Source organism: Prinia subflava, chromosome Z, assembly GCF_021018805.1.
Source record: "Prinia subflava isolate CZ2003 ecotype Zambia chromosome Z, Cam_Psub_1.2, whole genome shotgun sequence".
Classification (NCBI taxonomy): Eukaryota; Metazoa; Chordata; class Aves; order Passeriformes; family Cisticolidae; genus Prinia; species Prinia subflava.
The window spans coordinates 73,256,450-73,328,538 of NC_086283.1; positions in this window are offsets into that span (position 1 = coordinate 73,256,450).

Genomic DNA, 72,089 nt, shown 5'->3' on the forward strand with positions numbered 1-72,089 from the left:
AGATGCTCAATCCCCAAAGGTTACCCCCAGTGTAATACTGACATTATTGATCTCCAAGGTACAACTACACCCCACTGAACATGAGATATTACTAGAATCATTCAAACTCTACCTAAACATAAAAAATGAATATAAAAGTATGTTAAAAATGGGAAAAATATAGAGAAGACCCCACTGTAACTTCTGGGATCAGTTAACAGGCTGGACCTATCTTCTCTACCACAGTGACAATTATTGGGTATGAACCATACTGTATGCAAGATGAATGATCATTTTGAGATAGCTTTTGTTAGGGATTAGGCCTAGTAAGTATATTGCTTTGATCATGTTTTTGCTAGATGCTATGACTGGTAATCTTCAAACCTTAACCTGTCACAATTTTCTGTTATATTAATAAAGAGAGTTATTCCATAAATTTGTTTGTTAGTGTCCTGTAAGGACATGTGAGTCCTTACAGGACACTAACAGGTGCTGGCACTTAGTAATACTTGATTGTTGCAGTACTGAGAAGGGACTCTCTCATATTATTAGTGTGTGTCAGATTTTTTCTGAGGCACTGAAAATTGAAGGTGTGGTCTTAAGGGGTTTCTTCCTGAGAAATAATGGGATTAGAGTCTTTTTTTCCTTTGAATGCCTGTGCTGGAAGCAGAGGAAAGAGTTGGAAGTCACCAGCTCAGGTTTTTCAAGGTTGTTTATGGTCCCTTATCTTTAGATTTGTTCTGTGCCCAGCAAAGGTCCTTGCTGCAACAAGAGCACCTGGCAATTCTTCCCAGGTCGGGCGTGCTGGACCTTTTGTATCCTCTCTCTGACCCAACCATTGTCTGCAACGTATTTCTTATTTATAGTCTATTACAAATACCTACTACTATATTAGACATGTAATTTCTGTTCTACACCAATCCCTTGTGACCCACCACAGCAGAACTTGGAGGACAAGAACAAGAAAGAAGAAAGACAGAGCCACACCCTGATTCCTCCATCTTGCCTTCCATTAGCACCCAATGATAAACTAACTACTATTTACATTAAACTTCTGGGGTCTGTAGATCTCCGGGCAATGCTGGTAACTTTTCCCATAGGCTCAGATCAAAGACAGTGTCACTTTGGGCCCTGTGACAGGGTATCAGACCCCCCTTCCAGGGTCCCAAACCCCCTTGTTGGGGTCCCAGACCCCTCTGCCAGGGTCTTGGACCATCCAGGGCAGCCAGAGGGATGGTGGACTCCGACAGCATGGGGACCCGGAAGGTGGCTTTTCTGTTTGCATGTGACCCTGAAAGTGCTAGTCAAACTGCCCTCAAGTCCAGCAGACTGTTCAGTGAAGGGTCCCCATAATGGACAGGCTGACAGGCTGGTTGGGCACAAAGGTCTCAGCTAACCTGGGGCACTGATAGGCTAATCAGACATAAACAGTTTGGGAAAATCTCCCTTTTCAAGTGAAAGACAATTGATGTAGTCAGCAGGCTTGCCATAGATAGATTGCTGCAGAAACATAAATGCACCCCTCCCAAGCTTGGAAGATGTGGGCTCAAAAAGTTTTTGAAGGATAGAGAGAAAGTGGTGAAAAGCATTGAAAAATTTTCACTAGCAAAACTCTAAGAGGGTGTGTGACGCACATTTTCTTTGTAGACATTTGTCACTGCATGTTAAACTCACAAAAAGAGATACATACACAGATAAACCTGTTTGAATACTAGCTGCTTTGTATCAAGAAGTATGAAATTATTTCTTGAGCGTTGGAACCTCTCTCTGGTTTTTTTTAGCCTTGCTATTACTCTTTTCATTTTTGTTCTTGTAATGTTTCTTTTTAGGTAAGTATAATTTGAGTCTCTATGCACATATGTATTAATTTCAGAAGTTTAATTTTGTCCTCAGGGTCTTGCAACATGTGATCTTTATCTCAATTTCAGCTTCCTCTTCGCAATTCATGCACTATATTCCTCTATTTCTCTCCTCTCTGTTCTGTGTCTTCTGTTAAATTACTTCCAACATGTGAACAAGTTTCCACCCTGTAAACCAGGAACAATCAATGGTTTTCTTCAAGTATCACTGTATCATCTTTGCAGTCTATTAACATGTCAGTTTAGTCTCCATAGTGATTAGATTGAAGATATAGAGGTATACATGTGTGCCCAGGTATTTCTTTCTGATTTAAGAATCACACTGAAGAAGTGTATCTGTTTGAGATGATACACTCAAAATAACTGATATATATAGAGAGCAGCAAACTTCTCTGTAAAGGAAACCAAAACAATGATCATGTGTTATGCCTCTCTGTATTCTTTACCTCAATAAATGCAAAATTTAGAAAGAAAAGGATCTAGAAGGAATTAGGAGTGCGTTATTAAATATTTCTCATGACTACTCACTTTTCCAAACATATTTGCACTTTTTTTCTAGAAATGGGTTTTCTTTCCTCAAAATGAAAATATTAAAGGCAGTTTCACCTCCTCCGTCCCCTTCTTTAATAATAAAATAGCAACAAAGTTTGTGGATGAATGGATAGGATACAAAAGATTTATTAAAAGTCATAAACACACAACATGTAATTCAGGAGACACTGCACAAGATTCTATATAATTTAGCATAATGTGATCACCTGCATATAACTAATACCTCAAAGACCAAGAGGAGACAGAAACAAAGGAGACAGCTACTTTCAACTTCATTTAATAAGAGGAAATATTAGAAAATTATTACAAAGGCTATTTTGTCTCTGGTCCTTGAAATCATGGCTATAGATTGTTTTAATATCATTTAAAGTAAAATCTGATACATAATTTCTGTTAACAGTTATGAAATTAGCTTTTCTTGAAATATCTAGGTTTTTAGGCCCTGTGTTTACAATGCCTAATAGTGTGTCTCACTCTTCTGAGTCTCTTTCTGACTAAAAGAGTCATAAATTAATACCGATGCTGGTGCTTTTACTTACAGCAAATGCGATTTCTTCAAAGTGCTACACTACAATTCAGTATTCTTACCAAAAAAAGCTATTTTGATATTTACAACCTCTTTTTTACCAGCTTCTGTCTGCAATACTTGAGATGATATTCTGCACATAAGAAAATTTTGTGGGCTTTAGCATCTCATAGGAAATTTTAGATTCTAATCAGTACAGTCCCTGTGTGTCCTTGAGGGACAAAATAACACTGTTCTTGAAGTGACTGGGAATATTTTCATGCTTAAGAATAAAGTGCTTTCCTATCCAAGAATCCTGAACTGTAGCCTTTCTGTGGAAGAAAACAAACCTTTAAATTGCTGTCAGAAAGTCTGACTTCTATTAGACCATTTATTGATGCTGCATTCAAAATAAATCCTGTGATTGTTTTAGAATATAAAGAATCTTACAATTAAACAACATTTTACAACAGAAAAATCACATAAATCAGAGATCACATTTAGATAATCACAGAATCAACTAGGTTGAAAAAGACCTTTGAGATCATCAAGTCAAACCTGTGATGGAATGCAACTTATCAGCTACACCACAGCACTAAAGTGCCACATCTAATTTTTTCTTTAACACCTCCTGGGACCACCTTCCAATTCCCAATTACTCATTCTGTGAAAAATTTCTTCCTAATTTTTTTAGTTTAGGCTTATTATCAGCCTAAACTTCCTCTGGTGCAGCTTAAAACTGTGTTCTCTTATCCTGTTACTACAAGAAGAGACTGACCCCCACCTGGCTGCACGCTCCTTTCAGGGAGCTGTAGAGAGTGATAAGGTCACCCCTGAGCCTCCTCCTCTCCAGGCTAAACAACCCCAGCTCCCTCAGCTGCTCCTCACAGGACTTATGTCCAGCCTTGTTGCCCTTCTCTGGACATGTCTGAGCATCTCAACACCCTTCTCAAGTTGGGGAGCCCAGGACTGGGTACTGTACTCAGGGTGTGACCTAACCTGTGCCGAGAACTTTCCTAGTCCTGGCAGCCACACTGGTCCTGATAAAGGAAGGCCTCTGACTGCCAGGCCTCCACCTGGATATGAAGCCATTGACTGCAGCTCTTTGGAAGCAACCATTCATCCAGCTTCTTACCCGTGTAGCAATCTATCCACTAAATGCGTATGTTGCAAATTTAAAGGCAGTAATATTGTGGGGGAGAGAACCATGTCAAAGCCTTGCAGACGTAAAAACAGATTATACCAGTTGCCCTTATCCACCAGTGCAGTCACTCAGTTGTAAAAGGACATCAGCCTTCACAAAAGGCAAATTTTGTGTGACTAATCCGTGTGGCATGTCATACCATGTAACTGTGTCTCATTACCTCCCTGTCATCCATATGACCTGGTAGAGCTTCCAGAAGAATCTGCTTCATAACATATATAGCCAGCAGACTCAGAGGTGAGGCTGACTTCTTCTGACTGCAGTGGCATGCTGGTGTCTGAAAGTGTTTATTTATTTTAGTACAAGATTCTTCTGACTGTCACCACATAGATATCTTTCCCTTCTTTACAGTATCTGCTATCTTTTCACAGTTATTATGTCTCTCTAATTGTATTCCCATTGTAGCATGAGTATTACTTTGTAGCTTCTTCATTTGTTTTCAGCTTAAATCTAAGATCATTGAGCTTACTTTCCAATTTGGCAGGACCATCAGTTAGTTTGTATAATTAATTAGGCCTTTCTTTTTTTTAAACTCAAGCCCAACAGATCTTACTGAATTAAATTGCCACTCAATCACACAGCAAATTCTTCCTGAAATTAAAATCCTGTTCTGCAAAGACAAACAAATCTTTAGCTGTTTCCTTAGATTGCTCTTGTGTCTGTCCCTGTCACTCTTAAGACAAGAAAACTGGAATTGCTTCTTCACAAATCAGTGATTTTGTTGGTTTTTTTTAGATAAACACCTTTCAAATTGAAACAGTCCTGTCTGGCACTAACAGATTAAATGCTATATGACAGAAAAAGTATCTCAGAGATTGCTGCTATATTTCTGAACTATTCTGTAGGAGTAAATCAACTGAGACAAGTACTGGTAAAATGTGGGGAAGGAAAAAGGTACGTATCTTTACATTTGTTTTGTTGTCTGGTTATAGACATCAATTTTATAATCAGGAAAAGGAATAGTCAGTGTACATAATTTACATTACTTTGAATAATACTCAGGAATTGTCATTCACTTATCATGAGATGTAGAGGTGAAATTGGCTGTCTTGGTTTGGAAAGACAGGTGTGTGCCAGGGAAAGGTGGAGCTTCCCTTGGAATGGAGAATGTAAACCCCCTCCCAAATTATTATGATTTTGAAATTAAGGGGCTTTCAGGCAAAGATATGGGAATAGGAGTAACAGTTTTTTACTAGGAATATTAAAAATAAAAATTTAGTAGTACAAAGAAAAAAGAAAAAGAAAGCACTGGCAGTCAGAATACAACCTGACACCCTGTTGGTCGGGGTGTTGGTACCAGTCCAATTAAGTCCTCCTGGAATGACAGATGTGGTTCTGTTGAAGCAGTGATGCAGTAGAAGGGTGTAGTTTTCTTCTGAAGGTCCAGTGGTGGTGTAGATGGGTCCTGTCTTTTTCTGGGAATCCAGTGGAAAACAGGCTCTCCTGGTGTTCTGAATCTCAGGTTTTATCCAGGTAGGAATGCTTGGCTCCTCCTGCTGGGTGGAGCATCTCCCAACGGGATGATGTAATTTTATCAGTCATGCAGTGAGCCTTAATGGCCCATTAACAGCAGATATCCCTTGGAGGGAGGAGGGGTCATGGAAGAAGTAAAAACACTGCCCCACCTGGTTTTAACAGCTGACCCATTAACAGAAGATACCTGCCCCCTCCCCCCGGAATTAGGAGGAATGGGTCATAGAAGAGAAGAAGACCTCCCCAAAGGTCAAAGAAAACAACTCCGCAATTGTTTTCAACAGATGAAAATAGAGTATGTACTTTGGGTTACATCTTGCATTGCAACTCAATACATTAGCAATTTACTTAACTAAAAAATTTTCCAAATTATTTCAAGCTGCAAGCTATTCTTCCTTTCTTATACTGGTTTTTTCTACAGTCCTGGTCCCTCCTGAATAATGCAGAAGCATTATTGTGGGCAGAAGTCAATCAGTTTGAAAATTGAGAAAAGTGCATTGTTAGTGGGATATGTGGGGAAAATGTAGTGTAACTTCATAGGACATGCCAAAACAAGGTTGCATTGATTTCAGTGGTCCCACCACTCCTCTTACTCATTGACTTCAATTGGAGATTTGCTTCACTAAGGATTTTGTGATCAGATACCTCATTTGAGTAAAATGGATCATTTTTCAAATTGTCACTGTGTGCTTGGGAAGGTCAAAGCTGTATTTTATGTAAGATAAACAGAAGAAGACTAGAGCTGTGGGAAAGAAAGTGACAATGAGAACAAGAAAGATCAAAAGGGAGGTAGAAATGGTATGCCTACTTCCCTTTTCATTTTGAGTTTCTGAGATGTTATCAGAGATTTACTTGGTTTGTTTTCACACATTACTACTCCTGATATTCAATGTTTTTGAAACAGTAGGGTAAGAAAATATCTTTATTTTACTGCTTCACCAGCTTTGGCAATTATTTTTCTGTTAATGATTATCTTAAGCCTGAAAGTGTGGTCTAACAATGTTCCAAAATCAGCTCACAACTTTTGAAGAATTTGAAGAACCCTACATTTCTGATAGTGATTGCCAAATCTGGCATGCTGACAGTGCCAAGTCTTCCACAGTCCATGCCCACCTGTCTGAAGGAGAAAGCTGATGAGGCTGCACATGTGGTACCAGTAATGCATACACAAGCGTACACAGTGTGCATATCTGCACGTAAACAGAGCAGACTGCACAGATCCACACAGGCAGAAACCACAGTGCACTCAGAGACACAAATAGGACTTGCAGGTTTATCCTTGTCACTGGTACAGAGACTTTTCCCACTGGTACAGAGGAACACACATGCACACACATGTATGTGTGACTCTCCCAGCACCTCAGCATAGACACAGAGTCTCCGGTGGCTTTCCCTGGATCCTCTGTCTCTCACACCCATGCACATACACACACATGAACACCTGTACACCTGCACACCAGCCACCAAGTCCCTCAGCTGATGTGCATCACAATCCCTTCAGTCCTAGGTTTGGACCCTTAGAAGCCAAACCACCCATGTGTTTCACTTTCAGAGGCATCCACAGCCTGGCCCTGAGCTGCACATTTGCTGGTCATCACACACAGGCACTGACAGCTGGCTACAGGGCTGACACATGGACCCTGACCAACAATCCCCTCCCACAGCAATATGGAACAGGGTTTCTTGTCCAGGGTGGATCATGTGAATAAGGTGCTGGGAACAGTCCCATGGGTACACTGGCCAGCTCCTGCTTACATATCTCTGGCTCTCTGCATCCCCATTCCCCTCACATTTTCCATGCTTGCTCCTCCTCAAACTACCCTGATTCCCACCTCTCCTGCTTCCAGTGCATCCGCTTCACATCCCACAGTGAGTCTTGTGCTGCTCCTTGCACCCCATAGGTGTCGCACACCCCCAGGCCGTGACCCCTCAGTCTGTGGAGAGACCTGGAGAGGTCCTGGAGCCTCATAGTGCTGGATGTACCCCAGTCCAGGGGGCTGGAGGCTGACTGGGACACCCTGGGGATGAGCCAGGTGGGTGCTGGGGTGCTGCTTGGGGTTCAGGGAGTAGCACAGTAACCCAGTGGTGCTTCTAAGGTCCTTCGTGGGGTGGTTATAGTAATATCATTGTTTCTCTCTGCTCCTCTGTCCTCCTCATGTGGAAATGAGTTTTATCATCACGTAACCTTAATTTCTTCATATTTTATGTAACCATTAGCGAGAGTAAGATTGGAAAAATCTGTTTTAGCCTTCTACAAGGAGACAACTTTGCTGCATATTGCTTGACATTAATCACCCACATTGGCTTTCATCACATCCTTTAGGAAACATCTTTTCTTTTAATTTTACCACATCCATTATTTCATTATTATCTTTTTTATTGTGTGTTTTCTGTGTTTCTTTGTTTGTTCAGTGTACTTTTCTTGCACCATCCTTCAGAAGATCTCTCATAAACTCTTTTCTTTTTTTACCTCCTCCACTTAGCACCAAAGTCTATTAATTTACTTTAAGAGCAGCAGTGCACAGAATTTAATCACCGCTGTTTATACTGGAGTTATGACAACAAAAATATAGCATTTTATACAGGATTTTAGATAATTTCAAATAAAAAATAAAGAAATAAAAAAAGCTACTGAATGGATAGGATTAATCCAGTTTGGCTTCCCTAAGGAAAAAAAAAATTAGCTTTTTCTGGTTATATATGCTAAAGTGAAGACAACTTTGATATAAAATCTTTTTCTTGGACTTAAATATAAATATATTGTATTTGTAAAATAGTCCCATCTTCACATTCTACTCCTTCAGAAAATCTCTACCTGTACTTCACTTGCCAAGATTTGTTGTTCTATGTACAGTGCCCTCTTGATAAAAGGCAGGTATTCAGCATGGGTCTGAGCTTTAAGGTACTCTTTGTCACTTTCCTGCATGCTAAGCATGCATTTTCTATTTGCTAAATACTGATAATTGCACCCTTCAAATCATCCACCAGATCGCACAACCTCCCTCAGCAATTATAAGGACATATATCAGGAAAAGAACAAATTGAGCTGACTGCATATTTCTCCATGTTAAGTGGTACCTATAGACAGCTCAGAATCAGTGAGTTACCAATGGAATTGTTTTTATGTAGTTATTATACTATAAATTTTTCCCTGCTGCAGTTTAACAACGTGCGTAAATGAAGCTGGAGCACATTTCTCTGTTTACCTTACTGGGGAACCACTGGCATTCTAAAAAGAGCTGATCTGAGTCTCCTCCTTATTGTGGAGATTAAATCAGGCAGTCCTAACCTCATTATACCAGTACAGAAGATACACATACATAAATATAATGATATATAAAAATGTGTATTACTTATCCATAACAGGTTAAAATATTCAGCTGCTAAGTAGACAAATCTTTCTTCAAGATTAACTAGATTTTATTGTTTGCCTTCATATCCTCTTGTTAATCTTTGGAATATATTGCTATTAATTTTACTTATGATAAGCAGACAGCTAGAACATTAATGAGCTATTTCAGGAAGTTATTGTTCCTGGGTTTGGTGTAAAGGAAGGTGACCTTTTGGAATATTTTCATGGCAGTTACTTAAGACAACAATAGACACTTCTCATTTTTATAGAATTCCAGTTGAACTTCAAGTTGTCAAAGTATCTTATAGTTCTCTGATTTTTCTTTCCAAGTTTACATGCCTTCTCTGTAAATGAGATGTAAGAAGGGTGATCCTAATATGGGAAAAGACAGTTATTCAGTCAGCTCTTCACCTCCACTGGCAGTCAGGATCCCCACTTGTCTCAAGTTTCTGATCCTCTGGTTGAGGGTTGGATGAGTGAATTCCCTTCCACTACAACCACAGAACAGGTCTGAGACCACTTGATGAAGCTGAATAGCCACTGTTGTGGTTTGACAACTGGCCAAATGCCAGGCACCCACGAAAGCTGCTTGCTCACCCTTCCCTGCCACAGCTGGGCAGAGGAGAGAAAAAAAAATTAACAAAAGATTCATAAGTTGAGATAAGGGTTGGGAGAAAAACACTCCCAGGGCAAAACAGGCTCAACATAAAGGTACAAACTGATTTTATTACTAACAGAGTCAGAAGAGGATAATGAGAAGTAAAATATGCCCTTAAAGACACCTTTGTTTCCCCCGACACTTCCCTCCTCCTCAACCACAGCGCAGAGATACAGGGCATGGGGGTTTTGGTCAGTTTGTCACTCAAGGTTTTCTTCCACTGCTCAGGGAGAGGAGTCCTTCCCCTGTGAGTCCGTGGGGCCCCTCCCACATGAGACACTTCTCCATGAACTTCTCCAACGTGGCTCCAATCTCATGAGCAGCAGTACTTCTAAAACTACTGCAGTGTGAGTCCCTCCCATGGGCACACAGTCCTCCCAAAACTGTTCCAGTGTGGGTCACACTTCCACAGGGTGCAGTCCTCCAAGGACAGGCTGCTCCAGCCTGGCAGCAGGGCCCCACTCTCTCCACCAGGTCTCCCACTGGATCACAGCCTCCCCCAGACACCCACCTGCTCCAGTGTGGGCACCTCCCACAGGGGCTGTGGGTGGATCTCTGCATTCCCATGGATCCCCACAGGCTGTGGGTGGATCTCTGCATCCCCCATTGATCCCCACAGGCTGTGGGTGGATCTCTGCATCCCCCGTGGATCCCCACGGGCTGTGGGTGGATCTCTGCATCCCCCATGGATCCCCACAGGCTGTGGGTGGATCTTGAATCCCCCGTGGATCCCCAGAGGCTGCAGGGGCACAGCTGCTTCACCATGGTCTCACCAGGACCTGCAGGGGAATCACACTTTCGGTGCCTGGAGCACCTCCTGCCCCTCCTTCTCCACTGACCTTGGTATCTCCATCTTGTTTCTCTCACAGGTTCTTACCCCCTCCTGTTCTCAGGCTAGAAGAAATTTGCATATGCCCAGTTTGTTTTGATTTTCATCCTAAATACACAGAGGCATTACCAGCCTTTCTCATTGGCCCTCCTTTGGCCAGCAGCATCTCCATCTTCAGATCCATCAGGGATTTGCTCTGCTGGACATGGTGGAAGTTTCAGCAGCTACTCACAGAATCTACCTCCATGTCCCCCTGCTACCAAAAACCAGGCCATGCAAAACCGACATGCAAAACCAACAAGTCTATGAAACCTTATGACATGCTTTTCAAAATGGGAAGAATTCTTTTCAAAAGGGTCCTGAGGAAGCTGTCTGATGTTGTTGCCAAGCCTCCCTCCATTACATTTTGAAAGTAATGGCAGTCAAGCAAAGTACATGGTGACTAGAAATGTGAAACATTGCTCCCATTATTGTAAAAGGGAGGGAAGAAAGATCCAAGGACCCAGAGCCTGGTGAGCTTCACCTCTGTGCATGGGAAGATCATGGAGCAGATCCCTGTGCCGATAAAAGATAAGGAATGATCCAAAGCATCCAGAATGGCATCATGTGGATGCTGACAGCCTGGTCAGAGAGAGATTTTCAAGCATCAGACAACGGCAAGGCCTGTGAGAGAGAAAGTCAAATAACCTTCCTATACACTGGTCTGAGGAGTTGTAAGAAAGCGACAGAATTCAAAACAATTCTTGCACCTGTGTTTTCACTTGTTGATTTGCAAGATGTTTACAAAGAGGTGTCGTTTCTAATTAGCCAGTGATAGTGAGGGGTGTTAATTAAATGACCAATCATGTCCAGGTGTACTGAACAGTCTATAAAAAGGGAAGGGAAGGGAAGGGAAGGGAAGGGAAGGGAAGGGAAGGGAAGGGAAGGGAAGGGAAGGGAAGGGAAGGGAAGGGAAGGGAAGGGAAGGGAAGGGAAGGGAAGGGAAGGGAAGGGAAGGGAAGGGAAGGGAAGGGAAGTTTATTAATCTCTAATATGCTTTCTAATATGCTGTGCTATATGCCCTCCAAGAAGATTGGAGTCTGTGTCGCTCATTTCAGCTGGCCCTAATGCAACAGCGACAGCGTCACAAAGGGAAAATCATGCATGACCAACCTAGTGGCCTTCTTCTGATGGAGTCATGACAATGGTTAACAAAAGAAGACTGATAGATTTCATATACCCAGACTTCTGTAAAGCCTTTAGTACAATCCTGCACAACATCCTTATTTCCAAATTTGAGATAGATAGGTTTGATGAATGGAATGTTCAGTGGATAAGGAAATAAGGCTGATGGAGGTGCAGGCTGGTGGAGGCTGGTGATGAGTCCATCAGGGCTCTCTCTTGCTACTGGTGCTCTTTAATGTCTTCATCAGCAACATAGACAGTGGGACCAAGTGCACACTTACCAAGTTTGCAGGGGACATGAAGCTGAGTGGTGCTATTGGCAGAAGGAAGGGATGACTTGTGGGTCCTCATAGATTTAAAGCATAACATGAGCCAATAGTGCATGCTTATGGATAGCAGAGAAAGCCAAACCTATCCTGGGTGGCATCAAAGGAGGAGTGGCCAGCACGTTGAGTGAGGTGTTTATCCCATTTTGCTCTGGTTTTGTGAAATCCCACCTGGGTTACTGTGTCCAGGTTTGAGGTCAACAGCTCGAGAAGGACAGAGGCCTGTGAGTGCAGAAGAGGGCCACCAAGAGCACTTCACTCTTATGGAGACAGGAGAAGGGAAGGCTTCAGGAAGACTTAATAGCAGCCTTCCAGTACCTTAAGGGAACCTATAGAAAAGACAGAGAAGGAATTTTACGCAGGCAGATAATGACAGGAGAGGAGACAATGGATTTAACTTGACAGAAGCCAAATTTAGATTAGAGGTTAGGAAAAAATTCTTAACTCAGAATTGTGGTGAAGTACTGAAACAAGTTTTCTAGTGAAATTATGGGTATCCCATCCCTGGAAGTGTTAAAGGCCTGGTTGAATGGGGCTATGACCAGTCTGGTCTAGTGGAAGCTGTCCTGGCCCATGTTAGAGGGAGTGGAACTAAATGACCTTTAGGGTCTCTGCCAACCCAGGCAGTTCTGTAAATCTATTATCCTGTGATTCTATTTAGTGTCAATGGAGGGTTAGAAGAATTTATGTAGAAAAGCTTCAGAATACCTTTGCAAACATGGAAATTTATTTTTGACATGGTGTTAACTTTTGTCAACACTGTCCAGAAAATGTTTGGAGCTCAGTCCTGTGGGATGTGAACACATTGGCTCTGTTACAGCAAAATAGAGAACACATGCTTGAAATTAGGATGCACATAAATTCTTTTCAAAATGGCAGGATAAGAGATGGGTATTTGGGGGATAAAAGGTCTGGGTGAAAATGAGAGAAGGGAAGGGAAGTTCTGGGATGGGAAGGGAAGTTGTAGGAAAGGAAGTTGTGGGAAAGGAAGTTGTGGGAAAGGAAGTTGTGGGAAAGGAAGTTGTGGGAAAGGAAGTTGTGGGAAAGGAAGTTGTGGGAAAGGAAGTTGTGGGAAAGGAAATTGTGGGAAGGGAAGTTGTTGTATTTTGTGGGAAGTTGAAGTTCTGAGAAGTTCTGGGAAGGGAAGTTCTGGGAAGGGAAGGGAAGTTTATTAATCTCTAATCTGTAAATTTAGGTGTGTAAAGCATTTAATAATTACAGATTGGCAATCAATACTGTTTGCTACACAATACCATTTGCTAAAATTAAAATTAATATGGGATACAAATGTTATCATATAAGCTTACAATGGATATCTTAAATTTTACATGTATGCATAGCTTGTCACTTAACAACCCACTAATATCCAGTGCCAGGTAAGGGATCTCCCAGCAACTGGATATCACTCCCGCTCAGACAGCTGCTATGGAGGGACAGCTCAATAGACAGGACACCAGACCCAGGTGCCTGCAGGTAATTATAGCATAAAGTGGTTGGTTTCCTGTCAGATTTTTGTCTGCATTCATGAAGTTTTAGATGCTTATCAGTCTACTGAGCAGACAAACTCTTTGTGGGGCTTGGTGCTATGCTATTGATAGCTGCAGTCAACAGGATTAACTTCAGTTAGGCCCACCTGCTGAGCATCTGCCTGGACCAATGTTCAGTTATCTGAAACAGGAGGAGTGCATCCATCACACACTGTTCCGAAATAATTGGATGATTTCTAGATATGCCTTCTGGCTTCAGTAATTCTGTGATTCCATGAATTTGTGTAGTAAGATAGACACTTGTTCCCATGGTTCACCAGCTCTTCTTCATAAAATATGCTCTCTTATTCCCTCAGTCATAGTGTCCCAACTCCTCTTGGCATTATTATGACAAGTCCAGCTCATTACCCTGCTGTAGTCCAGCCAGGTGGCTTTCTCTGTTTCTTCCCATGGCTATAAGCCAGACAAAAGCCTTTGGGAATTTCTTGGGAGAGTGATTTTCATGTCTGCATTCCTGCACCTGATGTGTCAGTTGCTCCTGGCTGGCAAAATTACTACTTGTAAGAAAAGTTCACTTCATTACTGAATTACAGAAAAGGATGCTTAGTCATCTAGCAGATATGGTGGTTATACACTGAATCTTGAGGTTAGGAAGGTGTATTCATGGTAGATTTTTTTAAGACTTCTGCTGTACCATCATGAAAAATTTTCAATGATATTTGCAAACAGATTATCCAGAGTCTTATAATTTGCATATGTCAACACATTTTTCACAGAGGGAAGCTACTGAAAGGCACATTCCCCTCTTTACACTAAATTTCAAGTCTTAATCCTAATTATATTTAAATTTATTAAATAAATGTTAGTAGTTATGTAGAGAAAGCAAGATTGCTTCCTTTAATCCTGCACTAACATAAGGCAAAATTGTGTTGATTACATATAATCTTCAATAAGGCTGGCACCTTGAAATGAATAGTTTCATTTTAATAATAAAGTGTAGGGCAATTCTAAACTAGTGAAAACTTTTAAACAAAGACATATTGGGCATTTTTCTGCTGTACTAGCCAGGTACATATAAGAGACAAAGAGACCATGAGGGAAATACAGAAAGTAATGACAAAATTCAGACCTAGAGCTTTCCAGAAGATCTTGAAACACACATCTAACTCTATAAAGCACGTGGCTAAAAGCTAATGTTATAAAAACTTTCAGGAGCTTATATCTAACAAAAAAAAGATTATGACAAACTTCATACTTGATGTAGATTTCAATTGAGCAGCTCAGAAACCTTACAAGTAAGGTTTCAGAACATCTCAACCCAAAACTTTAAAACATGACTCCTGGGACTTACTGAAACCAACCCGCCAAACAAACAGATTTCCTGTCTGTTCATTTTAGCAACAATTTTGAGAACAAAAGTAATGGATGTCATAATTTAATATGTCAACATGTCATAAGTCAGATTTTTGCTTTACAACAGATATACTGCAATTCTCCAGTATTTTTCAGTCCTGTGTGAGAAGATAATTTGTGCCCAGAAGAAAGTGATAAATGACAGTAAGAACCCATTTGCACATGTTTTAGCCCATTTCCACGTTTAAATATCCATATTGAAATTACATTAAAATACTTTGGTGAATACAAATCCTGTTTTGTGGTCCAACTACAATGTTCAATTTGATTGATTGATTTGGGTGCACTCTCCGTTATTAACACACTCTCAAGAGATACATCCATACAACAGCCAAAAATGGTTCTGCAAGTCGTATTATCATGCTGCTCAGCTGAGTGAAAACTTCCTACTTTGCTATGTGTGTTTCATAGAACACAAAGTAGGTCCTGACTGGAGTATACAGAGCACATACTCAATATAAATTATCACTTCTTTTAACAGACATTTTTCACTATCATGACATCAATAGATTCTATTACCCTGGTATCTGTTTTCAGCACTGCAGTAATTCCCTTCGGAAAATGTTTGCAAACATTTAAATTTTAAAATGTCTTCATTTGTGTTGATAATGGCTTGAAGTAAAAAACCCCACTATACATGCAATTCAGAAAAAGAATATAAAAATCAAAAAAGTCCAAACCTCAAAACTGTGTGTTTCATAATCATCTCTGCCCATTAAATATGATAAATCTTACTATTTCTAGTCTCTGCTTAATCAGTGTGATGTAATTGCAATTCTGTTTTCACTTACTGTGATTTACGTAGTGTGCTTTGATTTATGGCACCAGAAATTTGTTTAGTTAATGGATATTTTAATTTATCATGTATGATGGAACACAGTCTAGTATCTGTGAATTATGCAATGAATATATGTATTGTGTTATGTGATTGCTGAAAGCTAGCCAAACTATGAAACCAAAAGAAAATAGTTGTATAAGCATCTTTAGGTATCTCTGTCCTACTACACTGAAGATCTTACAACACAAATAGTAAAATTGAAATTATATTTTATGTTGTAAGTTGACATGTCCTTCTGCTTAAGCTTGTTTATGAGGACTATGCATGACTGGGCTAAGTGCTGCACTGCAAAGCTAAAGCTATTTGTAAACTTGCTTTACTTATGAACACACTCCCAAATTTCTCTGATACATCAATGGGCCTATTAATTCACAGTGCTTAATAATTCTCAGATTTATTAAATATGTGTATCTTTGCAGATATTAAATCCTTCGTACAGTATCTTCAAGGTCTCATTCAGACAAAGGATGTGATGTTGAGGTGTGTAGATAAAGCATGACGTGAAAAAAAAATCTGATGTGATGCCTGAAAAGCAGCAAGTATAAGACAGGGCAAATATTTCAGGTTATAGAGAAGGATGATGACAACTTCTTCCGTTGGGTAACTGATTCTAAATGGCATCACACTAACAAAATCAGAGAACAAGTAATACCAAAATAATACTAGAAAGTTTTAAAATAAATTGAAAAAAAAAGTCCTCTGAATTAAAGTGTTGTATATTATCTGGCTTCAGGCTCAATGCTATTTATTTTACAGTGGTTGTGAAAAAAAGACTGTCTTAGGAAACAGTCAATGCTCTTATTTCTAAATTACACATTGCCAGATTCTTTTTTAAGTTTGACAATATTATATCAAAAATGTATTTTATATTACATATATTATAATATATATATTTTCTGTGTATGTGCTTGTAACTTATTATATATGTATACTTGTATATATACACTAAATGTAAATATATGACATAAATGTAAACAGATTTGCATATTTTGTACCCTGGAGGTCAATGACACATAATAGCTGTAATTTTAGGCTTTGTTCAGAGAGGCACTTATTTAAATAACTTCTTAAAATATAAAAACAATTAACAAACCAAATTATTCACATTATATACCAGAAACAGATAACTAAAGTATAAATAATGGTACCACAATGTACTTCTACTGTGGTTTCCAAAGGAACTTTGATTCACAGTTTAGATACCTGAAGTTACTTTTAACACACTCCCCTAACTAACCGTTATGAGTAGACGTTTTTAAGGTCTGATATTGTGTCAGCACTGGCCTGAGTTATGCCTCAGCTGATTTGGACAAATCTAGAATAATGTGCCTGCCTCTTGTGCAATTAAATTTATGTATTAACTACTCTATATTCATATTTTTAAGTCTTACATTCTGGATATTAGTGTGTGATAAACAGAATTTAGCAGAATTACTATCCTAAGAAATTGAAATGAAACATCAGCTGTGGGGGTTTTGTTTGTTTGTTTGTTTGTTTTAATTCTTACTGAATGGCCTGCTTAAAATAGTGACCTTGTTAATTTCTACATTGGACCAGCTAGCTAGAGCAGGCCTGTATAGCCTGCATTAGAAACTTCCATTTGATATTTCCTGTAATTATTTAGAAAAGTGTTTGTATTTTTTTCAAATCAGATATTGCAGAAGTGAGAATATTTCCACAAACTAATACCTGTATTTTTGTGGGATCATACCACTGGTCTCACAAAAAAACCCCTGGAACACTTTCCTTACTGTTGGTAGACCATCCATTTATTATTTCTGATGTTGATGAGGGAGCTGTTCTTGTGAAAAAGTCATGCTGACCAAGTCCCACTTGGTAGTTATTACGGTAAGGCTTATTCATGTTCAGAAGAGATTAATCAAGGCAATATACTGTGGTCATTGTATCTTCATTTTTTTCCATTGTGTGATGAATTACAAACAAAATCAAGTTGTTCTCAGTTTAATGTTTAGAAATTTGAAATTGAATATGAACCTTATGTTTTATTTTCTGGAAAAGGTACTGCAACTGTCATTTAAATCAACCATTTTGGGGCTTATAGATAAAATACCATAGGCTGGAGTTCAACTTAGTCAGTTGCAGAGACAGGAACAGAAAGCAATTGCGTCCTTTTGCTAAAATAGATCAAAAGAAACAGACATAAACAAAAAAAAAGCTTCCTTGCTCCTTATTGTGGCTATAGCTGTTTTAGTGCTTGAAGTAATTTATTCCTAATAAGAAAAAGTTCTTCTCAGGGAAAATAATTTTCTGGAGTTTTATTTTTTGCACATACAAATATTAATCTACTTTTCTTCTTCCTCTTTTTTGTTCATAGTAATTTGATAATAATTTGATCTTCATAAAGCTGGAGTATAAATGTCTTGCTTCATTAAGATCTACTATACTCCTCTACTTTTATTTAGATTTTGCACAGTCCATATAGAACATTTTCAACCTTAGAACTTTCAAAATTCCTTGTTCCATGTCTTATGCAGCACAAAAGGCCCAGTGCCATTCCCCTATGAAATTCCTAGCCTTATCTAAAAGATAATGCTTCTAAGAAAGTCCAGAAAGTAAGGTAAATTTAGGACCTAGTTTAGCCAAATAATTTTGAATTTGCCTCTGTGTATAAGAACTTGATAGTTATGGTTATACTCTGTTTTCCTGACCTAGCTAACTTTATTCAAACTCTTTCCAGGGCATGGTGACATCTGGTCAAATCTCATTTAAGCTTTCATATTCTCTCCTTTTCTCTAGAAAAAAAGAAACTCTTCTGTAATGATGAGGTAGTCTGCTAATTTTTTTCTATTTCCCTATCAGGAGGATTTCTGTTGTGATTACAACAATTTTCCTGCTGGCAAAAGTCTTTATAAATTAATAGCTGGTTTTGAATAGGCAGATTGTGCAGTTTTAAATGGTTTAAATGCTTGAAGATTAACTCTAATTATATGTAGCATATTAGGATATCATAGATTAATGCTGGTAGTGACTAGCAGCAGTTTTATTGCAAATTAAAATGTAATTTTACTTTTACCATTCTATTCAATGTCTTAAGAATTCTTTATAGCAAAGTTGAGAAAGAAACTGTTAAGAAATCCAAAGAAATAATAATTAATGAACAGTGAGTAGTTCTTCAGTTTCAGATGGTGATTTTGCATCTGTACTTTTAAGATCTCATATACAGCAGTAGACACAAGGAATGTGAATGGTCTGAAAAAAGATATCAAAAAGTGCTTTGATACATGAGTTCAAAATGTCTCTTGAATAACAACTATTTATTACTCTAGCAGCATGGAACTGAACTCTTAGTTGAATGTATCTAAACAGCAGTGAAATAAAAGGATCTGATACTGCCTAGCAGTGGACCTGTTACGGAGCAATTCTACCAATGAAGTCACCAGAGTACTCCTGTCCTACTGTGATTTTCCCCTGCTATGTACTAACATCCCTTTAGTTCACATCGTGTAAAACAAGAGTGGCCTGGTGCCACTGCGATGTACAGAGAATGAAAATTGCTACTACATTAGCTGAATAACAGCAGTCTCATAAAGACTCAATAACACCATCCAGCCAAAGGCTCTCTGCCTGCACCCAAAGAAAATAGCATTGCCACACTAAAATTTTATCTACAAGCAGAAGGGTGAGGTTAAGTGTGAATCAATTCCAGCTATCCTAAAGCAATTTTATTGGTAGCCTATCACATGGTTACTTACTCAATGTTGTTTTGTCATACAATGTAGAACAACAACTTAGGTGAGAAAGCGGGAACTGATACAACTTTTGCAATGATGTAAGCTCAGAGGTGCCTGAATCAATTCCACATTGATTTTTATAGATCTAAGATCAGGAGTTTTATTACTATGAGAGTCAGTGAAATTCGTATTGCACCATGTTTCACAAATGCTGAAGGAGGAAGGCCTATTTTTTTGTAAATTTCCCTGTTTGTAAGAAACAAATCATAATGGCTTGCCTTTGTATCTGGAGACTAAACTCAGACTCTCTGTGGCTCATGGAGAAAACTGACATTTCTTACTTTTTTCAGGGTTATCCTAACATTAATTAAAACATCTCACTATACTTGTATCTCCTATGCTTTTTCTTGTGCGGACATTATGATATCTTTAATATATTGAAAAAAAATTCAAATGTCAGACCTTAGAAAATGAGTACATGTCATCAGAACATGTACAGCAAATTCAAAAATGTACGAACAGGATTTAATTTGCAAAGATCTGATTATTTATATCTTACAGCACTTTCACTGCATGACATAGTATTAAAGAATTAATAATACTTTTTCCTAACAGTTTCAGTGGTTACTAATGATCTATATAAGTTACATGCTACCACTTCAGGTGATAAGAAACATCAAGAATTTAGTTGCTATAATCAGATACATATTTTCTGTCTAATGTGGAATGGGAGAGAGAAGAGAGTGATGGGAAGAAGAGAAAAGTTGTGAGTTCATAGTCATTATCTTGTGGTGAAGGGAAGCTAAACAACGAGAGATAAACCTGGGTAGTCATGTCCTTCTTCAAAATTATAGCCATAGGAAATTCAGGGCCAAAGTCAGCATGTGCTTCTTACCCCCTACTTCTATCTAGAAAGGCAGAAATCAGAAATGTGAATAATGTAACCATTAGCATACCAATTTTAGAAGTGTGTTTTGCAAGTGCATGAACTCACTGTGATATTGGTTAAATTATTCAGACTTCCAAAGAGGCTTGAAGACTACCAGGGGCGGTGGTTATACTAAGAGTGCAGATGCTGCTAAGCTTTTTCCACTCCTATCAAAGCCTTACTGCTCAAATTTTCTGTGAAGAGCAGTACATAAAATATTATGCATATTTTAAGTATTTTAACTACTAAAAGATATGAGCATACCTTAATTTTTTTATTTCAAGTGGCAGAAAAATGGGGGAAGGCTTCTTTATATCTGACCCTCCAGCAGTAAATTTCATAGGAAATTCAGTAGCTTATTTTCAGGCTAAATAGCAATTTATAGGTTCAGCCATTTTCTTTGAATAACCTGATTAAAACTGAGTAATCATTTCCATATTTTTTTCTCTAGTGAAACCATGTACTAGGGCATTGACAGTTAGTAATGCAGCAGAAAATTCTTTCCTTTTCCCCTTCCTTTTCCTCATCGCCACCATTTGAAATAATCTTCCTTTACCATTTGCCTGTAAAGCTTAATATTTTTTTTTAATTTGTCCATTTGTAATTTTGATCAGAAAATCAGACCAAGCATAGTGAACATCCTCTCCCATCAGTAGCTGATGGGTAAATGAAAAGTATAACCAGCATGTAGCAATGAAATTGTGCCATAAGGAAAAGTGGTAAGTAGGGCTCTTAAGTAAAAGATCCTGGATTCATAACAGAAAATCTATCATAAAATTTAAAAGAATATTTTTATTCTTTGATGAATTTCAATGCAGTAAAATATTGTCATTGTCTAAAGGTTTCTGAGTGCTAGATAAATACCACAGCAATGTGGAAAGTTTTTATCAAAAATTGTTCTTTGTCAAATCAGTGTTGTGATAAAGATGAAATAACTTAAGTGTTTCAGCAAAAGATTCATTTCACTGAAATAATTTCAAAATTCTATATTCATTGAAGATACTATTTCTGTTCAAATACAATAACCCGAAAACTGGCACATGACTCTCTGTTCTTAATTCTTTGTCGTAATTAAACTCTATTTGGACTTACCACATCAGATCCATGGCCTAGTAAATGCCTCATTTCATAAGGTGAAGAGAATTTTGTGAGTTAATTCCAAAATCACTTAAGTGCATTAGAAAAAGACAAAATTCTTGACTGGTTTGCTGTAGTTAATTATTGAACATGAGATGAAGTTTATATTGCTTATGAATTTATATTTTTCATTTTTTCAGGAATGCTATTGTAACTCTTACTTAGTTAACTTCGATTTTGGTTTTCATGGTGCATTTGCTATAAGCCATGTGAAAACAACAGTTCTACTTCTTATGAAAATGTCTTATTTAACCCTAAAGTTTAAATTAGTTGTCTGTATGTGTTTTGAAGAGAATTCTACTCCTAAAAGACAAGGTGGCCTATGCATAGTGCTGTAATAATGGTTCTCCAAGATTTATTTAAACAAAAGAGCAATCCTCTGCTGTGAAGTGAAGAAGCATTTTGATTATGAGTCTTTTCTTTAAAAAAAAAGTTTGTTTCCATTAACAAATAACAACAAAAAACTAGGGGACTCAGACAACTGAGAGCTTTTTCTATGTGTTACACTGTGTAAAATTTCTTATCATGTAACAATCTGTAAAATTTCTTATCATGTCTCATAGCATACCACACAACTTCGTGTTTCTTGTGAAAAAAAAAAAAAGATTTATTATGTTTCCAAGTAAGGATCTGAAAATAATAAGTTAATTATTGTTCCAAAGTCATAGAGCATTCATGATAAATCTCTTCTTTAGAGCCTTGAATTATAAAATGAGACACTGAACACTGTAAGATTAATGTACAATATTTTTATACAGCTACATGATTTACGTGCATTAATTTGCAGAGGCTGTGTTGTATGTGTGCATTGATTTTGAATATTTAGACTCCAAAAATTCAAATGGTGTTTTTATTATCTATAGCAGGAGAATAATTCAGTGAATGCTAATAATAATCCAAATAATTCAAATAGTAAAAAATACCCCTTGGATATACTCTCCATTTTATATGTCATCTGATATGGAGCCTGTTGAGAAATGCTGCTGTGTTTCACCCAAAATTGTATGTTCAAATGTCTGTTTGATTGTAATTGCAACTGAATGACTTAAGTGCTTGAACTCAGTCAAGTTTATTTTTACATTCAAAAATCAGTCTTGGAAGCAACCAGCACTTGAAAATATTAACATGATAAATTAACTGAAGCATCATAAAGTCCCTTCTTGTAGAAATGATTCTTAAAGGCATTTGTCATTTAGAAATTTACCCAGCACATTTTTATTATCAAGAATTTATGTTTACCAGGCAAAAGTGAAAGGATAGTTTTACTTCTTAACATTTAACTTGGTGAATTAAAATGCCAGTTTCATATTCTCTGTATGGTAGCAGAATTTATATGAATCCAGCAAAGACTGATCACATTTTGGTCCATAAAAAAAAAGGTAAGGAACAAATAGCAATTTGAAGAACTTGGTAAATAACCTGTACCATAGTAACTTATAAGTGTACAATTAAGAACAAGTATAATATTTATGCATTTGTCTCTAAATCAGCTTTCTTCCCTCATAATTTAGAAATGTTTACTGTTGTTGACAAATTATATGCTGGACTTTATGTTTCTCACTGAAATATTAACATTTCTAATACAAATTTCCTAGAGTTTTTAAAATTTCAGATGTTGAAAATGTCCTTCCCCCTTTCCCTTCCTCTCTCCTCTCTTCCAGTTGTTCAAATGCAAAGAACCAGAGGTACCAAAGACAGCTGCATCCTGACTTTTCCCACTGGAGGAGGGCTGCAGACTCAGAAGCTTGTGCAGAAAGGTGCATCAAAGATTGGAACAGAAAGGATCTGAAGCCCTCAGGTAGTATCTGTCTGATCGAAGAACAGTTTCTTAAAGTATCTGACCTTCTGAGAAGACTAAATTGTAATCTTTGGTCTGCAGAAAAGCACTCTGCAGAAATGCTAAGCCAAAAAGTCAGATAGTCTCTTATGGGAGATAGAAACCAATTCTCTAATCAATGATAGGAAATAGCCTAAATCACATTATAGCTAATTTTAAGGATACTAAGCTACCGGCATATACACACTTAGTTTTTCCTTGGTTTAAATTCTTTTTTCTGTACTTCCAAGGTCAGTAGGGTGGCTAATCCATGTGAACTTGACCATATGTTCCTAAAACTGTAGAACAGCCTACTCAGGGACCTACTGTTATTTTGTGTATTACATAATATTTTTGTGAGAATTCTAAATTATGTAGACCAGAAATAATCTTGCAAGAACCTCTTTTTACTTTAATGCAATGTTATTAGACAATATAATGCAACTGGATTGCAGAATCTTGCATTTAGCAACTCTTTAGTTCAACTAAGACATGAAACCTAGATAAGAGAGAATCTGTCAGCAAAAAGGATTTTTCTTCAAGGAGAAACAGGTGACTTTTTTTTAATGGGCATGTTTTTATCTTTTAAATTCTGATTGCTAGTCACTGTCTGATTGGGGATCATGTCACATGGTGAGAGATGAGACCCACCAAGTGAGAGTGCCAGAGTCCGTTTGCCTTTGGTCATCTTTGGCACACAGCTTTCCAGTCAGCCCTCTTTTTGGTGGTAATTATCATTTAAACAATGGTTCTAAACATTTAAACAAATAGTTTACTAGTCTACTAGTAAAGTCCCAAGGTGGCCAACAAATGATGATAGGATACTATAAATGTAGCATTAAATTTACTTTTTCACCCTTTCTTTTTAAAATCTATGGTAAAAACCTGAAAAAAATTGAGAAAACATTGAGGAGTTGAAATGACAAGGGGCAATAAATGTCTCTGGACACAGAAGATGTGACTGACATATTAAACTTGACTGCCTACCTCTGGTAAGTTATGATGGAGACACTAGGGATGAAGATTTAAAGAGCTGGTGAAAGAACATGTTTTATTTAACTGAATGCAAGGACTGCAGCACCTAGCAGAATATTAAATTGTTTGGAAGCTGATGTTTACAGGGAAGCAGTACTGTAATACCCTGACCAGTGGACAAAGGCCAGCAAAAAAATGAAAGTTTTCTAATTCTCTGGCCTAGGGAAGAGAATCAAATACACTGTAAACCATTAGAAAGTATGAGGGAATATAAAAGAATGTAAGTCTAGTGGAAGAAGAGGGAACAAGTACAACCAAAACCTAAGGGCCAAAGTAGAAATGAAAGAGAAGATAGAAGTCCTACTGATGGAGGGAAGAACAAAGAGGTGCAAAAACACTTAAAAAGTTATGTCTGTCAAAAGCAGGCCTTATGTGATCAGGGAAGTAGATCTGATAAAAGAAGCACATGCTGTTTGTTAGTGAGTACAGTAGACAATATGACCAGACATCAGAAAAGTTCTCCAATGATTTATTTGTATTGTCTTTATAACATCACAACATCATCATACTCAAATTTGAATGCACGTACCTTGAATAACTCAGAATGGAGAAATAACTCAGCTTTAAGGAGAACTTAAGCATAATTCAAGGAGCATTATTCAGGATTTGGGCAGAAAAATTAGTAATATCAGCATATCATTGTACACCTCTATGTTTTGTCCAAATCTTGCATGTCCCATGACAGTCTAATCCTCCTTGTGCTAAAAATGGTGTAGTAGAACTGTAAATGCTGTTTTGAGACAGAATGATAATGTAAGGTGGAATTGTTCTTTTTTATTCTGGGAAACAAGTAGTTACACTATTTTGGTGTAATAAATGACAATAATGTATCAAATTTTTAGCTGCATTGAGGAGATGGAGCATAAAAGATAGTTTGTTCTTCTTACTGATGAGAGTAGCATTTCCTTGAGGAGAGACAAATGACTAAAATGTATGTGTGTAAATGACTAAAATATATATATGTGGAGAGTATAGGCAATAAAAAAAGTAAAAAGAAAACAATCAGGGGAATTATTGAGTAACTGGATTCAAGTCAAAATAACATAAGTCATAAAGCCAGAAGAGATGGCATGGCATCCTGTATGTAAACAGGATGACTGGACAAAAGAACTATATTTTTATTTTGTCTTCCTTTATATTTTAACCTTTGACTAATCAAAGATTTTGCTTTAAGCATCTTGGGATCAAATGTATAACAAAGAGTTGTGCTAATGTTATTTACTATTTATAAAATTGGAGCCTATTTTATCCCTCATAACTTTAAACTGCTATTGTAAATCTCTTAGTTGCATTCATTAGGACCTTGTCCCTGACAATGATTTGTGTTAATGTGTGTAGGAGCACAAGTGTTCATTTTGGTTAGTGTAATTTCATACTATCACCTGGAAGATTATCTGAATAATGTATCCTTGGAAAAAAAGTCCCTAACAGCCCTGTAATTACTATCTTCTGTTTTTTCAGGGTCTTTCAAGCCTGCTGAAAACACTGTTTTTCAGTCTGAGTTGCAGTTTTCAAAGTCTGTATTTTGGTCCTTTTGCTACAAGGACAACCTTCAAAGACTGATTACAGGGTTTTTATGTCCTTGTATGTCCTTATCTTGTACGTCAGTATTATGAACATACATATCTGCAAATACTCATATTTACTCTTAAATCAGAGCATTCCACCGATGAAATCTTGGATAAAAAGAAATTTCTGAAGAGTGTAGACTTCTGAATATTGCAGAGGGTGGTGTTTCTCTAAGATATGCTTTCAAGCAACAAAACCCCATTTTCATCACGTGTTGAATATACTGAAACATACAAATCTGGTAAAATGATCCATTATAATGGGAAGAATATCTTAAGTTTTCCTGAAGGATTAGTCTTCATGGAATATATATTATCTATCTGACCTTGTGTCATTTCTGATCCTAGGAGCCAATAATAAATTTATCATAGCAAAATTTAAAAGCATCAGCCATTAAATGCTATGCTTTTGCCAAGAAGTTTAGGGAGCACCATGGACCCTAGAAACTCTCCTGCTGTTTCTCTGCAGCTTCTCCCAGGAACTGCACATTAACCTGATGATTCTTCCTGGTATACTTATATCCACAGGGCTTCAGAAGCCACAGACAACTTTAATGACACGCTTGAAGCTCTAAAAAAAAAAGAGCAAGCTAATTTAGATTAATTTCTTTTCCATATAATTCTGTGTATGGGAGTAAAAGTGCAGCCCTTTTGTTTACCATGAGTATTGCAAGAAGAAGTTAATAAAAAGACAGCATGAAGTAGTGGGTTTATTAAATACTTCTGTCTTTCTTTCCCTTCTATGTTCATGTAAAACTTTCTGGATCTCCATATCCTCTAAAATACTTTCCCAAGACATCCTTCTTCTGAATAAATTACATAGGCAGTTATATTTATATTTATGAAAATTATTTCAGGCATAAAAATGGATAGACAAAGGCAAAACCACAAAAAATATTTTTGTGGCAAACCAAGTCCTTTTTACCTTGTCCTCTTGTTTTTAACATTGACTTTCACTTTTTTTTCTTTTTTTTTTCCTTTTTTCAAAATAAAAGGTAAAACAAGAACTTTGACTAGCATATCTCCTGATGATCCTGACTTCAGTGGAACTATATAAGTTCACACCCATCTCCTGATCAACTTTTAGCTGTTTTGTGCATTGCTACAGACAGTCTGATGTGAACAATTCAAACTGTCCTGGGCAGAAACACTGCCATACTGACTATGATGAAATGATGACACAGTTACCTAAGTAATTTGACTGAATATAGGTTGCAGCTTTTATTTACAAGCATTGATGTGCATTGCACAGCAGCTAGGCTATAGTCATGCTGTTTAGTGTGTTTAGCACATCACTTCCACTCTGTAAATATATCTTGAAAGGTTTTCTGAGCCTAAATAAAAGGTATGGAAGGTAAAACAAATTGCCTCTTCAATGAATTGCACAGATTCTTACCCTCATTTTTCAGCACTCAAACTTCACCAACCTATCTGGGATATTTCTATCATTATGGTAGCTGTAGGCTTGGAGTAGAGCAGTCTGCTTGTAAATGTACTCACATTTCATCTTGCTCACTCAGTACTTTGAAAATGTTCAAAGGATTATATAGGTTTTATTATATAGGTTCAAAGGCTTTATTTTGGTTTGGGCCAGTGACCATGCAGATAGAAAGTACATTAGAATACAGAAGGAAGATCTGACAACACCTTTTACAAATGTTTAGGCATTTAGGGAGAGAGTGTCAAAAGCATCAACTAATTAACAGGACTAACAGGTCTGTTATAAGGCCTCTTAATCTTTGCTTAAGGAAAAGGTGCATGATGAAGCTTGACAGAGCTCTCTGAAAGCTTAAAAATACTGTACAAAAGGCTTGTATACCATTTGATAATTAAAAGATGAGCACTGACATGTGGGCTAGAAATAAAAGAGGGGCTTAAGGAGATTTAATTACCGAGAGGGTGGTCAATTCATTTAAAAGCAACTCTCTGGGGTTTTGATTTTTTTTCCCTCTTCTTTTGGTGTTTCTTCTTTCTTCAGAGAAGCATAAAAATGCACTTTTGTAATGTATTATACTTGTCAGGTGATTCAGCAGAGGCTATAATCAAGAATTATGATAATTTTTGGTGATCATAAGACTCAACAGTAACATTGTAATTACCTTTACTACAACACACCGTCGTGACACATTATTTTAATATTACAGCATTCTGTCTTTAACTTCTATGGTTTGTGGGGGGTTTTAGAAAAGGTCAAGCCTATGAACATTTGAGCAGTCAATTCCTTGTATTTGAATGAATATGCATATGTGCACACAAATGAAGTTGGAAGATTTTGAGGCTGATCAGTGGTCAAGATAATAAGCAAGGTAGGGACTGCAACTGGAGTACACCTCTTTAGACTTCCTGGAAGAAGAACTTAAAAAATCAAGAAACCAGAAAAATTGTATTTGATTCTGAAGTTTGAAAGAAGTGCTGCAATCCTCCTAATTTTCCATTACTATCCTTTAGAGTAGCTTTAATATCCTTTCACAAGTTTTGTGGGGGTTTTTTTGGGCTCAAAAGCACAGTGAAAACTTGGCCTTGCTTTTAGGATTCAAGGTTGTCTTCCATTTATCGATTCACCCTGAGATGGTGTAGAGCCTGACCTACTGTAGAACCTGAATGCATCAACAGTGTTTGCTCCATGGGTTTTCAGATACATTTATGATGGTATGGCATAACTTATAGGGCCTGAAAAATGCAGAGCATCTGTTCCCCTCAGGACTGGGTTGTCACACGCAGTATGGAACTACTTTTTTTCATGAGAGGCTTAGCTACATGTAGAGAGTTAACATTTCTCACTTCTTTTATGTGGGCTTCTGGGTTTTACAGTGCCATATGTGAAATTACTGGTAAAGACTTCATTGAAGAATTGATACAGTGATGGCAGTCACGTCCATATTACAATCATCCTATCACTCTGTACTGTGAAAGAGATCTAAGGCCTGTCCCTAGTATTCGAAATTAAAACATAGCATTGGTCTTTTTAATGTAATATTTTTCATTATTTTTGAAGAGCCTAAGATAAATGAGCACTATTTCTTTCTCCATACACATTAGGCAAAACCATCTGGTAAGTACTATGTATATAAAGGCCAAAAAGAATCTTTTGCAACAGCGTATGCATACATATATGTGTAATGTCTTTTAAATGAAACAAGAAGAAAATTGCTTCAGCTAGTCTCCTATCCTATCTGTATATGACCTGAAATGGCTGCTGACCTATGCAAATAGATCTTACAAAATGCCACAGTATTTACATAACTCTGTGGAATTCGCTTGTTGGAAAATACATTCTTCTCAGTGTGCATTTTAAATTATGTCAATTTATAGGACTTCTGCAGAAGTTTATGCAAAAGAGAGGAAGAGGATACAGATATTTCTGTAAATTCTTTGCACCTTTCCATTACTACGTAAAGAAATTCTTCCAGCAATATGAAAGTAATTAAATCTTATCTCACCAGGAAGCCCAGAGTCTTCATGAACTTTTACACAGATTATGAGAGGAACTTTACCAGGATAGAATAACAGGGAAAAAAAAATACTCATTGACTTTAAAGGTGAATTGCAAGGCAGAAGAATATACCCAGGACCTTGGTTAGATTTTATGCTACACTTTCATCCAACAGAAATAAATATCAAGATCCTCATGAGGGGAAGCAGAGGGGCAAGTACCAAACTTGTCACTCTTGTGACTCAAGGAAACAGCACGAAGCTGGGTCAGGGCAGCTAGATTGGATAGCAGGCAAAGGTTCTTCACCCGGAGAGGGATTGGGCACTGGAACAGCTCCCCAGGGAAGTGTTTGCAGCACTAGCCTGAGACAGTTCAGGAAATGTTTGAACAATCCTCCAGACAGATGATGTGACTCTTGAGGAGTCAATGATCATGATGGGTCCCTTCCAACTCAGCCTGTTCTATGATGCTGTGATATATTCCTTCTTTGATTTCTAAATCTTCTTTCTAACCATCATGTCTTTTGTTGCTGACCAATTAATGTTAACATTTTTTCTGTAATGTTACAAATTGGGAAGATTCCTTATAAAATTGAAACCATTTGTTGGAAACTGGATTCAGTACATTTTGATCTATTTTTGACATTTTTAAATTAAATTTAGTGCACTTTGATCTGCTTTTGACATTTTTATTACTAAACAGCCTAAAAGCACAAGTCTTATTGCTTGGAACTACTTACACATCACTACTGTATTTTCACTCTTAACATTATATTCTTGAGGGGAAGAGGTCAGATTAAATTACTAACAACTTGAAGTTTGTGGTACTTCTCATTCACTGCGAATCTGTACAGCCTCAGCAGCCTTTCTGCTAGTAATCCACTAGGATCTTTAAAAATATAGTTTTTACTTTTTACTTACATGAATAATTTTACAAGTTCTGAGTATGATGAAATTCTTATTTATTGACCAGTTTTTTACTTTTGCTTTAGTCAGTTGAGGTGCTTAATAAAAAAAAAAAAAGAAAAAAAGCAAAAAAGCAGCATATTCAAGTACTCTGTGGAAATAGAAATACTGTTTTCATATAACAAAACTTGTTGGTGAAAAATTTAATAAATTTATTGTTCTAGTTGGACTTGTCAATGAAATTTGATGGTATAAAACATTTTTTTCTATCAGCTGCTTAATTAGAAATGTCAAACCCCTGTCCACTGTAGATGGAGGGAAAAGAAATTCAGTATTCTATCTTGTGATTTCCGAACATCCAGCACCATTAGTGTGTACTTACTGATCATGGTAATACTTCAGAAAATCATGGGAGGGGAAAAGACAGTGGATAAGACTGAGATTCTTCCATAGTGGAAGGCGATAGAAAAACTTCATCAACATCTGTTCCTAAGAAAGAGCTTGCACAGATTTGAGACATAGAAAGCAAAATATTTTCAACATAACTGTCTTAGTTTGGGAAGACAGGTGTCTGCCAGGGAAAACTAGAGTTTCCCTTGGAGAATATCAAACCCCCTCCCTCCAAATTATTACAATTTTGCAATTAGGAGCTTTCAGGCAGAAAACATGGGAATAGGAATAACCGTTCTTTACTAAGAATAGTAAAAATACAAATGTAAAAGTACAAAAAACAAGCAAGCAAACAAACAAAATCTTAGAAGCTCTGACAGAGGCAGGAATACCACCTCACACCCTGTTGGTCAGGGTGTTAGAAGCAGTCCAAATAAATCCTGGAAAAACAGATGTGTTTCTGTTGGAGTAGAGATGATCCTGTAGAAAGGGTCCAGTGCTGGTGAGATGGGTCCAGTGATGGCAAGGTGGGTCCAGTGATGGCAAGGTAGGTCCAGTTTTCCTCTGGGAATCCAGTGGAAAACCAGATATCTGATGTTCCTGGGCCTCAATTTTTATCTGGGTAGGGAATGTTTGGCTCCTCCCCACTGGGTGAAGCATCTCACAATGGGATGGTGTAATGTGTCATGTCACTGGTGACCCTTAATGGCCCATTAACAGAAGATATCCCCCGGAGGGTGGACAATTGATGAAAGAGGTAAGAAACACTGCCCCACCTGGTTTTAACAGCTGGTCTATCATCAGAAGGCATCAACTCTCCCCCCTGCTGGAGTTACAAGAGATAAAGAAAAAAAGAAACCATCCCCCAACTGCTTTCTAGAGATGAAATAGAATACACTTTTTTTTTTTTAATTTTTTTTTTTTTTTTTTTTTTTTTTAAATTTTTTTTTACTACATAGCCCAAGACAATAGCACAGGATGCTAATGTCATGAATTGGAATTTATCTTCTAACTACTGAAATGGAAGGAATTACATCAGTTTGCTTCAGCTATTGCCATCTGCAGAGAAACTGAAAATTATTGGTGTCTAGAAAAATGTAATTACATTTTGAGAAATATTTCTAAACTTTGAAGGGTACTCTATTTGGTAAACTTATGAAAATATTTGACTTAATCCCTGAGGTCTGTGGCATTCAGAGTAAGCCATCATTTTTCATCCTTTTTTCATTTACATAAAAGAATTAGAGTAAAAATGCATACAAGCATTTCAATTAAGCCAGTCACTAATTTTGATTTGAAACGTATATTTTAAAAAAGCAGAGCAGAGGTTAGTAATATAAGTTTCTTTTATTCCCGGTGTGTTAATTCAGGCAATTCTTTTTACAAGAAATTTTTAGAAGATGCAAAATTAGTCTTATATAATGAAACACAAAAAGTAGAACACATTCTTATAATCAGCCTGGTAAATATGTAAAAATGGTGTTTTTTTGTAAGAAATAAGTTGCATTGATGCAATAAAAGTAATTCTATTCAAATTCACTCTTCATGTTTCCCCATTGTTTTATATACTTTCACAGACAGTAAAAAGAAAACAAGACTCTTTTAGGAAACTACTGAAAGTCTTCTATTTGTAACATTTTGGGTTGTAACAGTGTCTCTGTTTCGTATAACTTAGCTACAAAATCAAGACAATTGTGGGAAAAAAAGAAAAAATGTAGAGAGGAGAACTTCCATGTGTACTAAAAAAGGGAAAAAAAATCAATCAAATAATGAAAATATTTGAAAGAAAAAATATTCATTCTATTTTTTTTTCTGTTCGAAATGCCATTCTTTCTGTTTCATTTCTTATCTTACAATTGAGTAAAATAATTACGGCATTATATGACTTTTTACATAAAAGTAGGAGAAATGATCAAACCATAGCAAGATTTATTTGCGGCTTGAAGGAAGTAAGTCTCCTGTTAAAACCAAACGAAAAAAACCAAAATAATCTAAGTTTCCATGTATTCTTGCATACCATGGCTAACACATTCTTTGGTAATAGAAGATACGACAGTAAGTGTAAGAAGAAAATTGAAATACTGAATTTCAAGTGCCTTTAACTTCTGAGAAGAATATTTTCTCATAAGAAAACTTTCAGGTAGGAAGACGCACATTTTAAAATATTGCATAAATGCTGATAGAGTATCTGGTACAATACTTAGGTTTTTCCAAATCTTATTAGAAAAATTATGCTTCCTGATTAACCTTTGAAAAAAAAACAACAACTAATCATTTTGACAACATTTCAAGGGTACTGTATTATCATGGGGTTGTCAGTAAAATGTATGATTCCAAGTTCACATGAGTATCTAGTGCTTTTAGCACTACTGTTATGGAAAAGTTCAGGATATGCCTGCTTCATATAGTAGAGAATTTTTTGAAGTCTTTGACCACCAGATACTGGAGTACCTAGTTCTGTCTTTATTCAAACTGAAAATGTGGCTCATTTTGTAGGCTCTGATATTATTTAGGTCTTGTTTATTGCGATAGTAGACCCAGAAAGCAGTGTTCTGACTTGCTCCCATAGACAGGGCCATGTATCTGTGGCTATGGTAGGCAGATTTTCCTTAAAAGCTGGTGCATTTCAGTGCCTCTCCACTTCCCTGTGTCTCTGTATCCCCAGTGAAACCAATTAGGAATCCTGGTGTGTGAAGCATCACACAACCATGTCAAAATACAAAGGAATGTTGGACATGATCAATAAATGAGAAGGCACAACTTCTCAGTTTTAAAATGCACACATTTTAAACACAGAAAGATTAAAGGTTTCATGTAGATAAGGCTGGGAGTCTATCTATGTTAATACTAGTCCTTAGCTTCTCTAGAAATCACCGGGACCAGGATGGGTGTGGGACAACCCTCATTACCTGTAAATGGCTCCCCAGACTCCAGCCAGTATCTGGAGTCTGGCAGTCTTTGACATCAAGAGACAGTGAGTTCTTTGTTTGCTTTCGTAAGATTGTGTGGTATCTGTAGCAGAGAAGGCCACTGAATCCATGTTGCCTCCAAACACCACTAGGTACAGCAGAAACATTGAACCTAGTGGGCTTTCTAACCGGATTAAAAGTTGCCTCTCTCTATGAAGAAAAGACACAATGAGATTTTTATTTGATAATTTCCTTCAGTCTTATTACCTTCAAAGCCATTGAAAAATTGGTATTTTTAAAATCAGAGTCAAGATGGATTCCATGGAGTTTTGAGGGGTTTTCAGACCAGAGGAGGGAGTAAATATTTTTATACAGTGTCTGGTGTATTTCTAGGTAAATGTTTTTGTTCATGAGACAGAGACTTCTTTTTTCTCTTCTTATTTTTTATTTTTAGACTTTTTTCCCCATAGTGCACTCATTCCACAGAGTACACTCATTTATAAATGTGCTTCTTTAGCACTACTTGAAAAGATTACAATATCAACATTAATAAATACATTAATAATTTTTTTTTTTTCATGAAGAAATAGAGTGAAAAACAGGAGTCTTTTCTGACAATCACCTCTCATCTGCAGAAATAGAGTTAGGGGAAGTGTTTAGTAGCAACTCTAGGAATCACTATTAAAATCATATCCTGAATAATTTTAAAATAGGAATAACCAGTTTCCCCTTTTATCAGAGGTAATTTTTCCCTAATAATCTGGAGCACCACCTGCTACTCTGACATCACTGGTGCCTTAAATCCTTTTTTTTTTTTTTTTTAGTTTTCAGTACACCTAAGCCATTAAGGTATCATTAATCTCACATCAGAGCAAAATACTCAAACTTCAATGCTTCTTTGGAAGAAAATATTCTCTTGGGTTCCAGAAAGAGATCTGAGGTCAGGGTTTATTTTGTACTAGTAGATCAATAATAAATATAATAATACAGTGTCATTGACTTTTGTCATGTCTAACCTTGAAGTTCTAGATTATTGCTCAATAACAGTCAGAAATATTTCATCTCTTTGTGATTAGTTCACTAATTTTTCACGATCTACAGCACTATCTTCTTCAAATACAAATAAAGTTTGGAAGCAAAAAGGTAAATAAAAGTGACACAATTATATAAACTATGAGCCACAATGGGTATCAATTATCCTCCTAACTGGATACATTACAGAAAAGTTTAATTACCTTTCTATTATTGTGTGAAAAATGTTCTAGGATTTATCAAAATTAGTTTCCAACACCTACAGGAATTCTGACTGATTTATCTCTACTTTTTTAATGAAACTGCTTATTTTTCTTAATATTGAAGAAAAATACTAAATAATTTAAAAGATTTGAAAGTGAAATAGATCCATCATGTTGAAATATTACACTGTAAGAAAACTGCAGTAACGGGGAGTAAAAATCACTGAGGAAGCATGGTAGTGAATTTTGAAATTGCATGTGTCTTGTACTTACATTAATGCCTTTCAATTCATGTAGCTTCCAAAAATCAGGTTAGAGATTTGATTCATTATATGCACATGGCCTTTATTTGAAAAAGATAGAAAAGAAGGCTTGTTAATCTAAATATTTCCAACAACTACCAATAATAATGCAAAGGTTGTTTGGTCACACCTTTTGAAAAGAGCATCAAAGAAGGCAGTGAACACTAGCTCAAACTTAAGAAATCTTATTTTTATCTTCATTTACTTTATTCTTTTTAAAAATTTTAGAAAAAAAAGCACAAGTTATGCTTTCCTTGGAATTCTGAGAAAAGTACTAGCAAAAAAATATTACTGAATCAGGACTCCTGTGCATACAACAATTAAGAATTTTTGAAGGCTTGGCTTCTCATTAACTTACTTGTCCTTACACAAAACTAATATTTAGCCACAATGATTTTGCTCAGCCCAAAAATGTGTATTCTCTAATTGTGGCAGGAAAACACTAAACTGCAACCTTGTATAAGCTTGACAGAGAAGTTTGTTCTGTTTTACTATAATGGAATCAGAGAACAAAAGAATCATAGAATCATTAATATTGGAAAATACCTCCGTGATCAGCAAGTCCAACTTTTGACCTAACACAACCATTCTAGCTTATCCACAGCACTGAAGTGCCACATCTGGTCATTTCTTGAACACTTCCAGACATGGTGTCTTCACCACCTCCCTAGGCAGTCTGTTCCAATGCCTGAAAACACGTTCAGTGAAAAAAATTCTTTCTGATGTTCAATCTGAACCTCTTCTTGATCTTTGTGGGCCAACATCCACCTGCCTACATCCTCCTTTCAGGCAGTTGTAGAGAGAGACAAGGTTTCCCCTGAACCTCCTTCACTTCAGGCTAAACACCCCCAGCTCCCTCAGCTGCTCCTCACAGGACTTGTGCTCCAGACCCTTTACCAGCTCCATTGCCCTTCTCTGGACACACTTCAGCATCTCAACATCCTTCTTGGAAGGTGGGGCCTAGAGCTGAACACTGGATTGGAGGTGTTGCCTCACCAGTGCTGAGTACAGGGGGACAATCCCTGCCCTGGCCCTGCTGGCCACACCATTGCTGGTACAGGCCAGGATGCCCTTGCCAGGCATACCCAGGATCATGTCCAGCCACCAACAACCAGCACCTCCAGGCCTTTATCAGCTTGACCATATTCCAGCCACTCTGCTTCAAGTCTGTAACACTGCCTGGGGTTGTTGTGCCCAAGGTGCAAGATCTTTCACCTTGTTGAAGGTCTTCCCACTGGCCTTGGGCCATTCATACAGCCTATTCAGATCCCTCTGCAGTTTTGTCTCCCACCCAACTTAGTATCATCTGAAAATTTACTACAGTGCCCTAGATCCCCTTGCCCAGGTCATTGATAAAGTTATTGATAAGGTTATTGAATAGGCCCCAGTACTGAACCTTGGAGAATCCCAAGGTTCATAGAATCAAAAATCAAGAATCATAGAATCAGCTTATTGAATCATAGAATCAGAGAATTATAAAATCATTTGTGTTGGAAGGAACCTTAAAAGGTCATCTAGCCCAAGCCCCCTCCAATGAGAAGGGACATCTTCAAATAGATCAGGTTGCTCAGAGCCCTGTCCAAAATCAAATTAAAAAAAAAAATTCTATGTATCTAGTCTGAATCTACACTTGTTTAATTTAAAATTGTTACCTTTCATTCTGTTAATACAGGTCCTAGTAAAAAGTCTGCCCCTTCTTTTTTTAAGCCCTCTTTATATAGTAATAGGGCATGTCTTTAGTCCAGGTTGAACAATCTCCTTGTTGTAAGACAGGTGTTCTATCCCTTTGATAATTTTTTTGGACCTCCTCTGGACTAGCTTCAACACTTTTTCCTGTCCTGAGGATTACAAAGCTGGAGCAGGACCTTTCACCAGAGAAGAGCAGAGGGGCAGAATCCCCTCCCTGGCCCTGCTGCCCACGTTGCTTTGGATGCATCCCACGACACGTTTGGCTCTCTGGGCTGTGAGTGCCCATGGCTGGGTCATGTCCAGCCTCTCCTCCACCTGCACCCCCAAGCCCTTCTCAGCAGGGCTGCTGTGATCTGTTCATCCCCAACCTGGGCTGATACCGAGGGTTGCCCCAATCCAGGTGTGGCACCTTGCACTTGGTCTTATTAAACCTCATGAGATTCCCATGGACACACTTCTCAAGTTTGTTCAGATCCCTCTGGGTGGTATCCCATCCCTCAAACATGTCAGATGCACTGCTCAGCTTGGTGTCATCAAATACTATAATTAACAACAGGCAAGAGACATTTTCTTTTTAAAGGTCACAAGATAACACTGGTTAAAGCCAAGCTTTTGACCTTTGTTCAGGAAGTTTCCAAGAGACCTCTAGCTGAACTAGATGGAGGATAACAAAAAGCAAGAACTAAAAGAAAGAAACAATAATACTGTTACAGCAAATTCAATTGCTGATTTGTTAGAGATTAAAATTATCAATATATCTTGCAGGAAAAATACACAAAATCAAGCCTTTAACCCACAGACACAGACAAAAGTCAACATGCCTGGGAAACTTTAAAACAATATCAAACAGATCCCAAGAGTACACTGATCAGGTGTATTGGTGGAAAAGCTAGTGGAAAAATGTTATTGTAGGTCATGCATGGGCATAATACTATAGCAGAGCAGAAAAAACTCTTCCCTTTTAAATGAAACAAATCCAAGCTAACAGCACTTAAAGGATACCTGACTTTTATTAAGTATAATTTAGCACAAATAGACAAAACCAACAAAAATCTTAACAAAATAATAGAATGTGAAAGTAGAAGTAAAATTTGGAATGTATTGAAATGGAAATAAAAGACATAGAAAAAGGATATTTAATTGGCCAGAAGAATTAGGAAACTTAAAAGTCTCATCAGTATGTCCAGTTAATTGTTATGCTAGTATGCTTAAAAATAGTAATTAAAAAAAATTAAAACTCCTTCTTGCTTTGTAACTGAAATTACCATGTAACTGAAATTCTTTGTAACTAAAAGATGTTATTAATTTCATGAAAGTACTTTCTTTTACGTTTGCTTCCCAGTGACACCTCCCTTGTCAGTCCTTCAACAATGGTGAATCTCCCTCACAAAGAATGCACTCCCAGCTCCCAAATACTAACTCTATGCCAGGCCAGAGTGGCCCTGAATGACTTTAGGAGACAAAATGGTTTACAGAGAACAGAATTGTCATTTCTTCTGATGACAAATCTGTTTGTGCGTTACTTTAATTTTAAAATTTTTGTGATTTCATGTCTATGTGATGCTGTCAACTTTTTAAATGATGGAATCAATATTAAATACATGGTCTTAGTTTATCTGCATCATCATTTTTGCAGCTTTGGAGAGCAGTTATTTCAGATCTTACTATAAAATGGCAAACACTGAAGAATGACACCGTAAGAAAATTCAGAATTCTTACAATGCCTTGTAAATCAAGGATTATTTGAAAACCTTTCCTAATTGTTCAAATAGAGGTTTTGGATTTGGACATTTCTTTTTAACTAAGTAACTTCCACTATAATTCTCCTGACTGACCCTCAAAAAAAAAAAGGTATATGGAGTTTCCTAAGAAGGCCATCCATGCCCACCTTTAGAAAGTAACGTGAAGCAGTACCTATCCAGTAACAGACTACCACTGTGGGAAAAAAGGCTTGATGGGGTGGTGAATTAAGAAACAGTGATACAAAGCCACTGCAAAGGCAGATGAACTTATTTTAGGGTTTTTTTCTGGAATTATGGGGTTTAAATTTTCTTTGAAAGTACATAGTTTGAGTGAATTTGAATGAAATTCACTGATGTGCTCTCTTAACACCAGTGATTACAATAGTCCTCTTTGCCTGATCTTAGAGTAAGAAATAGTATTTTCAAAGGGAAAGGATTAAATTAATTTTGTCTGTTTTTAATAGTGTTTTGTTGGTTTTTTTTTTTTTAATAACTTGAAAAAGTACAAAAACAAGCAAACATATGCAGAGGAAAGAAAAAGCAAAGAGTTAGTTAACAGGGAAAAAATGTTTGACAGAATCTGTGGCTTAACCCCAGCAGCAGCTAAGCCCAACATAGCTGTTCACTCACTCCCCCACAATGGGATAGAGAAGAAAATCAGAAGGGTGGATGTAAGAAAATATAGATTACGATAAAGAGTTAGAGGTAAGCGAAAATCTATGTGAGCAAACAAAAACAACACATAATAACATGTAATATGGACAGGCAGGATTTCAGCCATCTGCAAGAATACTGGGCTCCATCAAATGTTAATGTTACACAGAAAGACAAATGCCATAGTTCCAAATGTACCCATCTCCATTCTTTTTCACCCAATTTTATTGTTGAGGATGATGTCATACAGTATAGAATTTCCCTATGGCCAGCTGGGCTCAGCTGTTCCTTCTGTGTCACATATCAGCTTCTTATGCTTCCCCACCCTCCTTGATGATGGGATGTTTTGAGGAGCAGAAAAATGTGTGATGTTGTGCCATTGCTGCTCGACAGTAACAGTCTCAGTACCCTAGCTGGTGTGCAATACACTCTATTCACTACAGCACATTTTCGTCCTGTATTACTTCCAGACCAAATGTTTACTGTCACTCTCTACACTGTGACCCTGCAAAGTCACCTTGTCATGCTCAATTTTTATTAAATTTATTTGTTTTCTGAAGTTTTACACAGAAAACATGCAAGCACATCCAAAACATCTTAACTGTTTCTTAAAACTTTCTTGTTTGAGGCTTTTTTGTTTTTTTGATGACTACACCAACCTGTATCCATGTGGGAAACCTGTCTTTCAAGACACATCTCTTGTCTGTGAAAATCTCTAAACAACAAACATCCCAAACAGTACATTTAAGTGAGTTCATGAGAAATATGTTCACACTTTCATTACCTTGGCTTACTCTTGACACTTATCTCTAGGGAAACAAGAAATACAATTTTGTCATATACTCTTCCATGCCTAGCATGCTCTCACTTGAAGATTATTGTCTTAGCTTTTCCATTTTCACTTCTTTTTTCCATCTAATCTATTTTCACTTGCAGCCCACCTCCTTTAAATTTGTTCTAGAATCAGTATAGTATCAGTATTCCAGTCACCACATTTCTTCTTTGTAATATAATACAAGACATGTAAATCTGTTTAAAATCAGTGAGAATCTTAGCTTCCCTTCATCTATTCTGCTATCTGAAAAATTATTGTTCTAAAACTCACTCTGGACATGTGCTTTGAATCTGAGTTTGATGTTTGGATTCTAGTGACTCTACTTGGTAATGATTACATGTAACATTGAAGCAATATTCAAAAACCTTCACATGATCACTTGTGGTATAACCCAACTCTGCGACCAGGTCTACACTTGTGATTACTTCATCAATCACAACGACTGTGATTGATTGAATACTATTTTATTTTTGCTCTAGTATGTTATCAAGTATATAGTACATAAGTTGCTGAATAGACAGTGATGCTCAAGTTACCATATTACAGATAGTGTACAGCATAATTTAGTTGATAAAGATAGTATGTTTGAGCTTTGAATGTATTTCGGGGTAGAGAAAAAAGTAATTTTTAAAATTTCTTTTACCACAGGAAAAGAAAAGGTTTTTAATTCACTGCAAATGATAAAACAAGAATGGAGGCATTGATGCTATTAGTATTTCTTAAAATAAATTAACACAATTTTAAAATTACATCTTTTAAAAGTGAAATAATGAACTTCTTTTTTTTTTTGCCTGAATGTAATTTCTTGCACAATAATATGTATCATATGTACAATAGGTCATTAAAGCAGAGGCTGTAAAACAGGTAAAAAGACTTTAACCAGAGAATCACATTGCACTTATTCTGGAAGAATTCACTCGGAATCCAGATTTTCCTGGGATAGGAAGTTCTGCTTAGTTTCTCTGACATGTTTCTGTGAAGATTGTTTGGGAGATTTTTCTAGCTCACTAGAACATCTCTTTGGTTACAGGGTTTTGATATATAAATCTCATTATTTTCTAAAGTCTATGCAGTTCATATTATACAAATAATCTATAGTATTGTTTAGATTTCATAGAAAATAATGAATTTGTGTTCTTGGCATGAAAAAGCGTAATTGTTTGAAACTTATATCTATTTCCTGATAATGGCTTGATGTTGAGGTAGAGATTAACAGAGAATATGGATAAAACAGAAGGCTTGGATGAGCTTGAAATATTTTAATTCTACTCAGTTACAGCTTAATTCATACTTTCACAAAATATATGGTACTTCCTGATGTGTGGTTTGGGCATGGGGTATGTGTGCTCTTTTTTAGTGTATAAGCCCATAAAAATTATGGGGAAAAAATAGTGGATTATAACTGTCACATAGTTTACATAAAGATATGTTTAGTTTGGGAAGGCTTATGTCCTAAAATGCAATCTTTCACTAAATATTGTCTAAGCTGGGCATAAGAAGTCTTTCTGTCTTGATCTTAATGAAGGAAATTCGTTCTATGAACTGTCTTCTTTTTTTTAATGTCAGATTTGATGGTTGTTTTCTAATTACATAATATGCATTGATTTTAATTATTAGTGAGAGTTTCATTATGCACCCCAAGGAATTTTTCAGTAAAACTCCTGAACTGAAATGTGTTTAAGCTGTACTGGTACCCTTGAGAAAAAAAAGGCCACCTGCTTGATGAAATGTGTAGACAACACTCTCAGGTCATTAAAATAATGGTTGACTTGGCTGCCTGTTTTTGTGATCCCAATCCCAACCCAACCTGGATCCCTGGCCATGGCTTTCTCTCCTGGTCCCAGATGCTCTTTGCCCCAGTAGCCTTACGAGGCTGTCCCTGAATTGAGGTTCTCCCTGGCCACATTCTCAGCCCCTGACTTGCAGCCTCAGTGCTTTGGATCTGTGTAATGGGGGGCAGCCTTGCCCTCAGCTCCTGCCTTCCTCCCCATGGGGAGCAGCCAGAACTTGCTCCTCAATAACAGCAGGTTAAGGAAGGAAAACTAGCGCTGCAATGCTGAGCACCCAAGTATGTTATCACTGAAGGCAATCAAAAAGCAGAAATTGAAGGAAAGTGTGGATCTTTCCGTGGTATAGATTGCAGCAACTAAAAATTTAAGGATTTTCTCTGCTTGTGTAATTCAACAGCATGAATGTGACTATACTCTTAATTTTTTTTGGTCAATACACTTTTAGCTTTTGCATGATTCTTAGGCAGTGTATTTCACTGTGTATTTTCACTATTTGTGGGAAGGCAAAGCTTCTTGTTTGTTCTGATGTTGCTCCTACACAGTGTCAATGAATTATTTGTGATCATGTTTTCCTAAAACAAAGTACAGCATAATTATCATTCATTTTAGCTAAGGAGATCTGTTTGTTTATGAGATATCTTTTACAACATTTTTTCATCTTAAAAGTACATATCACATATATATTTTATACATTTTTCTTTCATATGAGATAATTTAAAAGATCCCATGCCATTCATGTTCAGCAATACCAACAAAAGAATGACCAACAATGACAGCAATACCAACAAAAAAACCCTCAAGGAGAATAGGCAAAACCAGTCCTCTAGGTAATATGGCATTTATCTAGAATTTTGAGGACTTTTTCTCTAGTTTCATCAGACTCTTATTGCAAGGAATGAAGAGACCTAAAATCTAATAGATCTTGCCTGCACGAGTTGCTAGGTACTGATGGAACAAAAAGTTTGAAAAACCTGAGAGGGGAGCAAAAATGTTGCTCTGAATTCTTACCAATTCTTTTTTTAATGTTTCAATATAACTTTTAGAAGTACCTGCTTAAAACTATAGTCCTTTTAAAAATGAAAGAACCCCAAACCTCAAAAGCAACAAAGAACCTCGAGTCACCATATTTGCAAAAAAACCACTACATATTTCTGTTGTAATTGCTGCTCCATGTACTCTGATGGCATCAGCAGAATTTCCTGATCTTGTGAAGTTTGGAAGTTGAGATACCTTAAACAAGATTTTACTTAATTTTTCAAAATGTGGAAATACAGATAAAAGTAGACAGAACCTACTGTTTTGTATTTCAAAGCCATTCAGTGGCTGCAGTGAAATGACTTCGACACTATCATTTATCCATGTTCCACATTTAGAGAATAACCTTCAGAAACTGCAGAAAAAAATGTGTGTAAATGTCATATTATTGAGAAAGAGTAACTTTGACTACATGAACTTATAAAACAGAAGCTGTAGGAAACAAATTTATTTTAATCTAAAAACTCTCTATTTCTGCAAAATGAAGCAGAACAGTTCTAGCATTCTACCATTCTACAGATCTTATATTTGATAGAGTGTTTTATAGGTTTCACTACAAAAATATTTCATGAGCTATAAAAATGAATTGGAAGCAGAAATAATGAATGTTATGCCTCCCCTTAAAGATGTGTTTGCCTGAGCACAGTTGCCACTAAATTTATTGCTGTCCATCTATACACTAGAAGATATATAGATAAGTAAATAGAGAATTTCCCTGAATTTTATATTATTTTATTATATAATTCAAATACCTTTGTCTTCCAGCTCATTTTAGTAGAATTTTATTGCATAAAAAATATTTTAACTGCTATAAATTTCAAGAAAGAACTGGAGATAAAAACATTACAGTACTTTCAATACTACCTGACAGTGTCCTGGTAGAGAAAAGGCTAGAACCCATTATCTTTTGTTTCTGTTCCCCTATCACCACCCCAAATTTTCTGAACATGCAAATACAAGAGATGTGTTTTGTAAATCATACATCTTATCCTTAAAACACTATATTAATGGGCTCTTTTTTTTTTTTTTTAACTACCTGGTCCAGCTCAGCCAGATTCTTTGCTTTCAGCTTTTGAGATGGAGGTTCAGTCACAAGCACTGTCTGAAATGGCAGTTTCAGAGGAATTAGAGGAATGTGTACATGGTGCATTACAAACTTGGATTTGTTGCACTTGGGATGGTAACCACTGCAAGTTATCATCCTGAATGATCGTGATATATCAAAAGATATTTCTTTAAGTGATTAAGGATTTTTTAGCTTTTCCATGCTTCACCCCTTGTTGAAGTCGCCTCTAACCATTCCAACACAGACACGTTCTATCTATTGTCCAGTACTTGTTTAGATTTCCAGTAGAAACAAAGAAAAAACATTTTGGATCTCAGTGCAAAGTTTAAAACAACATTAATTGTACCACAAATTTAAGTGGCTTTTTTTTCAAGGGTCTGCTAACTTGAAGAATGAGAACTTGGTCTACCAGGCCTGTAGTGGAGGATTTTTATTCCAACCTACTTCTAAAGTTAACTGCTGTCATTTCTGTATCCACAAACCTGTTAATAGGTGAATGAAAATGAGATTAAACTAGTTACTAAACTACTATACATACAGCAATATTTGTTGTTTTGAAGAGAAATAAGACAGACCTTAAATAATGGGAACTGCAGTGAAACTCATTAGTGAATAAAGCAAAACAGAATGTAGAAGTACAGAGATTTGTGTTTTGCTTTTATATTGTGATGGTTTAAAATCATCTTGGAAATTGATTCTAAATAAGCCTCTCCCTTTCCCCTTCACATCCTTTTGGTGAGAAAGGAACTAAGGCAGACACTATGGGTTGAGACAATGATTTACTCAAGAAACAAACAGCAGTGGGATGAGAAATGAACAGTAACAGCAACAATATTGATAAGAGTAAAAAAAAAAAAGGGTGATTTACACACAAATAGGTGCTCAACCACTACGACAATTCCCTGTGGCCACTGAGATTAAGACAAGATGGCAGTTGTTATTCCAGCTTGGCAGCAACAGAGTTTTTCCCCAAAGACAAGATGGTGAATGCACTCTGCGGTCTCCTGAGATAAAAATGAGATGGCAGATGCTGTCTGCAGACAATGTTCCCCCTCCCTGAGCCTGAGACAGCAAAAAGCAGTGATAGACAAAGCCCTGAAACGCTGGATTGTCTGTGTTGCACCGCCCCTCCCTTGGGGTTTGACTGCATGCTGCGTGCTCCTCGGTTTGCCACTTTGGCAAGAGTCCGCGGTTCGGCTGCGTTGGCTGGGCTCAGCGTGACTGGGCCTGCTGCTGCTTCATTCCCTGTGCCTGCTGCTGGCACCAGGGCCTGTGGGCACGCACTCCGCTGGGCTCAGCTGCACGAGCCACATCCTCATGAAGGACAGCAGGGGGTGAGCAGCAGTGGGGAGCGGGAATAGAGTCCACAGGGCTGGTTCTGGAAAGTTCCTTGAGGAAGGAGTAGTACAAAATGGCGTACTTTTGGTGTTGTACATTCAGTTTTTTCCTCCTGACACCATGTATCCCAGGATTGAAGTGTGTGGTAGGGAACAGCACCCTAGCCATGCTCCATGCCTCCTCTCTGCAAGTAGGAGATATATTTCTGATGAAAGAACATAACACATACATAAAAGAAATAGATTCATCAGCTACAGATTCGGTATCAGCAGCAGTCTGACATGAGCATCTTTGGTTTAACTTGACAGACCTTTGAGTGGATGTTTGCTTTCTAGTACCTGTCTAGATTCTCTCCTATGTAAAAAGAAAGCTCTCTTTTTAAAAACTGGGGATGGTAGAAGTTGGATGTTTTAGGAAAAAGAATTTGAGTTGTAATACATTTCTTTTCACTCCTACCATAGTATATTTAGCTTTTCTTGACAATATGAGATTAAAGAAGATTCTATTTTGTCTTTGGAAATTTTTTTGTGGTTTGAGACAGACATTATATGATTTTTTTTTTTAATAACATCCAGTATTATCCTCACTTTAAAATCTTACATAGTTGCTGAACAAGAAGTACTAGAAACTTGTAAACACAAATCTCCTAATCTGTTAGAGTTCAATGGATGTGATGAAACATTTTCTTCTTTTTTGTCAGTGATAGTTCCACTCCCTTTTCAAGCAGAACCAAATCAGAATGGCATATTTTCATCTTTAAGTCACAACACTTACAAGAAATAACAAGACCCTTAATTTACATTTACACTGAAGTACCAAGACAATTATAATCTAACTGTCAAAGAAGTGCTACACTAAATACTGCAAATTCAATCCAAGTATATTTTGTGTTGACTAAATTTAAACACAACAGAGCTAAAACCAGAAAAGGTAATTACCTACAACTGTAAATGTATCTAACATTAACTTAGCTAGGAGCTGCAATGTCAATTTTGCTACATTAGGGAAATACATAAATTATGTATACGTGATTACATTTTTCATGTTGCTTGAAGTATATTATATTTGTACAATGAAACACATTTATATGCCATGTGCTTATATGTAAGCACATGGCATATAAATGTGTTTATATTTCTCATCTGTATGTAGCACATACAGATGAGAAATAACTTTTGTATGACTTCTCTGTACAAATGTCAGGGATTTAACAGAGCCCTTTCCAGTGTTTACTTTCATGAAAATATGTTTTCTTTCTTTATGTTTCTGACAATGAGAAAATAGGTGCAAAAATGTTTTAGCAACTTTATTTTCAAATATTTGTCTTTAATAGTTCATGTTTTCTATCAGTCTATACAATGAAGAGTGTGATGATTTGTTATTTCCAGTAACATGATTGCAAAGTAAGAAGTTTAAAGATAAGAAAATATATTTCAGAAAAAAATAAAATTAAGAAATGTGTTGAAATATGTTTATATATAAGATTTATGTTGAGAGGATACAACTGATGTTTTTGTAAAGTTTTTTTCCTATCTTTGTATCAGTAGACTTTCAGGATACCAGTACAGGAAATTAAAAGGCAAATTCTATTGTTAGTATTTGACTTGATGCAATCTTTTAAAATGTATTCTCTGCAACGTAAGAAAAAGTATCTTCTTGGGAACAAGAAGATATTATGGGTGAGGACACTACTGATAATTTAAAAGAAAAATATAATCTACAGCTTGTGGTTATTAATTCAGAACAAGCAGCCCAAATAAACTTAATAAGTGAGAAGTTCCTTATTTCTGAAACCAACTGAGAGATATGACCCATTATGTATTGTCATACAATCAGATGGTTGGCTTTTCTTGAGATAATATAATCTGGAAAGAATCAGTGAATCTTTTATATATATACAGGAAAATTGAGGAGGAAATAAGAAAAAAGCTGAGGACGAGGATGGAGTATGTCATTACCCAGTTTTAACCACAAAATTAAGGTTAGGGTAGGGTTGCTTGCAGATTCTCCCATAAGTAAAGATGCAGATTAGAGTTGCTTGCAGATCCTTTCATTAGGTGAGATACTGTGTTCTCACCTTCACCTCTCCTGAAACATCTGGACAATTAAATAGAACTTTGACTCCTGTTGTCTCCCCCCTAACTCTGCCAGATATCATCTACTCTCTCTTACTCTGCTCTGTCATCACTTTTATTACTGTTTTTAAGTACTTGCTCTGAGCAGACTCAGCAGAAGCCCCACAGCCCCAAGGAGAATGAAGCAACTGCAAGTCGAGTCCATGCCCTGAAATAAGAAGCAGCAATGTAGTCAGAAAGAACACGTGCTTTCTGCTTAAGTGAGCACTCTGACAGGTAGCATTTAAAAAACTCCACCAAAAAGAATGTTTTTTTAAAAAACCATTGGCATTCTTGAAGGCCAACTTCATAAGAATATGATGCTACTCATAAGAATAGCATCATTTCCTAAATTTTAAGTAAATTCTTGTGAATGACTTAATTAGTAGTATCCAGTAAAACATCCAGTAGAGAAGATAATTAGTTGATTGTCAAATGGAATAACAACGGTTTTCCCTGCAGTGAAATCTCTACCACTGTAATTAGGTTATGTCATACTTTACCCTGAAGGGAATATTAAAAACACAAGACAAGCTAGTTTCATCCACTGTATTTTTTCTATTTATAGTTTAGTGCTAAATTGCTGCCTTCATGATGCAGCAATAACATCAATAACGAAATAACCACTCTTCTGTTGCTCAATTAAGTTTGCTACATGGATATTAATGAAAATATGGATCTTCTAAGAGAATTCTGTTGACTAATCATTTGTAGCATAATAATAAAAAATATACACATGAAGAGTTTTACAAAAAAAAATAACACAGTAGAAATATATAGGAGGATCAAAAAAGCAGCAATAAATATGTCTGCAAGGATTATGCATATACTGACACACTGAGGGAATTGTAACTTACTTTTTTCTATTTATATTTTGTATTTCTCCTCTCTCAAATCAACAACAACAGAAAAAATCTTGACAAAAAACCTTAAAAAATTAAAGTAATTACTAATGAATTTCATATAATATGAAGAATTGCCTATCCCTATGACTCCATTTGTAAAAAGAAACCCAAATTATTTGTTTAAATCATATTATCTGTTTGTATTTATTTATATAGATTTTAAAAAAAAGTTATGCACAGTTGTGAACACTGTTCTGTTTTCCATATGTATTTGATAAGTATGAAAACTGGTTGTTTTACACCTAATGTAAAATCAGACCACACTTTTTTTACCTAGAAAACTATATTGTTCTGCTGAGTGAATCACTTAATGCAGAAAAACACCCCAGAATAAAATTGTTTTTTAAAGTCTTAAGTGAATTTGGTGCATCTGAAAATACTTGCTGTTTATAACATGGCAAAGAAAGTAGTTTCATTTTTTCCTGACGTAAGAGTTAAGGAGGCTTCTGGTTAAAAATTTGAATTTCTTTTAAGATGAGATCACTATGTAAAATAAATGATGAAAGTCACAAACACAGACATAGTTAAGAGAAGAAAATGTGGGAAAAGACTTCAGTTAGATTTATGTTCCATTTGTTGGGTTTTTTTTTCCTTCTCTCCCTTTTTTTTTTTTTTTTTTTTTTTTTTTTTTTTTTTTTTTTTTTTTGTGGAGTTTTTGTAAGTGACGCATAAACAACACCTCTCCCCACTTTCAGATGCCTTCAATACCAAGCTGAGAATGGATTAGTAGATATATGGACCTTTTATGTGACCATTACTCTATGTATTTAGGCCCTTTAACTTGCAAAAACTACCTCTCTTCTAAAGAATTTATTGTTTAAGGTCATCATATTAAAAAGAACATTATGATATTTGAAAAAAATAGGAAAATTGGTAATGCATGTGACTAGCTTAGAAGCTGCTTCGTGTAACAGGTAAGGTCTTTCAGGAGTGATCAAATAGGGCCAATGACAGCTAGAAATGCAGTATAAAGATTTCTTTGAAATCTGAAAAAAGCAGCATCCTTTTTAATATATTTGTATTAGATAATTAGAAAGGTCTAAGGAGGAAGACATCCCCATCTTAAATGCATTCTAAAACAGAGACTAGCTTTCTGGTGCAATATTACAAAAATTATATGGAATTTCCGATTAAAGGACTGACATCAAGAAACTTCTGTGTGCTGAAAATGAGAATCATGCTATTATTACTGCTTATGTTTCTCTCAATTGCTGTACTTCTCAGATCTCTATCTGGAAAATCAATCCTCACATGAGTGTCAAGTCTATGGAGTGAGGAGTTTTTTGTAGAACTATATTTCAATTTAATAAAAAGGGTTTTTTTGTGTGACCTTTCTAAGTATCTAAAATCCATTTAGCAATTACTTTGGGGGTGGTGGTTGTTTGTTTGTTTGTTTTGGAGGGTTTTGTTGGTTTGGGGTGGGTTTTTTTTGGTTGGTTGGTTGCTTGGTTTTGGTTTTGGTTTATTTGTTATGTTTGTTTGGTTTTTTGTTCTGTCAGTGGGTTGGTTTTTTTTTTTCAGTTATAGGGACACAATTAATTATCTATTCTTAATTATTATACAATGATATAATAGTTTGGATCGAAAGGGACTTTAGAAATCACCCAGTTCCAGCCTCCATGCCATTGGTGGGAACATTTTTCACTAGAACTGGTTGTTCAAAGCCCCATTCAACCTGGCCTGGAACACTTCTAGGGATGAGGTACCCACAGTTTTTGTGGGTAATCTGTTTAAGTGCCTCACTACCCTCACAATAAAGAATTTCTTCTTAATATCTAATCTAAACCTACTTTGTTTCAATTTGAAGGCATTCCCCTTTGTTGTATCATTATATGCCCTTACCAAAAGTCTCTCTTCAATTCTTCTGTAGGTCCCTTTAGGCACTGGCAGGCCAAAAGACATCTTAACATTTCATCAAATGCTGCTGCTATTGAAAATTGTTTGTATATATTATTGGAAAATATTAGTACATGTATACCTTTTTCCAATTTCCACAAGCTTTAAAAGTGATTCTTATATATCCATGGGGCCATTTAATATTAAATTTCAGGACCTCAAATTGTCCTCAGGTAATCATCATCTGGTACAGAAATAACTATGACCTCCTCTGTACTAAAGTGCAATTGCTTATTGATGGCTTCTGTGATGAAAACTCCCAAAGGTTTCTCAAATCTGTTTCTAGGTGCCATGTGCACACATAGATTTAATACCTAGTAGAATTAAAAATGTAATACATGCAAATAGGCTTGTAAATTAGTGTTATTTTCCCTTTTTAGACTCTAGTGAAGGAGTATTAATGTTTTGCACTGGCTATTGCCCTAATAATGAGACCTGTTAACCTCCCAAGTGATCAGCACAGGCCTCCCTCACCAATATCCACCAACAAGAGCCCAAAGATAGTTCTGAGATACTTTTGTTTCCTTGTACATGCAAGCTTCTGTTTCACTGCTGACACCACTAATATGGATTACAGGTAAGACAAATTGTGAAGGTAGCTTTGCTTTAACTCAGATTTCTGTCTTCAGGGAGCAGGAGAGACAGTATGAGCTTGTTTTGCTAAGTGACTGTGCAGCACCCTTATTAAAATATTTTCAACCATCACCAGCCAAAGCAAGGTCAGAGCAATTGACCTGGTAGTACTGGAAGACACTGTCTTGCATTATCCAATTTACCAAACACTATTCACCCATAGGCAGAACCCACACAGATTGAATCTGACTAATCCCTCAAATAAATTCTTATAATAAAAATAATCCTTCTGTATATTTGCTATCCTGTGACTGACCCTCTGGTGATGCTCACTGATCAGCTCATATGGAAGAAATGTATGCTGAAAGTTATATTTTGTTTACTTGATGAGGAGAATGTCCTCTTGTAGATTTAAACTTTAGAGGAAAAATCTGGCCAGATTTTCTAGAAAATACACCTTTTACCATACATGATTTTTCTCAAGAATAGTAGTCTGAAAACAATGGCATTACTGAACCTCTCTGGAAACATCCTGTAGAGCTATGGATGTGACAAGATATTCTTAGTTCCTTTGCATATAAATATGATACTGTAAATGAATAATATTAGTATGCTTTTGCATAACTTCAGATGTCTTCTTATGGTTCATGCCTTTTTTTTTTTTTTTGTCTAAATTTGCAGGCTCTTATTTATATTGAATTAATTTTTTAATGTGAATATTTTCTTTTCACAGGTTCTGAAATAAGGCCTTTTTATTTTCTAGATTTGTATTGCAATAGGAATTAGATTATTTGATTTATTCTCTATAGAACCTAATTAGAAAAATGTGCATCTCATCCTTAGGCTGTGATATGTGACCTGCCCTACATATGTTGGGAGACTTTAAAAGGTAGTTATTTTTTTGTATTTTCCTATCATAACTTTTTTCGCTTTATTATTTGTTCACTTGCAAATATGATCAAGCATTAATTTGAAATATTTATTTTCTGAAGAAATATTTGAAGTTTTCAAGTTAACTGAAGATATTTTGTGTGAAAATAAACCAAAACCATGTTAATAAGAAAGATCATAAGTGTCTTAGCAGGAGCTGAGGTAAATTTAGACACTCCGGTTAAGTATGAAACATTTCAAGCTGTTTGGGGCAAATTTAAAAACAAGATCAATGAGATAAAGGACAAAATGTTTTGTAGCATTCAGGAATGAGAGGAATTAATGATGTCTCAAACCTCAGTAAGACACTTTTTGGCTCTGCAGCAGCATAAAATCACAGCTGAAAGGGGACTTTGTGTCCTTTATTAGCTTCTTTCCCCTGACAAGAGTAGTCTACCCTTAGCTGAGCTCTGCTGTGGATGCTCAGATGTAGTTTCTAAGTCACCTCTTAGGGACTAATTTTCTTTGCCTGGTTTTTTACCCTGCAGAAATCTGCAGTGATATCAAGAATGATGCCAACAACCATCATGTATGATCAGCTTTTCTATTTTTTTCTTTTGTCTTTAATACTGTAGCATGTTATGTGAACAGTGAGCTACAAATAGTTTTCCAGCCTCACCAAACATTGTGAGAAGTTTTATATCATCTACAGTTTCTGTGTGCTTACCCACATACTTGCTTGGGTGTGATGAATGTGAAAGTGAAGAAAGTATTTATCAAGAAAAAAAAAATGTTTTCATTCTCAGGAGAAATGAGCTAACACGACTGGCCAGATGAGTATTTTACTGAGCTGCTTGGTGTCTTTCCTGCAATGCCATGTCACAAAAATCCCCTCAGTTTTTATCTGTATTATTATCTATGTTATTTATCTGTGCATTGTATCACTCTTGGTCTTCAAAAACGACACATGCAAAAATTTCTGTACTCCAAAATGGAGTCTCAGTTGAGTCAGTAGGGGTTCAGGCAGACATAGCAGGGCATTTTCATGCACCACATTGCTGGATCTGCAGATTGGAAGTCTCCACAGGAAAGGGATTTATAAAGGTATGCTTCCTGAGGAAATGAAAATATTTTATCTCAGCAGAACCTTCTTGCTGAATAAATCTCATATAACAATATGGTGCTTTAATGGTGGCTGTGCAATGAAAAGCTTCTAAGTGTTCTAAATTTTGATTCAATATACTGTGGGTTGCCACTGTGATACTCACTTGGCAAGGTTCATTTATACACATAGACTACAGATTTGACCGAAATATATGGAATAAGGACATTTTTGTCTGTACAGATTAGAAAGACTAAACCAATTCAGATTCAGAAGAAAGATTCAGAAAATAGTCCAGAAGGATTATTAGAGTAATTTAACATTTAGAGAGAGCATAAGAAACATCTGTTCAGACAATGAGGAGAAGTTAAAGTAACAATATAATAAGATTTTTTTGAGGAACAATAATATAATTTGGAACTATTTGGCACACATATAAAAGGTACTTTTCTGAAAGAAGGCCTCTTCATGTCTGAAACCAGGGTCTCTATTAACTATATGGAAGCTGGACAGGGCAACACAGAACACAACCAATATGGTGAAATCATACGTTCTCCTCTTTATTCCTGAAATGGCCGATTATATACATTTTCAAATAATTTACAGTTGCAGATGTTTTCTAATTGGTATTCAGCGTGAAAACAAATGCAAACAATCTCAGTTTAAGATAGTTACCATAATTCTACTCTAACTGTCCTATCTAATCCATACACACACCTTAACCTAAATTCTAATTGCACCACAGGCTTATCTACTTCTACACAGGCCGAAAACTGAGGCCCAGTTTGGGATAGCTCAAACCTCATTCCATAATACATCATGTCCATGTTCTCTAAGAAATCCTGTTACACATGGCTATGAAAACAATTTGAGCAAATCGTAGTATCCTACCACATGTAAAAGTTAAACTTTTTTTTTAGGTTTCCTATCATTAAAGTGTCAGGGAATTTTCTCATATCATTTGGATCTGCTCCTAACCATTATTCTCTTAAATCACTGCTCAGACTGTTAAGTATTTGGTTTTCTGTCTTGGCTGGTTGGTGTTTCTCACCCATGCACTTTTGCCATGAGCTTGTCTTGCTAATAGCTTTTTTTTTTCTCAGACCTAGACCCACCTGTTAGCATCCACACCCAGGCCCATATGTACTTTCTCAAAGCTACATCAATAGATTTTTTAAGTACTTTAACCTGTGCAGACGGGCCTTTCTATTTGCAAATCTTCTGTCTGCCTTTCTTCTGCATCTCCATAACTTTTTAACCAAGCTGTAGTGACTGTTTTCCAGAAGTCCTGTGCATTTTTTTCTCCTGTTCTTGTGCTGTTTTTCTTATACCCGCAAACCCTCATTTTCTTGCTGTTGGCTTCTGCAGCAAAGTAAATATCTGTGATGTGAAACTCACCCCTTTTTTGCTTTGCTTTTCCTACATACTGCTTTGTGGAGTTTAGTTAATATTGGGCAAACTCAAAACTTAATGAGTAACAATATGGTAGTAATTTAAAAATGCAGTAAGCAGTACTTAATAATACATATGCAAGAGAATGTAACAGGCAATCAGTACGCAGTGCTCATGACAGATGAAGCATACTGTAATCCACACTTACCTTATCATAGGCAGTGACAAACCAGTTGAGAGGATCACATTGAAAATCGTACAAGAATTTGGAAATCTGTGTAAAAGTCAACATTCTCATAACCTTCAGCTTTACCACATGCTACGATGGAGGGGATATACAGGGAACAGGTTAATTGCATCAGTGTTTTACTTGACTTGTCACTGGGAAGCTTACCACTTACACTTTCCTCTGGTGTTGTTTTGGGTTTTGTTTTGTTTTGTTTTGTTTTTTCCCCAGAAGCTATTTTCACACTTAGAATTTATGTATGTTATCAGTAAGGATGCATCTGAATAAAGACTTGAGTGTGTGTCTGTCTAAGCATCTTTTGTGTAACATACATTCCATTTGTTTCATTCAACTTTATGAAAAATAGACCATTAAAGACTCCAGACTTCTGGAGGAAAACCTCCTAACAGTTACCTTGCACTTAATCAAGGACTGTTCTGCAATGGGTGAGCAAAGAAAAAGCTAGGAGTAGAATGACATGCTTTATTCTTGCTTTCCATATGGAGACTACAGTAAGCTACAGAAGCAGATACCAAGACTTGTGTAAAGAACTTTGCTAGAACACTTCTCATGATGCAGCACTCTCAGCTCTTGCAGGCATCTAAGCAAACTCTAGCTGATGTTGCTGCCACTGGAACAGTTTGAGAGTCACAAGCCCATCTACTCCCATCTGTTCCTGGAAACACTGCAGAGAGTGCAGCAGGCAAACTCAAAAGTACCTCAACAATAGGCCTTCAGCCTGAAATGAGGGACATCCACCTGTAAATTATCCACAGATGTTTTTCAAATTCATGTTGCTAATTGAACAGTTGAAGAAATTGGACAAAAAAAAAGATGGTTCATAAAAGTTAGAAGATGTATGACTGCAGATTATGAATTGTTTTACTAATTATTTTGTTAGTCCTAATGACTTAGGATCAAAGTATTAACTGATTGGCTTATAAGATATTAAACTACACTGTAGTATCTGGTGTGACACACCATGGATTTGCAAAGGCATTTAATTTATGTGGCAAAGCACTCCCTTGCAGTGGAGGAGGAGGCTACAAGGATAGCCTCTAAAAAGAGAGGCTGAGGGCTGCCCCATGCCAAATACAAGTGGTTCCAGCCAGCTCAAGTGGATCCACTGCAGAGCACAGCTGAGTCCCCCAGCCCATCTGGTGGCATCTCTAGAAATGTCGACTTTAAAAAGGGTAAAAAAAGCTGTGCAATAAATCAGAGGAGTGAGCAAATGGGAGCAAAATAGCCCTGTAAACACCAAGTCCGGAGAAGGAGGGGCAGGAGGTGCTTCAGGGGCAGAGATTCTTCTGCTTCGCATGGAGAAGACCATGATAATGCAGGTTGTTCTCAAGCAGACCATGGAGGATCTCATACACCGGAAGGTGGATATGACCTGAAAGAAGCTGAAGTCAATGGAGAGCCCATGCAGGAACTGCCTTGGGAGGGGAAGAGGTAGAAAAGTCAGGAGTGAAGTTAAACCTGGAAAGAAAGTAGGATGGAGGAAAAAGTGTCCATTTCCACTGAAAAAAGCTGGTTTTGTCTTTGCTTCTTACCATCCTTCTTTATTTTTAATTGAAAATAAGTAAAATAAATCTTCTCCACGTTGAGTCTCTTTCCCTTGTGATGGTATTTGGTGAGTGATCTGTCAACCAATGAGCTTTTCCATCTTATTTCTTCCCTTGTCCTTTTGAGGAGGTAAGGAAAGAGTTTGACTGGGTTGGGATCTCAGACAGCCAAAGTTAAATGCACAGCAATGCATCAGGAAAAAGTATTTTCCACTTATTAAAGAATGATTCCTCATCAAGACAATAACACTGTTTGAGAACGCTGATGCAAAGAAACCCTTTAATTATGAGTAAAGTACCAACAATCTAGCATACCATGAGCTAGATTTTACACATTCTGGATATTTCTTAAGTCTTACAGAAGAAAGGTGACAGGGTAACAATTTGCAAATAATGAGGGTAGCCTTATGCTCAGTACTTGGTGGTTCTCTCATGTTGTTCATCGAATGTGAACAATATGAAATGAGCTGTGCAGAGATCCCTCAGAGAGTTTCCTTTCCCATTCATAATTTTAATGGGAAAGTTGTCCATTAACTACGGTGTTCCTAAAACAGAATCATAATGCTTATGCTATCACTTCTTATTCTTCTCATGAACAAATAGAATGTGTATAACATTGTATAAAGAGGCAGGTGACAAGCCAGTTTGTTTCATAGAATCATAAAACCATAAAAGTAGGCTGGGTTGAAAGCATAGAATCATAGAATTGCAGAATGGTTTGGGTTGAGAGGGAGCTTAAAGATTATCCAGTTCCAATTCTCCTGCCATGGGCAGAGATACTTTCCAGTAGACTGTCCAAAGCCCCATCCAGCCTGGTCTCAAATGCTTCCAGGATTGTGACACCCACAGCTTCTGTGAGCAACCTGCTCCGGTGCTCCACAGCAAAAAAAAATTCATCCCAATATCTAATCCAAACTCACTCTCAATTTAAAGGCATTACCCCTTGTCCCATCACTACATGCCCTTGTCAAAAGTCCCTACCCAATTCTTTTGTAGCCCCCTTTAGGCAGTGGCAGGCTCCTATAATTCTCTTTAGAGTCTTCTCTTCTCTGGGCTAACAGCCCCAACTCTTGCAGCTTTTCTTGACAGGAGAGGTGCTCCAGCCCTCTTGGCATCTTTGTGGGCCTTATAGACACAGTACAAGTGTGAAAGATCAGAGTGGGGTGGCAGAATCCCCTCTCTCAGCCTGCAGACCATGCTACTTTTGATGCAGCCCAGGACACAATTGGCTTTCTGGGCTGCAAGTGTACATTGCTGGGTTATGTAGAGCTTCTTTTCAACCAACACCCTCAAGTCCTATCCTTAAGATTTTTCTCAATATATTCTACTCCTGTATTTGTGCTCGGGATTGTCTTAACTCACTTTTAGGACATTGCACTTGGCCTTCCATATATGCTACCTACCTCGTATGTTATCTGTCAAGTAGAAGATAGGCCACTGGGTTCAAGAGCCTTATACAAGGATGGATCACCTGGCATCTTTTAGAGATCCCTCCTGCTGGTGCTAGCTGCCTTAGATCTAAAGACAAGAGTCTTCCAGCTGCTGCAATTCCCAAATAACAATTGTTATTTCTCCTAGTAGTGATCATGGCTTGGCAGCAGGCCATATATCATACACCACCATCTTCTACTACAAAAGAAATATTGTTGTGTGATTAAGTAATTTATGCTTTGAAGTAGCCTATCACATGCGATTTACTGGATCTGAACATCCAGAAGTCTATAAGTTCAGCAATAGTAATCCTGACAAGATGGTCTGAAAGAGATTCTGTATTTCTTTTAGTATCTATATAACAAATATCTCTAAATATCTCTATATCTATCATACAGAGCAGTATTTTGTATAATAATAATTCAACTGCTTTTGAAAGAAGTTGAATAATTGCTACATTCTTTCTAATCTAGAAAAAATTATGATGGTTTCTAAACATATTGGCCATTATTGTTGAACAGTATTATACACTATGAATCATGTCAGGCAAGCCATTATTCTGTTTTTTTATATTTTAGAAATTTTTTGCATAAGGAATGTCTTGGGTTATGTAACTTAAAAAAAAAAAAAGTGTGTTCTATTTCACCTGTTGAAAGAAGTTGGGGGATGGTTTCTTTTTTCTTTATCTCTTGTAACTCCAAGGGGAGAGGAAGGTAGATGCCTTCTGATGATAGACCAGCTGTTAAAACCATGTGGGGCAGTGTTTCTTACCTCTTTTATCAACTGTCCACCCTCTGGGGGATATCTTCTGTTAATGGGCCATTAAGGGTCACCAATGACATGACACATTACACCATCCCATTGTGAGATGCTCCACCCAGTGAGGAGGGAGCCAACCATTGCCTGCCCAGAGAAAAATGGGGACACAGGGACCCCAGGCATCCTCTTTTCCACTGGATTCCCAGAGGAAGACCGGTCTCTCTGATCTCACCACCACTGGACTCTTTTCTGCAGGATGATCTCTACTCCAACAGAACCACATCCGTCACTCCAGGAGGACTTATTTGGACTGCTTCCAACACCCTGACAACAGGGTGTCAGGTCGTATTCCTGACTCCATCAGGGTTTTCTAGGACTTTTGTTTGTTCGCTTGTTTTTTGGTTTGTTGTTGTTTTGGTTTTTTGGGGTTTTTTTTGGTACTACTGCATTTGTATTTTTTAATATTCTTAGTAAAGAACTGTTATTTCTATTCCCATATTTTTTGTCTGAAAGCTCCTAATTGCAAAATTGTGATAATTTGGAGGGAAGGGGTTTTACATTCTCCATTCTAAGGGAAACTCCAGTTTTTTGCTGACAGACACCTGTCTTTCCAAACTAAGACAAGGAATAATATGAGAAAAAAATAAATAAGTCTACTCAACAAAAATAATGCATTCTTTACCAGTTAAATGACTAGAAAAGTACGTTGTAGTCAAATGTTATAGAGAGACCTGTGTGTGCATATGTATTGTAGAAGAAAGAAAACTACAAGTCTTCATTAGCACTACTTTAAATAATTGATAAAATGAAAAAAATCAAATTCAAGAAAAATTGTCATTTCAATGTGTAATTATGCCTGTATACAAATGCATGGGGTGAGAATGTAAACAGATGATGGTTTCTAGAAAAAGAAACTATCTCAAAAAGAAGGGTTTTAACAAAAGGAAAAGAACAATGTGAAATACGTATTCAATATAACAGTTATTTTATCAGAAGAAGCTGACAATTTCTTTAAATGCATTCTATTTGGAATTAAAAAAAGAAAGCCCTGTATGGGAAAATTCATTCTCAAAATCATAGGATGCAGATGTATGTAGTAATTTTATTCTCAAAGGTAATACTTTCTAACATATTACCTTTTTTCATAAACCATTTCCTTTTTTTGAAATCATGCAGACTTTTAATCACCTCTGTACTTAAAAATTACTATACTCATAGCAAGCTTTAACGTTTTTGTACTAAATGCCACTTCTTCCATCTTCATTCTTGACATAATTTGTCTAATTTGATTTTTCATACAGTTTGCCCACACTGCTGTTTTATCATATCCTGTCAAAAGTTCACTTTTTAAGTTTGATCAGACTTCAGATGAAAAATATTTCCAATCATTTTTGTATCTAACTAACTATCAAATTGAAAATATTTTGGAGTTGAGAGAAGCGTTGTTTTGGAGGAGGGAGAGGTTGTTGTTTTTTTCTTTTGACTATCCCATTCCATCAATTTTACATTTTTAGTTTTACCTTGGTGGGGCCTGGGTACATACTTTTTTATCCTTTGTGTAATCTTTCTATTGCAGGCCCTAAGGAATTCAGAATTGTTAAGTGTAACCCATCAGTGATAGATATAATCCTTTAAGGTTATAGCAGTGCCAGATGTGTGATTTCTTTTAATGAAATGTGTTATCATAATCTAAACCACCAAAACCTGTCTCCCCAAAATCAGTATCATTCTTTTCTCTGTTATTTAAATCCCCAGAATGAAGTAATTCTGGATATCAACTAGTTGAGGGTGAAGTTTCTTCAAGAGAAATGTGATCCTGATATGGTGATCTGAGGACAGAATCTTGTTTCTGATGTAGTCAATGAATGAGAAGTAAAATCTGTTGCATATGTTCTTCCCTACGCAGTTGTTAAATGTGGGTGCAAGCTGAAACTCATCATGAGAAAGCACAGTGAACCTTATCAGTCCTTGAAGATTCAAGCTCTATACTTCAATTTGACTTTCAGGATTTGTTTCATGTACAGAGGAACTACAGCGTAAGGACTGTTTTAATTGTACTGAAAGCTAATACGCATCAGAATCACTGGTGATATACAGTAAGAGCTTATACAGTAAAGAGCTTATATCTATGTATTGTGAAAGTAGGGATCTGAACCAATAAATTTGCGCTTTCTGTTCTTGTGATCACTGTCTAGGTTTGAAAGACAGGTGTCTGCTAAGGAAGGCAGAAGCCTCCCTCAGAATGGAGAATGTAAACCCCCTCCCCCCAAATTATTATTAATTTGAAATTAAGGGGCTCAGGCAAATGAGAATAGGAATAACAGTTCTTTACTAGTATGCATAACAAGGCAAACAACCACAACAGCTCTGGCATTAACAAAACCAGAACCCCAGACCCAGGGACCCCTGGCGCAGTTCCGCTCATGGCCAGCGGGGGCGCTGGTGGCTCCCGGTGGGCAGGGCGGGCGCGGTGACTCCCCCGCGCCTGCAGGGGGCGCTGTGGCGCGGCCGGGAGCGCGCGGTGATGGCGGCTGGGCCGGGATGGGAGGGGCGGAGGAGAGGCTGTGCTTCCCAAACCCCGGGGCAGCCGGTCCCGGTGCCCCAGTAGGACTCTCAGAAGCAGCAGGCTGGGGTGGCAGGACATCTTGGCAGGCTGGGGGTGCGGGGTTACAGAGCAGCAAAAGCTCGGAGCAGTGCCAAAGAAGCAGCAGGGGTGGGGCAGCAGCAGCCCAGCTCCCAGCAGGGCAGGGAGAGGCGGGCTCAGGATCCAGGGCACCTGAGCAGATGGGAATAGGTCCCTCTTTTTAGTGAGGTAAGTGTTAATAAGGTCCCACTTCAGTGGCTGCTCTCATGAGCAGAAGTTCACCCTATGGCATAAAACCAGCTCTGGGCTGGGCCCTGGCAGCAGCAGCAAAAGCTCTTTCCCAGGCAGCAGCTCGGACCCTTCTCCTCTGAAGCCTGAAGAGAGAGAGCGCGAGAGAGAGAAAGAAAGAGAGAGCAGCTGCCCCAGCCCAGTCTTTTTTTCCAGCCCAATTCTCATGGTATCTCTGCCTCTTGGACGGAAACTCACGGATAAGGGAAGTGCAGCCAGATGCCCTCCTCCTCTGAGCTTGGCCACTTCTTGTGTTTTTTTTTTTAAGTACCCAATCAATAGTGTTTCCTAGCAACTTACAGGGAAAAAAATTTCTACAAGTAAAAAGGAACAAAAAGAAAGAAATGTAACCCCCAACAATCACATAAACAGGAAACCCTATCCTTTAGAGAATTTCATCTTCTACAAATACCTTGAATAAATTTAATGGAGGTCAGTTGCTCACTATATATCTCTTCAAACGTGTTTCTTTCCTGTGATTGTGTTAACTGCTGTACACAGTTCAAATCATCACTTTATGGCAAGTTGTGTTTAAAGGACCAGCTCAAGTGGAGCATTAAAAAATTAGCAAGTCCAGCTTTAGGAGTGTAAAGGTTGGTTATATGCTTCTCTTATTTACTCAAGAAGCCTTGCTAGACTTCTTCTGCCATCCCATTGAGGTGGCATAATTTTTAAAATTTCCTTAAAAACACTATCTATAGCAATTCTCCTGAACTAACTTGTCAATATGTGTGTTGTCAGATTTTGGAATGTTGTGCTATATCTCCGTTTTCTTCTGCAATTTTATACTGTATCCTTGTTTCCTTCTGTCTTTTATCTATTTTTCTGTCCTTGTTTTTGTTATCCTGCAGACAGCCTTTGAATTTAAATCACAGTGAAAAACCCTAGTTCCTTTCTGCAAGTTAATATGTCCATGAGTTTAACAAAATTAAACTTTGCAAAAAAGTATTTCCACACTGTGAATACCCTAAGTTTAATAAACATGCCTAGGAAAATAAAAAAGGGTAGAGAAATCAGACTTCTTTTACGGATATAGGATTACCTGTATCTCTGGTACAGATTTGACGACCAGTTCAGTTAAGTACCTGACATTTTACCACCAGTTTGAAGTACAATACTTCCTCAGTTGTTTTCCCAAATTACGGCAATTCTTTTAATAATCTTGAGCTGTATTTTCAGTACAAGCAGTTGTTGATTAGAATAAAATTACTTGGTTATGTTGAAGAGCATTTAAATAAAGAAAAGCAGATATATTGGGTAGAGAATCTAGAAGTGTTTACAAAACTTTTCTATAGCATTGCAAATTCTTTTTTGCTCATACATATGCATTAATAGTTATGCATATGTGCATATATTTGATGAAGAAGGTCCTTTACATAACATATAATGCTGCTGAAGGAATAGTGCTGTTGAAATGTAGTTCTGCTTTGAATTCTAATATGAAAAAAAACCCAACCCTTTCCTTTTCCATCCTTTATTAAGGTGGAAAAGAGTCCAATAATTGCTTTTATCATGTTACATTTTGGATGCATCTGTAAGACAACCCAGAACAACAGCCCCAAAAAGCTGTTTCCTGGTTGGTAGAAAAAGAAGGAATTTCCAGGTAATTAGAGGCTTGAGGCCACCAGGTTGAAGAAACAAATAACATAATAGGTCATATTTTTTATTTACTAGATTCTTAGCAATTAAATTTGCATAAAGAACATTATTAGAAGGGTAGATTAAAATTATCAGTGTTAGATTCTGCAAGAAGATATGTTTGATTATGACATGAAAATAACAAATCAGTGGCAGAGTGTCAAAGGATGTAACTACTATTCTTATTCACATATGCAGTAAATATTTATGTGATTGTCAAACAGTTATAAGAAATTTAATCCCCAAGAAGTCACATCACTACTCTGCCAATTTTATGTTACAGTGAAATAGGATGAAATTACTTGGGTTTTTTTCTACATATCCAACATTAAGGTGTTAAACCAAATTCTTAAAATTTGAGAGATAAGTGAGTAAGGTACAAATATTCTTTTAAACAGCATTACCTGTTTCTTCAGTATCTGGGTGATACAAAAAATTAGTCTTCACTTCCAGCAGTATTCCACTAAAAGCTGTATTTGCTATAAAGGTAGAATGTTATCAGAAAGAACAAAACTAAATAACACCAAATAGAAACAGAGAAGATTATCCTCTTAGTCTTATCCATATGTGTTATGTCAGGGTCTCTGAACGCCAGCCAGTGGAGTTAAAAAGCAGTGTAATCTGAGCTCCTTGAAATCCTGACAGTTTGTCTCCTTGTGCTCTTTATTTGGGAACAGAATTTTGGAGAAGGATCTGCATTCAAAGTATACTCACCAGTAAAGGTGTAATTGGAAATATAGAGAATTTGAACTACTTTTCTGAACAAACCCTGGGTGGGACAAGGAACCGTGTTACCGGCAGTGATAGAAGAGCAGAGTGGAATGAAATTGCTGATAGCAGTCTCTCTATCTGGGCCATCACCTTACCTCTCTCACTATCATTTCCCCAAGTCATTTCCCCCTAGGAGGAGTAGAAGTTACCAATAAGGAAGCAACTGCCATAGATTTCTGTGCACCTTCTGTCCATCTCCATCTGATGGGAAAGCATCTTATCTCCTCAAGCTCTAATAGTCATGAACGCATATTAACAGTCACTATACCAAAAATATCTTCAGAAAACAGAGTTGGAGAGTCAAGTGAAATGATGCTGACAAATGTTGAAAAATGCTATCCCTTTTTCTACTTTGAAAGTTAATTAGTGATGATAAACTATTGACTTAGTTCATGTAACATTGAATATCTATCTAATTTGTTCATCGACAGTAAGGATTAAAAATTCACTAGAGCCCAAAATCAAAGAACAAGTATCCTATGTAGGGGTTTTGCTTCTTTCTTTTGCTTGCAGTTTTCATATGTGAGGGATCAATTAATGTGAATAAAAAAATGTCTATAGGTTAAAAATCTGCTTGTTCTTTCTCAGTACAACATGATACGTTTCTGCTGAAAACAGTGATGTAGAGCTCAAGGTCAAAGTAATTTCTGTGTTGTGTAAGGTAATTCTTGTGTAAGGTAGGTTCACATAATCATATTGGCCTTCTGAAGTAAAAGATACCTTGAAGTGGGGTAAGCAGTCAGTTGTAATGCCTCCGTAACAGAGAAAGGCAAACTAAAAAACACCACTCCACCAAAACTCTATGCCAGGATCTATGCTACCAGCCTTATTCTAAGTTACAGAAAATGAAAAGGGAAAAGAAAAAAAAAAAAAAAAAAGGAAGGAAAGAAAAAAAATTAGGAAGGATGTTTCAAAGAGTATAGATTAGCTGCAGGCAACTGCCTGAATATGAGCTTGGCAGCCTTTGTTCATGGTCATGGTTTGACCTGTAGTTTTTCAAAAACCTGCAGTGAGGATTTTCATAAACCTTAGGAAGCAGTGTATGCAACTCAGAATAATTTTCTATTTGTAGAAAAGAAAACTTTTAAAATCAACATTTTTCATAGAGATTTTGTACTACTTTAAGAAATAAATATTACATATAATATTCATTGTAATATTTTAAGTATTATAAAATACCTTTTTTCATTTCATATTTCATTTCATATCTGGTATCCTGTTTTTTTTTAATTTACTAGAGAAAACAGAGCACATAGACTTGTGCTAGGTTGTGGGTTTGTTTTTTTTTCTATTTTCAATATTTCTGATGTATATGAACTTAAAAATAAATAAATTATGAGCTGGAAACTGTAAAAAAGTAGCTGAAAAGGGAAGAAAATAATATGAATCTACAGTTATATTGAATTTATAGTTGGAACAGGTCGGTGGTTTTAAAAGAAAATTGAATTTAGGATATTTAAAAGGCTATATTTTCTAAGAAAGCTATATTTTTTTTAAAAAAAATCTTAGCCCAAGCTGTCTTTATGTTTTCTTGGCATTGGTAGACCACTTTAATTTTGAACTATTCTCAATAATGTAATGTAAAACTTATTCTTCCTCCTAAAAACCATATAAATTTCTTATATTGTTAAATTTTTCCATAGGAGAAGAACACAAAATCACCAGAATCAGAATTACAGAATGACCAAGGTTGGAAATTTATTTGTCCTTTTAGAAAATAAGCATTGAAAGGCACAAGACATGTGTTTCTTGGAATTTTGGGAAAGACACTAGCAACAAAGGTATTAGTGAAGCAGGATTGCTGTGTATACAACAGCTTTCAGACTCAGATTCTCATTCACTTATTTATACTTATATGAAATTAGTATTTAGCCACCATAAATTTGCTCAATTAGCCCAAAAATATGGATTATTTAATTCTGGCAGGGAAAGGTCACTAGATTGCAATATTTCATAAGATTCATAGAGAAGCTTGTCCTGTTTTACTGTCATAGAATCAGAGAATCATAGAGCTACAGAAGTATAGCATTGTTTAGGTTAGAAAAAACCTCTGAGGTCATTGAGTTTGACCTTTGACCAATCGCCATCATGTCACTTAGACCCTAGCATTAAGTGCCATGTTTATTTATTTCTTGAACACTTTCATGACTGTGACTTCACCACTGTTCTGTTCCAAATCCAAAGTTCCCAAGTCATGGGTTTTTCTTTGGTATATTCTCTTTTTATTCCTGGTTTTTATTATTCTGATAACAAAATCTTCAAAAGGCTTATGCCCCTTTCATTGGAAATTGAATTATCTATCCGGTTGCTATTTTTTTTATTATTTTTAATCTTAGCCCTGTGATGTTCAGGCTGCCCTCAGAAACATAGATGGAAAGACATTTTAAATAGTCTTTAGTTGTGATAGAAGAGGACACTGAGTTGATCAAAGCACACGAGTGGTTACCTTCACCTCCTCTTGAACTGCAGAATGCATCAGTTTATCTGTTACTGCTTTTTTTTTTAATGAATCCCTTCCATGAAAAGGAAACCAAATAAACACTTGGTTTTGTGTTCCTGCATCCATTTATCTTCATGAATGCAAGTATAAAATACAAAGAGAGGACAAAGAAATAGGAATAGCTACAGTCTGGCTAAAATAGTTTTGTGTGCAGTAAAGACATACCTAAATTTCTGCAAAATACTGATTGGTGCTTCTTTCTGGAAGCCCTAACTTCCCTGGTGTTTTTGGAAATGTTGATCAGGACAAATCGTATGTGAAAACTTCAGGACATTTCCTAAATTAAAACTGGAAAACATAATCAGAAAATTTGTATATGCCAGACTATGAGAAAACAAGGATCCACAAAGACATAGATTAACATTAGCCTGACTGTATTGCAAAATTAATTTATTCATATTTTATTCTTTTATGTGTGTATATCATAGGCTGATTATAAAAGAATGTAAAGTGAATCCTCAAAAACTAATCTTCCAAAGAATCTCTGCTGGAAAACTAAAAAGAGGAAAAGGTATATCTTATGTTGCATTAAATATCCTGGTGATTTTAGAAGAAAATAATTTTCACAGGTCAGTATTAAATTTTTGTAGGGTTGCATCCAGATTCTTTGGCCATCACCACTTCCAGCATACTAATTCTATGATTATTTTGTTTGAACTCAGATTTTTTTTCTTTTCCTGTACAAAAAGCACAGATTGTTGGCACTAGTTTTTTTATATTCTGTTACATCAGTTTGGAAGTATCTGGATCAGGGGACAAAAGGAACTGGGAATTCTCTGGTGAATAATGCTTTTACTAAGGTTTAAATACCTCTTCCGTTACTGAAGAAGACTGCAGCTCTTCTGGTCTTTCAGAGCTCTTTGGGAACTCTTACAAAAAACAGAGTTATTCTGAATATTGAAAGAAATGTGTTGTTTCCCCACTTCTAGTCAAGTGACAGGTTTGCACCTGTCCTGTGATCTTCTAACAAGGATAAAGCAATTCCATTATTTTCATAATTCATGGGTGTTCAGAAGACATTGTACAGCTACACCCACCTTGTTGAGTACTTGTAGGTATAATCACAGATTCATGAAATTGTAGAATCAATGAATAGGTTGCCTTAAAAAAGACCTTAGAAGATTATCTTGTCATCTCCCTGTTGCTATAGACATGGACGTCATTTACCATATCAAGATGGTCAAAGCCCCAATCTGCACTGGTGTTATGGATGGCTTTGACTCATCTGCAGGACCTTGGACTTGGCCTTGTGTCCTAGTTTAGGGCAAATTTTGAGAGGAGACATCTGAATGGGATCCCTCTAGAAAGCAGGTTCACATAGCCCCTCCCCATACTGGTTCAGGAATAGATTTCCTTCAAGAAAAGTGGAAGAAACTATTCATTTAGCAAGCAAAATATTCACAAGTATGAAAAATGGATGATATTAAACAATAAAACCTCTCGCTGTTCCGAAGAGATGGCAGATTCAGAAAGTCCTTGTCAATGAGCTCAGCTCACTCAGTCTCTCATCAGTCCCTCCTGCACTGGAAAATGCTGTCCTGGGCCCCAGTGGGACACAGGTGTAAACTCCTGGTGTTTTCTGGGTTTTCAGTCCAGAGCAGACTGATCAGTTCCAAGAAAAAGAGAAGCCACAGTCTGGGGAACTTCTCTGCCTCAGCTAGCTAAAAACTAACTAAAAGCAAAGGAGAGCTCTCTCCTGGTGTCTGTGCTGCAGACAGCACAGTCCAGGAGAGGGAATGAGGGGGAGCAAGTGCAGTTTCTGAGAACAAACTGTGCACTTCTTCTCCCCACCTTCTCTCTCAGAACCAGTCATAAAGGTGCAGAACTTAATATCCAGCCTAAACAGAACAGACAACTGAGGATACAAGCATCATAAAGTCACCCCAGGACACATTGTTGCACTTGATGAGGTTTTATAGGACCACTCCTCCAGACTGTCAAGGTCTCTCTGCATGTCATCTCTTCCTCCATGTCTATCAAACTTTGATGTATTGAGTACTAAAGCTATTTTTAAACACTGATTTTAAACACTGTGGAAGAGGAATTCTGAACTTGCAATAGTACAGAATATTATCAGAAAATGTAGTGTCATCAATTAATACCATATTTTTTAAGGACTTCCAAAGTCACAATTACCATATCTAGCAAGGTATCCTTTTCCACATAAGATATCTCTTGACTGATAAAGTTAATATTCAAGTATAAAGCTATTTAAAAGGCAGGGAGGTGACATGTGGGAACAGTGGTCAAGGAGGTTTTATTCTTTGTCAATCAGTAGTTTTGGTGGCTCAAGTTTTCCATGGCAGTTTTCTCCAAACAATCATCAACGATTTACTACAGCAGAACAAAACACAAAATAAAACATACCTATCTGCTCTATGGTGACAAAAGCATTCAAAAATACCCTAGTGACTGAGGTCATCCCTTGCTCTAGGATCATGAGGTCAACTTTCTTCCAGTTAAAAGATGTCACCAAGATTTGATGTCAACAAGATATTCTGTATCCTTACACCAATAAAACAAAAATCTAGTAGAAATACATGCAAAACCATGACTTCATACACTCCTCTGTGATAACCTATTATTCTGAGGCTCACTAGGGACAGAAATAGTGTTGCCTATTTTGAATGTAAAATTTTCCTGATGCTGTGTCTCTCTTGTTATTTTCCCTGTAAATCACCCTACAGTGATAAATTTGGCTGTTTAAGGTGTCTCTTTGGCAGGCTGTCCTTTGATTAGGCAATTTATCTTTAACATGCCCAAAAAAATACTTTCTCTATGAACAACAGTTGACAGGTAGGTACTTGTACTGTGAATGCTATATTGTACTGGATAGGTAATATACACAGTGAGTGAGATCAGCCAACACAAATGCTCCCTAATAAATGGCCATACTCCATAACAACAATATATAGCCATTACCATACAGGAGAAAATATGCTGCAGGATAAGGAAAATACAGACACAATATATTTCATAATAAATAAGATTTATCAATGTATTCTTCTGCAAAACATGGTTTTTGTTAGACAACACGTCCTACGGAGGTCTAGAGGTTGGAGAAAACAAGATGGATACTGATTAGTTTATAAACCATGTAAAACCAGTGGCCTGCAGTTACATGTGAACAAAACTAGCCATAATGAAGTGGTCCAGGTTTAGATTAAAGCCATATGAAGTAAGTTACAAAATTTAAAACACTGAAAGACTTAAATAGCGTTTCTCAGATGCACCAGAAATGGCAATGTGTCAGATAAAACTATATACTAGTCGTGAAGACTTACTAGCCCTGAATTTTAGCCAATATTTCAATACAGCTTTTGGTAGGAAATGTTTGATTTTTAGCTTACATTGTTGGCTTTTATTCTAATGTAGATGTTGTACAGTTTTCCTGTACAATGCTCCAGTATCTCTGCCCACATCTACTGCTAAAGAGAATCAGCACAGAAAATCTTGGCCAAAAGAAGCAAAAAAGTAAGTAAAATCTAACCTTGCCATGATTATACAGATAATTGTTCTTGAAGTATTGTTAAAGTGAAAATTTCTTTTTATAAAACCTAATTACGTCAAAAGTGAGTTTTATCCACAGTTTCTCTAGGCAACCTGTTCCAGTGTCTAACAAAGCTCTAGAAAGAATAATATTCTTCCATATAACCAACATTAATCTAGTCTCTTTCAGTTTAAAACCATTCCCCCTTCTGTCACTACAGGCCATCTTAAAAAGTCTTTCTCTGTCTTTCTTATAAGCCTCTTTTATTATATTGAAAGGCCATAAACAGGATTCCCCAGACCCTTCTTTTCCCTGGGTGGGGCAACCTGAAATCTCTCGAGTTTTCTTCATAGGAGAAGTGTTCCAGCCCTTTGTCTTACTGTACTGGATGAAGTTTTATGGGACCACTCCCTGAGAGTGTCAAAATGTTTTTGTATGTCATCCATTCCTTCATGTCTGTCAACTGCACTGCTCAGCTTGGTGTCCCCTGAAAAACTGCTGAGTGCTCTCAATCCCACTGTCCATGTCATCATGAAGACATTGAACAGCCCTGTACTGACCCCATATGTCACTGATCTTCATTTGGACACTGAGCCATTGACTACAGCTCTTTGCATATGGCCAATCCAAATTATTCCACATGCATCAAATAGTCTGTCTACTGAGCACTTGATTTAGTGACAAGCATGTTGTGTGGGACTGTGTCAAAGGCCTTGCAGATGTCAAGACAGATGGCATTAGTTTGTCTCTTTTTTAATCTACCAATATAGCCACTCCATTGCGGGAGGCAACCAGCCCAGTCAGGCATAATTTGCCGTTTTTTGAAGGGTATCATGTTGGATGTTTCTAACCACCTCTCTGTCAGCCATACACCTTGACATGTCTTCCAGAAATATCTTTATCATGAGCTTACTGGTCAAAGAGGAGAGGGTGACCAGTTCTTTGGTTTTACCCCTTTTAAAAATGGGAGTAACACTTCTCTTCTTTAGTCACCATGTGTAGTGGTGTGACTTCTCCAATTTTGTGGAGAGTGGCTTGATAACTGCACCACCCAGTTTGCTCAGAACTCTGGGATACGTCTTGTCAGGTCCCATGAATTCATAGATGTTCGGTCTCCTCAGATGGTCTCAAACCTGATTTTCTCTCAGAAAAATGGGACATCTTTCTCCCAATCCTTGTCTTGAGGTTCAGGGGTTTGAGAGGTGTTTGGAGAGAGATTACAATGGATTATAAGACTTTAGGTCTAATGCATTTTTTGCATCAGTGATAAATGGGCCCTAAAATATTTAGAAAACATTTATGGCAACAGACTGAGTTATGTGTAAAAACTGCAGTACCTTTCAGCAGCAACTGCTGAGGTTTCCAGTTTATGTGGAAATAAAATGCTGATATATAATGGTTTGGTTTTGACCCTACCTTTCCATTTACCTCTAGGACAAATGGCCTTTTTTTGAAGCTTGTGGATATTTAGTAATAAATTGTGGAACAGTTTTTTAGACTTTAAGCTGGTTTGTCAGCAGACCAAGGAAGAAACCTTGAATATGTAAGCTGACTATGATAAACAGACTTTGTTTTATTCCCTGGTGCATTATTTTCAAGTGTTAGCAAGGTGGTGTGGGGTTTTTTTTGTTTGTTTGTTTGTTTTTTGTATTGTTTTTTTTGTTTGTTTGTTTGTTTTTGTTTGGGTTTTTTGTTTGTTTGTTTGTGGGTTTTTTGTTTTTTTTTTTTCCTTTTCTAGCCATGCCCAGCTTTTGCTGTTGACACACCATGTTCTGAATTTAAAGGTTCTACACTAAAAAGATGTGGAAGATTATAATTGTCATTCATTGTCATGTCACATCAATATTAACTGTGGAATATGAAAATAAAAAGTTGTATTTTCAAAGAAGTACATGTCACACATGAATTTAGTGTTACTTAGAGAGCTGGACTTGTACTTTTTATTAATAAATTGCTGAAGATAACAACTGTGTTGGGATTGCATGGCAGGGTTTTGATAGGGGAGGGGAAGGATGACAGAGGTGGCTTCTGTGAAAAGTTGCCAGAAATTTCCCACATGTTCAACAAAGCCAACACTAGCCATCTCCAAGAAGACCTACCTCCCACTAGCAGTGGTAGTAGCATTTCTAGTAACATTTATGTGAGAGAAAAAAAATGTTACGAGAAGGTAATTGAGGTCAGAGATGGCATGAGTGAGAATATGTGACAGAAACAGTGCTGCAGACACTAATGTCAGTGCAGAAGGAGGGGAAGAAGGTGCTACAGGTGCCAAAGCAGCCCATGGCAAAGAACATGGTGAGTTAGGCTGGGCCCCTGGAGGGGAGATCATGGAGGTCCAGGGGGAAGCAGGTGAATGTGCCCAAAGGAGGCTGTGACACCATGAGTACATGCTGGAATAGGCTCCTGGCAGGAACTGTGACCCTGTGGAGAAAGCAGCCCATTCTAGAGTAGGTTTGCTGACAGGGCTTCCCCTCGGCAGTTCTACAGGAGCAGGTTGCTCCAGGGGACCCACGCTGGAGGAACCTGCTGCTGTAGAACTCCACTCTGTGAAAGGGACCCACACTGGAGTAGTTCATAAGCAACTGCAGACTGTAGGAAGGACTCGCATTGCAGAAGTCTGTGGAGGAATGTCTCCTGTAAGAGAGACTCCATTCTGGAGCAGAGGTCTCCTTGAAGATGGAGTGGCAGCAATAATGCATGATGAGCTGACCACAACCCCATTCCCCATCTCTCTGCTCCAATGAGAGGAAAAACACAGAGAGTCAGGAATAAATTTAAGCCCAGAAAGTAGGGAGAGATGGAGGGAAAGTGTTTTTAAGCATTATTTTACTTCTATTCTATTCTGCT